This window comes from Battus philenor, unplaced genomic scaffold (genome assembly GCF_028537555.1).
Source record: "Battus philenor isolate CCGP_79_NKW_IND1 unplaced genomic scaffold, ilBatPhil1.0.hap1 SCAF_19, whole genome shotgun sequence".
NCBI lineage: Eukaryota > Metazoa > Arthropoda > Insecta > Lepidoptera > Papilionidae > Battus > Battus philenor.
The window spans coordinates 12,431,722-12,503,810 of record NW_027181681.1 but is presented as its reverse complement, the minus strand read 5'-3'; the positions used below and the strand labels follow the sequence as shown (position 1 = coordinate 12,503,810).

Here is a 72,089-nt window from a genome sequence, read left to right as displayed (position 1 = left end):
GTGATCGAATGGGTTATTGTTTGCTATATTAAAAAGGTAGACAAGAGACTTTGTAAAGATCTTCAAGGGTACTAAATATAGAGCGATTCCAACCGGTGAATTTGAAAATTTTGCCATTTAGACATTATGTGGGTAATTATATATTATATACACGATTCTATGTACGAAAGGGACTAATCTATAGCTACTTCCGCTATTAGGAGTAGTCGTGCAATAAAATGCACCGCCCGCCAGCCCACTGATAAATGCGTATGCGACATACAATGCGAATCACACAACCGCCACCGCCAAATTACTCAACACGTGTTTCACCCCTCCAAGGGGCATCTTCAGGAGTTATGTTACACCGATTAGCGCCAAACACGGAGTCAAATCTAGTAAACTACCTATTCTTACTTAGGATGGACTTCCGCGAGGTAACGCCTGATTCCATTAAATAGATGATAAACTAAGAAAAATCTTTTTATAATATCAAATCATTACGTATTAAAATTAATTATTGTTTACAGTCTCTTCAGGCTTTTTAATGCCAGAGGTTATTGTTCTGTCGAGATAGGTTGATTGGAAATAGGTGTAAATGATTCAAAGCCTTATGCTGAAAAATGACATAAAAATCAAAAAGATATTATTCTTTATTTAAATAGGCTACTACAAGCACTTTCAAATCGTCAATCAACATAAAATTGTTGTGTAGGCATTGTTGCCCCTACAGGAAGCTACCACCGGCTCGGAAGGCAGTTCTGCTGAGAGCCGGCGAGAAACATAACCGTTGCTCTTTACAAATATAGTTTTATAAAGTGTGCGCGACAATTAGCTTCCTGAGTGAGCATCGACATTTAATTCCACGCATTTACATCAGTATAGTGTTTGATAGAATAATATACTTTTTTTTTAATATTGGTTTTAAATCTCTCCAGTGGGGTATCTGATATTGATTGCAGAATGTTATTTTACATATGTAAACCTAGTGTCGTATATGAGTTATTTAATTTTCGGAAATGAAAACCAGGAGTATACAGCCTTTTTTATTCCTTGAATTACCACCGTACATATCAACGTTTTATTTTAATGATTTTTGATGTTTTGTGGACTAATAAACAAATATATTGCAACGCAAATGTAAAAATACAATATTTTTTCAAAACTATATATATGTATATATATATATATTATTGTCAATAAATCTTTTCATTTCATTTCATTTTCATTTCATTTCATTTCATATGTATGACTCGTGTATTTTTCACACTAAACAATTACACGTCTATTAAAACACTTGCTTAGGTTTATTTATGTCTTAAATTCTAAATATAAAATATAGCTAAATAAAAAATATAGCTAAATGTATGAATGTGATTTAATTTTATAGTGAATTTAATACATAAATAAACCTAAGAAAGTGTTTAATAGACGTGTAATTGTTTAGCATTTTAATTAAAAAATAAACGAGTTGTACACACGTTTCATTAATATGAAAAACTGTTTGGGGTTAAAGGGTGAGCTTTGAGTAATCCTTTCATTATTTAATGAATAACACACTTGATGTTAATTACGAAAATGATTATTATTAAGAAGTTAATTAACCTTTTTATTAATGTTCTGTAATTAGACAAGCTATTAATTCCCGCTATGTTTAACGTAAATTTAATGAAGAGACTATGTTTTAGAATTAAAAAATTATAATGTACTGTTACGTACTGTGGGTTCTGCCTCGGAATGAAACACCACTGGTTCACACAGAGTCCTTTATTCAAAATTGAGATGGTCACCCTACTTTAATACAAAGTATACTTTCGCTTAGTTCAACTACGCTTACAAATCGTTTAAGAAATTACTGTCCAAATAACTTACCACATAGTCACTTTTATATCACTGATCGTAGATCTTCTCACGACTACTATAGCATGTGCAGAAGTGGCTAAGTATTAGACCTTTTCTTACTTAGGATGGACTACCGCTAGGTAACGTCTAATTCCATTAAAAGTTATAGCATCAAACTTAATTATATATTTATGTTAGTTTAAAATTAATATTACATATAGTAACACAATTCAAATGTAGATCATATAGTTCACGAATCGAGTAGATTTAGATGCAAGTCTGTCTGAATCAATCAATAGCCAATTATTGTTAGAACACATGATACTGTACGCAAGGGTTGGTCGGAAATCCGCACCCGCCCGCCGGTTTGGCTTATTGAAACCTCTCGTACATACAATGTATTGTTAACACGTTTTACTTCATTAGAAAACAAATACCTCTGGTATATATACGAGTCATAAATATCTGTCTAATTCAACATATGAATAATAAATAATACGTATACTTGGTAAATACACCATTATTTCAATTTAACACAAAAGAAATTTAATGTTATACTTTATTAACACTTTACTATAACATATAATACATAACTTCACAACTCCTGTTAGAAACGCGTATGAAAATAATTATGGAAGCTCTATAACATATCGTCCAAAGTACAAAGAAATTCTTTGGCCTCTGTGTGTTAAAATAAAACAGAATAAAATGTATACCGGTGGTATTCTGGAGTACGACTAAATTGAGGTGATAAATGAAAGGGTATGAATAAAAATTAATGGAATTAAAGAATTTGTAAAGAATAAATGACACTGAGAAGGAAAAATATTAGTAAGTCAATAATAAAATTTGTAAATTTTTTTTTGTGAAAATGTTTCATGTATTCCCAAGACAAGGGAAGGTAATTAAATTAAAAAAAAAACAGTGTGTGTTGCCGGTGTTGACTCATGGATCCAAGACGTGGTTGGTTATGATGGGCATTATAAGAAAGCTCAAGATCAAGATCATTTTATAGAAAATAAAGGTCACAGGCGTAACTTAAAGAATTGCTCTTCTGAAGCGGCAAGATGCGAGGATATGATCTCAAATATTAATAAGCCAAAATATCAGATATTTGTGCTAGAAAGATATATACATTTACTATGTACATCATAATTAATTATTGACACCAAAATAATATAGCGATATATTAGGTTACATGAAATAAAATACTTGAACTAATTAACTATATTTCCGAAAATCATACATCTTATGTTTAGATACTTTGACAGGATAAATAATGAATCATTTACAAAACTTCATGAAATAGACATGAGTAGAGAACTGAGGTTGTATGAAGTAACAGTGGGCGTGGCATATCGCCTGTGCAACCAACAGCAAGGGCTGAAAGGTCCTCGAGTTACCATCACGACCTGATAAACTCAACGTAACTAGACAAAGTCACTCTATCAGCAGCGCAAGACCGACCTGGATCGATTTTGGAGGGGAGAAGCTTCTTCTTTAAATCGGGTGGGAGGAGGTTAATCTTTTGTTTGGACACAAGATACACTGCCCTCTGGGGGAAAGACAGATTTATGTTGGATTCCTACAAACTAAATTCCTCTCGTTGGTCGTCTTTGAAGGGGCCACCGGATCTGCCTACGGAACTCGCAGCTGAACTTGACTACTCCAAGATACATACCAGGGGAAAGCTGTGCCAACCCATGATCCCTTAAGGTTCGCTACGGTAACCTATATCTTAATATTTTAGACTGTTATACAACCAGAGGGTCTCTGTTGTTCGACAAACAACGATGATCGCATCGCTTCTTTGCCTTGAACCTCGTGGAATGTGAGTGATCTTTTTACTTACTCGTGGGGAAATCCTGCATGGGATACTCCTCCACTGTAGGAGCCAGGGTTATGCCGGACTCCTACCGGAAAAAACCCCATGGTCTTCTTCGATACCTTTTGTTGAAACTTCAGGAACGCTTTCGCATACTTGCGGAGGATCACCCCAACTCCATCGCCAAAGCCATGCTAAGGGGGTTGGAGAAAGGCGCGGTATAACACCCTCCGACGTCCAAATCTCCGACTTCAGATGGGGAGCTCAGATGTTATTTCTCTCTCTCTCTCTCTCTGCAGCCTCCTTCTGCGACATCACTGTTTCGTAGAAGGTTATAACAGCGTCCATGACTGCTCGTTTTGTACCATCACCTTAACAAAGCCTGGTGACGTGAGGTCATTACCTATAGTATCGGTGAGTTCTCGACGCAGTTCTTCCCAAGCTTTATACTCCTCAAGCGTGAGCTACGCCGTATCCTCTTCGATACCACAATGGTTTCAACAACAGCTCCCTGCATATGCGACACATGTACTTGGTAAAGCATCCATGCCCTGAAAGCATCTACACCATCCGGAATGTTAGAGTACCGTACTGCCTGTTCGTCCAGTCCTCTAGGACCTAAACTTCTTGTATTTAGATTAAAGTTGTCATGTTATCACGTTGACAGTGGTCTATTTAAGGTTCAATTTTCTGATCGCCAAGCGTATTTTGAAGCAAGGGAAATCTTGATAACTTCGAAACAATTTCACTCAGGTTTCGGGTTGTCAGAACAATTTCAGTCTAATCTACTATACAGTAATGAGATGTGAATAAAGAAATATGCAACGCTCTACACGTTTTAGAATTGTTTTACATAAATTTCTGGACCGTGTATATGCCACAACACGGCGACAACGACGCTGTAATAACACGGTCTTGTTAAAAATTACCATATGTAATTTATACGAGGTGTATGTAAAATGTTTAGTGTTTTCAAGTCATTGTTGTTGTCTAACAAGATTTCTCATAGGTATATTGTATTAGTAGTGTAGTAGTGTGTATATATATTTATATATATGTGTGTGTGTGTGTGTGTGTGTATGTATATATGTGGAGGGGGAGACAAACGTAGTAATGTTTTATTGACACTTAAAGCATTTAACTCTAATTAATTAGTTAAATGAAATGTCAGTAAAAATAATTAATGGAATCAGGCGTTATATCCTTAGTAAGAAAAGGACCAATTTTTACCCACTTCCGCACATGCAGTGGTAAACACAGACTGTGTTTGGCACTTATTGGTGTAACATAACTCCTGAAGATGCCCCGTGGAGGGGCGAAACACGTGTTGAGTGATTTGACGGTGGCAGTTGTGTAGTTCGCATTGTTTGCCGCATACGCATTTATCAGCGGGCTGGCGGGCGGTACACTTTGTTGCACAACTACCACTGCATGTGCGGAAGTGGCTAGATATTAGTCCTTTTCTTAGTTAGTAAAAATTACAAAATTTGTTTCACACAAGTCATTGACACTTTAACAGTTAAGAAGTTATGAAATTATAGACAATTGATATAAATTAATTATTATGGAGAGGATATTTTCCATGTATAAATATATATATCGTGTAGATGAGCCCAATTATATTGAAATGAGTACTCAATCGTTATTTTTTGTGTAGTATTTTTTTTTGTATATTCCAAACGCATTAGCGTCCGTGCCTTTGATTTTAAAAATGCATTTCTTTTATTTCATTTACTTTTATAACTGCAAAATTATTTGTTAATACCACAGGGTAGGGATAGAACAAAAACAAAAATATTGTGAAATGCTCAGTGAAGTTCAAGTAAATACTCAGACTGGGATATGCGATCGTAGGTCGAAAGTTCGATAACATGGATATAATCTTAAATAATTCATACTCTGTGCCTTATGTATGTAAAATTACCACTGCTCATAAATAAGTTTCCAGATGATGGTCAGCTGCTTCTGAGTACCACAATACACTGCGATCGTAAACCCACCTGTCATGCGTGGCGATTTTGGTATATCCCCCATAGATATTTTTGGGAGACGTCGATGATGCAAAAGAAGTCAATTAGATGTACTATGTACTTTTTCTTATATGTACTTTTTTCTATAAGAGTTTCTATGTACTTTTTTTTATAAGAGAATCATATAGTTTTTCCTTTATACAATTTACCAAGTAATATTTATTTAAATAATTTATTTTACCTAAAATTGCGTAAAACATAGAGCTTTACCAATGGACTTCCTAAACGCTAAACGAGAATGAAGAATAAATAAACGTAGCAGAATAGGCGAAGCAATTTATAGAGTGATTAAAATGTATTGTTGCTTATACTTCCATTCATTACTTCCAGAAAATTCCTTTTCAAATTTAAAAGCGTTATTAAAATGAAGAATCTCGATTCTGATTACGTTTTCATAATATAAACCGTGTTCGCGATACAGAGATAATAAGATGCTATATAATTATTTTATATCGCGACATCTATGGTACATCGCGAAATAAATTCCCAAAAGATAAGATAAAATAAGTTTATTCAACATCTATTTACTTTTAACTCCACTGTGCTTCGTAAGGTGATTTAGTAGTAAAGAAGAAGCAGGAATAAACTCCACAACAACACATATTTAAATAAAGTTTAACAACACAGATTATATATATACACTTTATCAGATATAGCCTAAATCAAAATAATCAGCCGACATCACTGCCAAAGATTATTATCATTTAAATACTCGTTTATTGAATATTATATTGAATTAAATAAACAAATAATTAATGCACAGTGTGAATTACACAAGATTTAGTATCAATACTGTACCGCTGGACAACAACTGCTTAAAGATTGATTATCATTAAATAATATGTCATTATCACACATAGACGCCATAGTTTTCCGCTGCCCCCATGCAGCGACTTCCGTGTCTACGACGTAGGTTGTTTACGAGGTAAGTGGCATGTATAATAAATACATTTAAAAAACTTTTAAGTTAAACGGTTTTTTGATAGCCATATTGTGGTGGTTGTGGAAAAATATGTACCTAGTCCGCCATATTGGAACGGCGTCCATCTTGAATATTAAATTTTGACATAATCATCGTGTTTTACTAGTGTATCCCTTTCATTTGATACCCATATTGAAGGGGTTAAGGAAAAATATGTAATCCGCCATTTTATATCGGCGGCCATCTTAGATTTATAATGTTATTGATTTTATTATATTGTAGTGTCATCTAAATTAAATGTGTGTACCAAATTTCAGATCAATCTGACAACGGGAAGGTGCTTAAATTTAAATTTCTAATTTTGACCCAAACAAATAAATAAATTCCGTACGGGTCGAACTAAATAAAACCGTTTAAAAACAATAGATAAGTGAACATAAATAGGCAAATGCTTGTGGTAAAGATTCATCTATTACCGTATAAAGACTAAATAAAACAAATGAGCCTCAAGGAATCCCAGGAAAAGTTGTGCACGGAAATGGAGGGTCGCTTTATCAAAATCCTTCACGAGTGCACGTGACCTCGCTTGAAATATTACGTCTGTAGCAGTTGCGTGACCTTCAATTTTATTTGTACAAAACGATTTCTTATAATTATGATGCAGTACTTTCATTATTTACCTTTTCCACGTAAAGAAATAAAAAAAAATAAACTATGTAGTAAAATCTTAATTGGCAAACGAAGTGTTGGATGATTTCTGAACGACGCCTGTATGAAAGAGATGAATGAATGCTGAAATAGCTCCCTATCTCTTGCGACCACGCCGATATATTTATATATATACATACATATATATATATTCATATATATAAACACGTGTTATGCACATGTATGTATGTATCCATCCAAGTATAATTGCTTTTTAGTTATTATCTATGGTTTACAGTAAAGTATTAATATATATATGCGAATACAGAAATATACATATATATTTTTTTTATAATAAATATAAATATTTTATAATTTAAAAGTGTTTCTTACATACATATGTATATATATACATATATAAATCGATTTAATTAAGGTTTTTGAATATATTGATTAATTATCTTGGGGCCTACACAATAGTTTGATATCTATTTGAAACTTTTTAATATGTATGTGTGTACTTGTGGGATACTACTACTAGGTTATAACAACACGAAGTACGAAGTAGAAACTTGTATTTCATTCGAAATTCCCTCATATTTATACCGATGTAAATAAGGAATTACATTTCTGTGGAATTTCCCTTTTCGATGCGCCGCTGATAACGTAATGTAGCTCCTACACATTTATTACGTCCAAATTATAGAAATTTTTGGGCGCAAATACGCGTACGGAATTTATTTGTTTATTTATTTGAGTCAAAATTAGAAATTGAAATTTAAACACCTTCCCGTTGTCAGATTGATCTGAAATTTGGTACAAACATTTAATTTAGATTACAATACAATATATTAAATTAATAGCATTATAAATCTAAGATGGCCGCCGGTACAAAATGGCGGATTACATATTTTTCCTTAACCCCCTCAATATGGGTATCAAATAAAAGGGCTACACTAGTAAAACACGATGATTATGTCAAAATTTAAAATTCAAGATGGACGCCGTTCCAATATGGCGGACTAGGTACATATTTTTCCACAACCACCACAATATGGGTATCAAAAAAACCGTTTAACTTAAAAGTTTTTTAAATGTATTTATATTATTAAGCGAATAGTGAAAACTCGAATTAAAAACACACTAATAAGGAGGTTAAACTATATACAAGTTGTTTTAAATCTTCATTATTATGATATATATGTAAACAAAGTGCGTGACATATAATCATTAGAATTCTGCCGCATAACGGCTTCGATATATTTTGTATCTATACTGTGGTCTGTGGCATTGACGGGTGTAATATGAAAAGAACAGACTAGAAATGTCATCTACTTTTAATTAAATTATAATAGTGAAATAATAGCTTTAATTGTTGTTTCTATTTACAGTTTAGTTCATAATTTATTATTTTTATTATTATAAACAATGTTTTGTAACAATTTTAACAGTTGTGTAAATAATAAACTCTTACCAGAGCAACACAAGTCTAGTTAGTTTTACTGTTCTTCAGTAACAAAAACACATTATATATATATTTAAAATATATATATTAATATTATTATAATTTATTACTTATTAATTCAGCTGTTTACCATATATACTTTTTATACATTACTGTATGCTTCATAAAAAATACATACTCTTTTGTAAATTTGAATTAAGAATATCGTATTGTTTTATTCTTTATTTTATTTTCTGTCAAAACACTCTGCAAGACATAGATATTCTACGAATTTATACATAGTTCTTCTAGGGATCTCGCTATTTATTATTCGATACGATACTCTTTCCATTACTGTTTGTTTGAGCCTTCTTATAAAGCCTGTCTTAATTGACCACGTTTCGGTTCCGTATATCATATACTTGTTTTCTTCTTGTTTATTGCCTTGTTTAGTTTCAATGGTCTGGTTTTCTCCCAATGTTCCTAAATTATCATGTAATTGATTTATGAAATGCAATTAAAAGGCTGTACGATTTGAAGAATTTTTAATGACAATACAGCCTTCTAAAATACCTCTACTGTTATATATTCTTTTTGATTTCTACGAAATACGATCTGTGATATCTATTTTGCTAGAATAGTGTTATTTTTGAAATTAAAGATAGCTAAAACAAAACTATGTATATACCTTTCATTTGCTGTCGAATAACTGGTATATTAAAGATATTTAAAAGCCTCGATTTTAGGACTTCTCAGTCTACCCCTAGCATGGGTGGATAGTTTTTAATTAAAGAATATTTTTTTAAATAATTATATTTTCTTTCACTACTTATCTTTCATCCTTTTCAATTTCTTTCATTATTTCCTCTGATTCCTTTACAATATCTCTCATTCCTACATACATTTCTTCCATACATCGCCTCACATCCTTCGCCTTCCCTCCGGTGTTCTACAATTTTAAATTTATAATTTTTAACATTATCTTAACAATTTATTTTTGTATCGCAATTGATTTACATTTATAAATATAAATTATTGCTGTTGTTTATTAAATACGTATATATATATATACGTTGTACAACGTTATTAAGTTTTGTTTATTTGTATACGTTGTACGACGTTATTAAGGATATCGTTGATATTACAACCAAAAACCCGATTAAGTTTGCTGTGCTCTACTCAGATCAATGCGAGTTTGGAACCCTAGCCGTTATAAGAGTTCAATCTGATTTTGTGGTGATAACAGATAACTGTCGCTGGTAGAAAGTTTCTTATTTTCATTTACAATTGTGTGCATTGGAGATGTACTTTTATCATCATGTCAGCTGATAGATCTTTAGTGCAAGGTAAAGGCTTTCCCGAAAATTACCACGGTGACAGATCATCTCATTCGCTTCCTGCATCCAGAGACTTTTCTATGTCGTAAGTCCGTAAACCTTGTGAGAAGTCTACCGACTCGTGGTCGCCACTCTAAAACCTCTCAGCCCCAATGACCATTGGTCGTACGAGCGACGTACCCCGCCCACTGTCATTTCAGACCAGTTACTCTTCGAATTATGTCGGTGATGTTTTTCTGCGGATCTTCTAGGTGACCTTCTGCCTTTGTATAGTTTTAGATCCGTAAGCGACCACGTCCCGGATTCATGTCATCACCGACAACACACACTGTTCAATGATCATCGTGTCAACAATAAATAATGTTGCAAAATAAAATAGTAAGGAAACCTAGAATGTAGTGGTTGAGGATGAATGTATGGCTAATGGAATGAAAGAGAAAGACTGGGAAAATTGTAGAATGAAAGAAACAGTACGACAGATAAGATGATAGAGAATGAAGATATGAAAGAGAGGAATGATAATAATAAAAAAAATGAATAAATTACTAGAATTAAAAAGTCCCTGTCCCACACGAGATAGGGGAACGAGAGGTCCCCAACAGCGGGGACTATTTAAAAAAAAATGATCATCGTGTCTCTGTTATATTAAAAAACAATTCTAAAATATCAAAACTAAAACCACATCGTGTCGAATAGTTCAAAAAAATACACGTTGAAAATTCCATCTAAAACTTTTCAGATAAAACATTTTTAGTTCACAGTTTAGAATTCCCGAAACTCAAATTTACTTTTTCGGGCTCGGGTCACATTATACTTGGTCTAACCATACCCGTCACACTCCATTAACGATGATTTAAACTATTAAAGTCGTAACTGAAACGGATTGAGGTCAGTCGTAACCCATTATGTGACCCTTTGTTATTATGTAACAGGCAAACTGGCTCAGTCATCGAGATTCGACCAATTGCGACTACAAAAAATCTAAAGTCGTTTATAAAAATAAAAGCGCAGGAGGGCCTTCATCAGAATGTTCATTTTCTTTATATAATAGCAAAGTAGGAAATTAGAATGATTGATAAGATATCGAGCGATTCGTGGTTGACCCTTCGTTCAAAAGCTGACGCGATCCAAGATGGCCGCCCCGCCATAGACACGATGCTCCGCTAGTGACTGAGTCACTCTTGACGTTGACTTTGATAGTACGACGACGCGACTGTACCGTCAAATACATTACTATGTGATACAACGTCATATATTTTTCATGTTTTATACGGGATGATTGGTTATAAATGTAATAGACTTTCTTTTGCAAATGAACACCTTGTTCTTCCGTTTATAGCTAAAGAAGTACAAACTCCGCTCTTACTCTTCATCGCAAGGCCCACACTGTCATTCGTATGTGTAATTTCATAAAATCAATTGTTGGTAATTTTAGACATAAGTAAGAAAAGGACCAATATATAACTACTTCCGCACATTATAGTTAAAAAGCTTTATTAATTTATGTTTTAGTAATTGCGATAAAAGAATGAAATTACTATTTTTATTTTTTAAAAATAACTAGAGTTGGCAATCATAATAATGGTTGTTGGTACCACTACTATGAACAGAAGTCGATTCTTTTTTCAAAATTAAATTTAACTTTTTAATTTTAATTTACAATACTGGGGCTTTTCTTCTTTTTTCGATTTTGAATTTTTTTTTTTTGAATTTTAGTTTACCTATATATAAACTAACTACAAAAATAATCAGCTATATAAAAAAATTACAATCTAGAAGTCTAAACTGTTGCATTTTGTATGAATTAGTCAATTATGAAATACGTTTTAAAATTCATCTTTCAATTAATCATTCTTTATTTATTATTTTAATTTTCATATCAGTGATATACAAATAATATATTAATATAAAACAATTTTTTGTTGAAAAATGATGCATTTTAAAATGAAAAATTTATACGCTAAACGTTTTCTTAACGGATATACTAATAGATATCGTGAGCTAAAAGTTGTCTCTCTTGAGTTCGTTCAATCTTTTATAGCAAATGAAAGTTTTTCGTTTTGTCGCAAAAAGATTCACACAATACTCGCTTTATTTCATTTTTATATTCACGTTCTGTGTTTCAAGTTGGCTTCGGGTATTCCATTTGAAAATCCCTATTTATTATATATATATATATATACACATATATGTCCGCCTAGTTTTTATGATTTTTCCTGTCTAGGTGTATAAAAGGAGTTTAATTTTTTCCTTGAGTTAGCAATTGTAGCAGTGGGCAGACTACAACGCGCAGGTCTTGGCGTAAATCATGAAGTCCAGATAGATCAGCAAGCGTAACCTAGGAGTTCAATTCACAGGGTTGGAAAGTTGATCATCAAACAGGTATTGTTGGTTATTTATGATGAAGTGTCCAACAGTGGAAGCGATGAGATGATGAAAATATATTAATTGTAAGATAGTAGAGTAGAGAGTAGGGTAGATTAGTATGATTCCTTTGTGGCAGCTTAGAGCAATCTTGAATTTTAAAAGCCTAAAAACTACCTAAAAATGCGACTCGTTGAAATTTATACACCTTCATTTGTATACGAATTAAAAAAAAGTTCAAGATAAGAGTTAGGAAATATTTTTAAAGATATCCCGCTGATGGCGGCCTAGGGATTTTAATGGGCGCTGATAAGGAGGCCGCTTGGCCGTACTGCCTTGGCATGGGACCAAAGGCTTTGTTAATCTTGAACACCACACGATTAGCATTGCACTGTACATTTATTGTTCTCTAAGTAAAGCTAGAAATTTCATTTATTTAACCTTCTATATTGAACATAATTTATGAATTCTTTATGATAATTCAATATCAAACAAGTCAGATTCTTTATAATTATATTATGCATTGTGAAATATTTTAAATGTAAACACCAGAAGTATTTTAAAAGAAATACCGTAACGTCTTAACCCAGAGAACAATGGATACGGCTATGCTTCTATATGGATCTAATTAGAAGAACAAGTATCAGATACGTAGCTTGAAAACTTGCGTGTCTGAAGCGACGGTGGGCGGAAAACAGAGCTCCGAATGCAACCGAATGCCGTCGGGGCCAAACTTTTCGTGGTTTATTAAATGTCTATACCTATTCCTTGAACCGTCCTCCCATTTCACAGCAAGAAATATTTATAAAAGAAAACTTTATCTGCTATTTGAGCAATACCAGGGAGCAATGGATAGAAATATGCTCGATGGTTCGCCGGGAGACCGAATTAAAAATGAGTTCAGCAGAAGAATTATGATCATCGTAGCACGAAGCATTTCTACTCTAAAGTACAACCGACAGCTTAGCCATAAGGTTATTCGGTAGCGCCCACGAGCCGGTAGACGTGGCGTCGGTAGACCCCTCCAGGTAGACCGACGACATAGTTAAGATCACGGGAGGTAGATACGAGCAGTGTAAGACCCCTACCATAAACGGGGCCTTCGGAGTTACGGGAGTTTAGGGTGGGGGCCCTAAACTCCACACTAGCTTTGGCGACTCTGAGGCGGACGATGGTTCGACGTGGTCTCGAACCATCGTGATAGCACCACGAGGGTTTCAGGGGTAGCGTATACACGCATACACCGGGACGATATCGAAAAATAGCACGGCGCGAGGGAAGACCGCGTGGCGATCCCTGACCGGGAGATACCGCGGTCCCCCATATAGCGCAGAGGACGACCACCGAGGGGGGGGGGGGGGGTTAGTGGGTAGGAATCCCACATACCCCACCGAAACAAAAATAAAAGGCTTACGCCTTGCAGTGGGCAACCATCATCTGAAAAGTAGAAGAAAAATAAGAATTATATCAAACTGTCACGCCATTTTATATTCATTTGTTAAGTATATCATAAAAGATAAATAGAATTACATGTACATATATATATAAACACAGTTCAATAATAAAATGTTACAGTGAAGTTTAACCACAAGAAAGATATTTCAAATTAACTTCAAAATTACATCAAATTATGGTAGAAATTTAATAAATAAAGATGTTATTTTACACAGTTACGCGGTATGCCTGGTACAAGAATAAAAGGAATGTAAAGTAATAAAGAACATAGTTTCCACTCTATTACGACAAGGCGGAAAATTTAATTGAGTTAAATAGACTTGTCCAAATTGTACTACGAATTTATTTTATGGTACCGTTAATAGACCTTTTCGTACATCAAATTGAGGACAGTGTTTTTTTTCTGTCATTGTTTCAGCGCATACACGCGCACTGAAAGGCATATACGTCTTCCAAAGATATCTGTGAGAAAAAAATGTAAATTAAAACTAAAAATGTAAATAATAATACTGAACTAAGAGAAATCAGAGAAACTGTGATATATACGTATAAGATATAAATTAACTTAAAAATCTGTGACATATATAAATTGTATAAATCGACCAAACTGCAGTGATTGAGGATGGATGAAAGTATATTACAGCGGAAGAGGAATAGATTGAATTGTGGAATAAAAGAACAGAATGATAGATATCGTGTGGAATGGAAGAACAAAATGAAAATATAAAGAAATATATTTTGGTATAATATATATATTTATAAATAAAATATAAACTAGTTCGCCTTAGCTAAATTAGTTCAGCTAAAACGTAACACAACATTCACTGACTGTTAAGCGGTACGAAGTTCGCCAGGTCAGCTAGTGTATATATATATATATATATATATATGTGTGTGTGTGTGTGTGTATATATATATATTATATATTGACAATATTAAAATAATTAATTTTATTAAATACTGGGATAAAGGATGGGTTAAAAAAAATTTTTCCGCGATTCGAAAAAATGTAATGATTTACAGGTATGTCAAATAATCTTATAAGGTATCCAAACAGTTTGAGAAACCCTGACTCAAGCCATTAGTCCCGGATATCCATGAATTTCACTATTCACTGGGATTTACTAACGGTCTTAATGAATAGTCCCCCGAGTGTTCGAAAGTAAGAAATAAAACCTCACATTTATGTTGAACTCCACTGCGTTTATACATGCTTGTGATAGTACCATATGAATATTATTTTAAAAGTAATTTTTGAAATTAAACTACATTTCACCGGGATATTAGACAGGTTGTTTTATTTAGTTTCGACGTATTCTATTTCAATTATAAGTTTTTCAACAAGACGATTTTAATGAGACATAAAAAAGGCATTAAATGAATTGTTGCAGAGTTCTCTCTGCAACAATTCATTTAATCCTATATTTAAATAAATGGTATATACAGGGTGTTATATAGAAGAGTGTAGATATTCTGCAGGTAGATTGAGTGAGATTATACAAATATTTTTAGCATGGGAACTATGATGTGATATGTTTTAAAATTGCTCTTTCATGATTTATTGGTTAAATAAAAATAAATAATGTAAGATCACAATATATCCTTTTTTATTATTTTTAAAACTAACACAGCCAATAATAGAATCAAAGTGATTTGACGTCTAATAACAAAAAAAACTGTGTTTTAATCAAAAGAAACAAAACAAATATTATTAAGTTTTATAAATTTACAAAATTTACTTCTTTACAAAAAAAAAACCTGTCATTGAAAAACGGTACGAATATTTTTTTTTCATGGCCTACCCTATTGGGGGCCTCTCGTACCCCTAACTTTTGGGGATCAGGGACTTTATAATTTTTTTTTCAGTCTTTTCTTTATTTATCACTCTCTTTCACGCGTCACAATATCTTCCATTCTTTACTTTCGTCCTTCACAATATCTTTCGTTTTGCTCTTTTATACCTTCTTTCTTTCCTCGCCTTTCTTCCGTCATCTTTATACTCTAAGGTGGCTAGGAACATTTTATTTATTTTTATTCTTTAGTTTTATCTTTATTTACACATTTATTTTACTTTCTTAATTGTTTTTTCACATTACTTTTTCTATTTCTTATTATTAGTTAACAATTTATTTTGTGCAGAGTTTATTAAGTACCTTATTCTATACAGTTTTATTTCTTTCAACCGTATCACTCGCCACCCCACGAGCGAAAGATAGGAATGATGGGCGAAGGTTGTCGTCGCCCATCATACGGCGATGCTCTCTATGTCTATCTTTAGCTTTGTTTCAGTTGGTACGAATAATAAGAAGTAGTCTGTCTTCTCGTCTTTCTCTTGACGTATAAAACAACGAGATACATCCATAACTTACAGAGTTAAAAGGTATATAGTCTGAGAGATAGTTAAAATTATGACATACAGGAACAGATAAACGTTTGTGATAGGTTGTGGATCTTATCCTGCCTCTTATATGCTTGTGTTAATCACTGAACTACCATTGCTCGGGTTCAATGATAATTGCATATATTTTATCTCATTTAAACTTATAATTTGTTAGGACTTTCCACATATAAAAATAAATAAAACAAAGAAGGCATGATGAGTTGAATTTATTTTAAACGTTGTAATAAAAGTTCATTTCAATTGTACAACTGTCATTTCGTGAATGTTAAATTAAAAACATTAAAAGTTTTACACAGCGACGTCGACATTTGTAATTTTCTATGAGAACATCACGTATGTATTATTAATTATAAAAACTTTCAACATGAACCTAGACGTTTTAATTAATTTTCAGTTATAATTACTTGAACTCGAATGTGAATCGTTGGAGAAAAATTATCACATATATATTTATTAATATCTTAAAATTTGACTCTTCGAGAGTTATGTTCGATTTCAAACTTCTATCGTATGCTTCGGTAGAATTCAATTAAAGTTTTATACTTGAATCGTTATAATGATGTCACCCGAGTGATGCCCACTGTAAGGCATACACCCTCTCCCCCCAAAAAGCCTACTTGGTAACCGTTATCCAGTAAATTTCTTGGGCTGCATAAATCTTCCTGTCGGTTCTCCTAGTAGGAGAGTTATGCCGCTACGGGCTCGTAGCCACTCGAAACCTTTAACTCCAACAGCCTTCGGTTACACGAGCAATGTACCTTACCCACTGTCACTTCAGATGAGAAATTCTGTGACCATCATCAGTGACACTGGTTCTTCTGAAATATTAATATATTCTTCTCTCTCTCTCTTCGTGTACTCCTTGGAGTCGTCGACACTAGTTCTTCTGAAATATTATTATACTCTTCTCTTTCTCTTCGTGTACTCCTTGGAGTCGTCGTCATCATGCCACCGGTTCTGGTGCCCCCGCTACCCTCTCTATGCGTTGGCGGAGATAGAGCATTCATTCACCGAGTTTTGAAGAGAACTTTCCGTCTTATTGAAGAGCGTCCATATATATGTGGGTGTCTTTATTTTCAAGAGCTATGTTTAAAAAAACCTATGTCGTCCGATAAATTTTTACCGATGACAGTTGTTATCTTGATTCTACACACACACACATATATATATATATATATAGAGAGAGAGAGGGAGAGAGAGAGAGAGAAAGAGAGAAAAGGTTTCCTTATGTGTTTTTCTATTTGGAATAAAACTAAAGGTCTCCACAAATGATATACAAGTTTTATTAGTAGATCCAAACAATGATATACAGAGAAATAGCAATTGAAAGATATTAAAGTCGTGACGTGAGCGACGCACGTTTAGCGCCTAGTCAGCTGTACTGCGCGTGAGTCGGCAGCAGTGTAGGGCCGTACTCGATACCGGACCGCATTCAACAGTCCTCATATATATATTTCGGAGACCGGAAAGTAATATCGCTTTTAAGTAAGAAGAGGACCAATATTTAGCTACTTCCGCACATGCCTGGCTAAATATTGGTCCTTTTCTTACTTAAGATGGACTTCCGCAAAGTAATATCGCTTTCTCAATTTAAATCCCCTCGACTACATTTCTAAAAAGTTTTTACTTCTAATCAACAATATAACCTTCGTTATCAAAAATCTTTTGCCATATAGTATACAAATTTTCAATGCCAGAGCGATAGAAATCAATCGGTTCTTCTGTAAATTATGTCGAGAGAAACGACATTAATTTCAAGTCCCTCTAACGTAATAGTATTTTAAAACTCTGCTAAATGATTTATGTTTTATAATAGTGCACCGGAAATATCTATCCACGTTTTTTTTTGCGGATCGCAATAACACATAGTTATGTGTTAATTGTAAAATAATGAAAAAGGTCTTTAATAGGATTGTGGGTCAATGCCCTTTTGCGGTCGCTTTGTTTCGGTTTAATCCCATATTAATTTCGGTCTGCTGGGGACACGGCTACAGATTAAATGAATTTCCATTAACTACGAAGGTTGTCGTGACTGAACACGTTGCGGTGTTAGATTTTCAAATATTTTACACAACTCCTTTCGACACAGAGTGAAATGATTTGTTCATAATCTGCATAATAATGTCGGTATAGCGTGTATATTGTATTGGATTTAAATTTAGAATAAATATATAAGACAATTTCTCTCGACAAGTAGATGTACGCTTCAAAAAAAATGCAATTTACAGTTATTATTTAAATCGATGATTCCATTTTTAAAATTATATTCTCTTCATATTTTTAACACTCTGACGTTCCAAAAAATGCGCTGCTTTACCGACTGGCGACTGCAATGGAAGCCATCATAAAACCGTTTTTATCTTTATTCTTAACGCACTTTCATACCTCTCAATTTCTTTTATTCTTACCTTTTGTCCTTCACAATATCTTTCATTTTGTTCTTTCATTCCTTTTTGTTTTCATCGCCTTCCTTCCATCATCTTATTACTCTTAGGTGGCTAGGTACATTTTTTTTATTCTTTATTTTATTACTTACATATTTGTTTTATATTACATTTTTCTTTAGGTTTTTCTTTTTAATACAATACTATACTTACTTGTCTATTATACTATTCTGTTTTATTCCTATTTACTGTGTCACTCACCACCCTACGAGCAAATGATAGGAATGAGGTGACCGGAATGTAATGTCGTTTCTGTCGACATATTTTACAGCAAAATCGATTAATTTTTTTTGTATACTAGATGGCAAAAGGTTATGTTATCGAAGTTGAATATATGTTGATTAGAAATTAAAATTTGTTAAAGATGTAGTCGTGTGAATTTAACTTATGAAAGCGACATTACTTTCTGGTCCACCTAATATGTAGAGAAATTAAACTTTGTTAGCAAAATAAACTAAAAATCAATGTCAGTTTAACATACATATATGAAAGTTCGTTCAAAACTATATTTTTATTTATAAAGATAAAATAACACACGAGATCAGGAAGAAAACTGAAAAGAGTTGAAAAAGATATTTATTCGATTTACAAATTAATTATATAATATAAGACCTCTTTACTTTATCTTTTTAATTTGATGAGAAGATTTATTGTAAAAAAAAATTCGTATACTCTGCGACCGAACTATCTTTTTTTTTTAAATTTCACAGTACCTGAGTAAATTCAACGTCGTCTCGTTAAAAGTTTCAAAAGGGTCACACTTCGGGACGGTAATTAAAGTTAGTCTTTCGTGCAAACAAGCTTTTCAATATCGTTTACTGAAAATTCAAGTAATTAGATTGCGTTATATCTTGGCTGGAATTTTAAACATACAACTTAAAAGCTTAACATTCCACGAGACATGTTTTTAAATAAATTATTATTCTAACAGTTGGCTTGCAATATATTTTTAATAACATATATATGCAACATAATTAAAAATAATATAAGAAAATTAAATTTCCTCAGTTTTCAATAAGGCAACAAATTCTTCATGGGTTGTACGCTTGTATAATAAAGTTTCACGTGATATTTCAGACCTTTCATTTTTTTATTTTAAATCTAAAATTAAAAATATGATATTAAATTAATCTTATTAAAATAAAAAATATAATGATAACGCCTACATTTCGTATACAAAAAGTTAATAAATCAATAACATGTATAATAAAGTTACACAAGATATTTCTGATCTTCTGTTTGTAAAATTGCTTAGTGGTTTTAAAAGTCCAATTGTTATGGTGGAAAAGGAGAAAAATTATCAAACTAATTTTCTTAAACTAGCTTACAGTCTTAAACAGTTTTTAATACATTGTTATATATGTTAAGTAAGAAAAGGACCAATATTTAGCCACTTCCGCACATGCAGTGGTAGTGGTGCACGTGCGAATCACACAACCGCCACCGCCAAATCACTCAACACGTGTTTCACCCCTCCACGGGGCATCTTCAGGAGTTATGTTACACCGATTAGTGCCAAACACAGAGTACTGTGATTCGTATTGTTTGCCGCATACGCATTTATCAGCGGGCTAGCGGGCGGTGCACTTTGTTGCACGACTATCACTATATGTGCGGAAGTGGCTAAATATTGGTCCTTTTCTTACTTAGGATGAACTTCCGCAAGGTAACGCCTGATTCCATTAAATACTTTTATATGTTGTGTATGATGTTTATTTGTCATACAAAATTTATAATAACAGTGATTATTTAAACAATTCAATTAGAAAATATCACAAATAAATTTAGTTACGTCAAAAACATTTGCTTGCGTAAATTATACACCATGACATCTGTATTAAAGCGAATTTTAATGAGAGTTATGAGTTGAAAATTTGTTTTAAATCTTTTCAAAGAACACTCTACCGAAGTGTATAAAATTTTCCACGCGTATGTACCAATTTTTAAAACATACCTTCCATTCCGCAATGATTACTTCTTCAATGGCATTCTCAAATCTATAACCGCATCTTGAATTTCATCAAACGTTTCGTTAGTTTTCAAGCGGAAGTTGTACTTGTAAAAAATCACTGCACGAAAGTTTTTCCAATTTAGAACTTTTTATCTAATATTGTAAATAGAATCAGATGATCTTTTAAATTTAGAACAGATAGGTGAATGTTTTTTTTAAATCAAACTTTAGAAAAAAATTATAAAATAACTAATAAACCTTGGTGTTCCTAATAAAACAAACATATCTAAAGATCACGTAAATAATGTGAACATGTAGTGAACAAAATATCATTATAAATTTTCATTTATTAATACATAAACGTGTGTAATATTTATACAAGTCGTTTATATGTACTATTTTTGTTTTCATGGAGAGAAAAATAAATGTAATTGTGTGAAAATGAATATGAAATAGGCAAAAGAAAATCAGCAGACGCAACCCAACTAAGGTAGTTGAGGACTAACACTTGCGATCGCGGGTTTAATTCTCATTTTATTCATTAATTATGCATGGATTGCCACAGATTATAAAAGAATGAATTGCAGCGTTCCCTAAGTACCATAACACCATACCGCGATCGCCAAAACACCCTCCAAGGGTTCGATTGTTGTATATCCCCCCATATATATATTTTTGGAGAGCTCCATGCCTTGAAGTCCGCGTATATAAGAAGACTAGGAGTGTAGACAGAAGTTAAGTCTGTTTAACCATAAGCTATTATTTAATGGATTCAGGCGTTATTTTACGGAAGTCCATCCTAAGTAAGAAAAGGACCAATACTTAGCCACTTCCGCACATGTAGTGGTAGTCGCGCAACAAAGTGCACCGCCCGCCAGCCCGCTGATAAATACGCATGCGGCAAACAATGCGAATTACACAGCTACCGCCGCTAAATCACTCAACACGTGTTTTACCCCTCCACGGGGCATCTTCAGGAGTTATGTTACACCGATTAGTTCCAAACACAAGGCCACAACAAGCCAACACGTGTTTAGCAGATTTAGCAGTAGCAGGTGCACTTTGTTGCACGACTACAACTTCATGTGCGGAAGTGGCTAAGTATTGGTCCTTTTCTTACATAAGCTATTACGCAAAACTTTCTAAATGGAATATATACAGGATTGTAAGGTAGTTAAAAATTTAAATCCTTGTTAAGTATGTAATTATCTAAGTTGCAATTACATACAGTAGTTCGCAAATGAAATAACTCACCTGCCACCAGATAGAGCATGTTGTAAAACTAAAGAGAAACAAAGTTGCGGTTGCCGGTGCAATTTGTTTAAGGCAAGCGTGAAGCGAGCTAAGTTCACCCTCAAGTTATTTGTTACACCCGTTACTACGTGGATTTTCCTTTTATTTTTCCTAATTTAACGTTAGAGATTTAAAAATCGGAGATGGATGTTCTGAAATGTTTCTGTGCCTACACGTGTATATTTTTTTATTAAATAAATGTTTAAGCCCAAAGTTGAGATCACGACTTGCAATCGTAGGTCGCGGGTTCAATTCCTGGTATACAATGTTATATAATTCACCTTTTTTGCATTAATTATAAAGGATTGTCATTGCACACCAGTAAGTTTAAAAGGATAGTCAATAGCACCAACCGATTATGATATATATCTCCCTATAGATACGCCGCATCTACCGTATATATATATATATACATATATATAATTCTATTGTGTGCAAGAAATATATTATCATACTTTGTCCGCTTTGAACGTATCAAAAATAATCATTTAGTTTACATAGTTTTATTCTTAATGTTTAGGTATTTTTCTACAATAAAAGTAGCCCAAGTTACTCCTTATTAAATCAGCTACCTGCCCGTATAAGTTCCGTCAAAATCGGTCCAGCCATTTCAGAGATTTTCCCGTACAAACAGACAAGAAGACAATATATATATATATATATATATATATAGCAGTTACTTTTAATATTACAAACAGAAACTCCATTTTTATTTATTTCTATGTATATATAGAATTAATTAATTGAATTAATGTGCACGTTTATTTTCAATTAACAATGAATATTTGTAAAATTTGTTTTAATTTGTATTTAATGTATGTTTTGTACAAATGGACTGAATTTTCAATGGAAAATTTAATTCTGAACGCTTTTCCTAACAAAAAATAATTGTTTTTTTTATATAAATAAGAGATATAGATTTCATTTTTACTTCTTTTGCACGATCATACGTATTTTTAAAGGAATATTTTTGCGTGCTTCTTTAAGAAACGTATATACATTGTTAAAAATAATAGGGATTACACTTCTTGGTTTAATAAAAATTCACCACCAAAGGATACATGTTCTTATCGTATCCTCTTTATCATTCATCATTTATTCCTATGTCTATAAGATAGGGCAGAAGGCGTCCACAGTAAGTCGCCATCCCGAGCGGTCTTGAGCTTCTATTTTACTTCGCTCTACGTCATTCCAACTGCCTTCACTTCTGCAGTGATCTTCCGCCACCAGGTTCGCTTTGGGCGGCCACGTCTTCGCTTTCCTTGAGGATTCCACTCTCGGGTTTTCCTCGGTATGTGATCAGAATTCCTTCCGAGCGAGTGGCCTATCTAGTTCCTCTTGCGGTGTTTCATCTGCTGGTCGATCGGCATCTCTTCGACGCGTTTCCAAAGATCTACTTTGGAGATTTTCTCAAGCCAGTATATACCGAGAATACGTCGAAGACAGTTGTTGAAGACTTGGAGCCGACGCGAGATATGTTTGGTACTGTATCCTCTTATTTAAAGTTAAACGCGTTTGCTTCAAAAGAAAGGGAACAAGGCTGGTCTATTGAGGCTTTATTCACCGACTACTTCTTTAAAGAATCCCCAAGACGAGCTTTCGACATTCATAAAACGAGCTTACAACAAGACTAAATCCAATAAAGAATTTTCAGTGTTGACTTTATTCACTCAAGGGAGATGAAAATTTTATATACTTTTTTTAAAGTACATCTCGATGTACAAGAATTAACTCGGTGTTTTATATCGCGGTCGTAAATATAAGAGGTTGTAATTTTATTTGAAGTACGAAAAAGATTCAAAATAGACGCCTAGCTCGCGATTGTTGGTCGCGGTAAATAAAATTATATATAAATGAGCGGCAACTAATAAATAGATGAATATTAAAAAAAATCAAACTATAGACAAAAATTATAAAGCAGGCAGCAAGGAAACAAATATATCTAAAGATCGTTTAAATAAGACGAACAAGTAGTGAACGAAATATCATTATAAATTATCATTAAATAATACCTAAAGTTGTCTGATGTTTATACAAGATGTTTATGTTTTTAACACTTTTTGTTTTCATTGAGAAAAATTGAATGTAATTGTGATAAAATAAATATAAAATAGGCAAGATCTGAGGACTAAGATTTTTTTTATTCGCCCCCGCTATTGGGGGCCTCTCGTACCCCTTACTTATTGGGATCAGGGACTTTATTATTCAATAATTTTTTCTGTTTTTTCTTTATTAATCACTCTCTTTCACGCGTTCTTCCATTCTTTACTTTCGTCCTTCACAATATCTTTCGTTTTGCTCTTTTATACCTTCTTTCTTTCTTTGCCTTTCTTCCATCATCTTCTTACTCTGAGGTACATTTATTTTATTTTTTATTTATTTATTTTGTTCATACATTTTATTTTTATCATTATTAATACATAGCAATTCTTAACATAATTTGTCATACATTCCTGTTTATTTTGTTAAAATCGTTTACATGCTTTTTTATTTCATTTCTTGTTTCTGTTCCTACTCGGTTTTATTCTTTTCAATTGCATTGCCTGCCACACTGCGAGCAAAGGACAGGAAGGATGGGCGAAGAAGGACTAAGATTTCCGATCGCAGGTCGCGGGTTCAATTCCTACTTTATGTATATATGATTGCCACCGGTCACAAATAAGCTTCCAGAGGATGGGCTGCAGCATACCCTGCATACCATATACATTGCGATCGTTGACCAGCCTGCCAAGCGTGGCGATTATCATCTATCCCCCTTAGATATCTTTTGGGGAGACCTGTTAGCCTATTGGCCTATTGGCCTATTGGCCTATTGACCTATTGACCTATTGGCTTATTGATCTATCGGCCTATTGGCCTATTGGCCTATTGGTCTATTGACCTATTGGGCTATTGGCCTATTGGCCTAACATTGGATGACTATGGGTTGAATCGACGAGAACAAAAACCACGACTTTTACTTTCGGTTCAAATATAGTTCAAATTTAACATAAACTTAATAAATATGAAACTAATAAATAGATTCTCATATTATTGTCACCGAAAATGAACTCAAATCAATTTTATTGTTCTGACTTATTTCGAAACACTAACAACTTGAATTTAAGTTTAGTTTTGTTTTTATTTCATTCACATGGCCTTCTCGGAAGCCGTTTCAAATAAATAAATAAAACTCCAATCGAAAATGATACAAAAGTAAATTCTGTGAAATTTGTTTTGAAAACAGTAAGTTTTCAGAACTGGACTTTATTTATGTAAACAATTTCAATACAGATACCATAAAAAGTGCTCTTTTAGAACATGCAATGCTAACCTTTTAGAGATTTTTATATATAGGCATTTTTGGTACGCTATTAAAAAGAAAAACTCATCTCTCCGCACTCTGTGTTTGGCACTAATCGGTGTAACATAACTCCTGAAGATGCCCCGTGGAGGGGTGAAACACGTGTTGAGTGATTTAACGATGGTGGTTGTGTAATTCGCATTGTTTGCCGCATGCGCATTTATCAGCGGGCTGGCGGGCGGTGCACTTTGTTGCACGACTACTACTGCATTGGCAAATTTTACTCCAATTTTATTTATATGTATAGATAATAAATATTTGTATTATCTTCTGCTTCTATGGCAACAGTAAAATTTTCACTACGACATCGGCTAAAAATTGACCTCTTTAATAGATTTTAAAATTTACATCTGGTAACACCCTATATAAATAAATAAATAACGGTAGTAAAAAGCAAAAGCGAGGACATTGAGCCGCTCGAGAGAGTGCTATAAATCTTAATTATACACAAATTGCTGCCTCAATCGGGGACTTCGTTTCCCCTTAGCATTAATCTTTGTTCTCAAAACGCTGAGATGAATTCGTTGCAATTATCTTTCTTACTTTGTTTCGGATAACCTTATATATATATAAAATTCTCGTGTCACGGTGTGCGTGATTGAACTCCTCCGAAACGGCTCGACCAAACTAATATGCATTTACATATTTATCATTCAACAACATATTATAATAAAGTATAAACAAATAAAGTTTTATCAAATCTTTAAAATCTTGCCTCGGTAGATGTATAAGTTTTTCAATGAATATGTTCCCGTGAAAACGGCATCCCATTTGTTACGTAGCAGATGGAGCGACAAGGTAACCTATACTGCAACGGGTTTGTTATTACTAAATAGCCAATAAATTTTCCAGATGGCTTGATTTAACAACCTCCAGGCTTAACAGTTTATTGGAAGCTCGATACTAAGATTTTATTCTATACGTTGAATAAAATATAAAATATTACATACAACATATATACACGTAAACTTATTTACAGGGTCAACAGCTATAGTTGCAAAGGCTTTTAATGGATGAATATATCTCATCATCTTTATATCATCCAGTTGACCACTTCAAGGCATAAGCCTCCCTCAAAGAACGCATTTATCACCTGCCTTGCGCTACCAGTGACTGCCTACTTCTTTAAGTATGCCAACAACCTTATGATGGATCTACCTTCGCTGTTATACTGCCACTTGAAACAGTTCCCCCAACAGTAGATGGTTGCACGAACAAAATGCCTTGGCACTTCATGCAAACAATTCTTGAACCTACGTCGGTGACCTTGGTAAAATGTTTGCTGCCAATTAATATATAGTTCACCTTGTCCAAAAATCAAGGGTTTTGCAATAATAAATAACATATTGATAATATTGTAAGAAAAAGAGTTTTCAAAATACGTTTACTGTATTTTCCTGAAAACATTGTACTGCATGAAGTCATTGACCTGACGTATTTGATTAGATAAAATTTACGGTTATACATTTCAGACTGAATATACAGGGTGATTATAAATACTTAGTATAGTTTCAGAAATAATAACTAACATGATGCAACAAGGAATATACCATCCAGTAAGAGCACATGTCAAATTCTCTTGTCGTATCTGAAAAAAAAAAACCGGAAACCACGGAACTGAAACTTCCGAACTAAAACTGAATTTCATAACGGAAACAGATCTTTACTCAGTAACAAAAAACTCGACTGAAAAATATAAAGGTATGTGTGTATATTATAAAATAGGTATTACCATCACCTCTAAACTCAACTTTGGCCAACAAATAGAGTCTATGGCACAAGCGGCGTCCAAGAAATTATCAATTCTTTCTAAAGTTCGGCGATACTTCAGCTCTGAACAGCTGCTTAATCTTTAAACTGCCCAAGTTCGATTCTGCATGGAGTACTGCAGTCTCTTGGATGACGCGGCCAAATGTCATCTGGAATCTTTGGACTCAGTTGACCAAAGAGCCCGTAGGTTAATTAAAAACGAAAAGCTCTCAAATAGCAGACTACACATCCTTGAGCATCGTGAGTTGCCAGCTTATTGGTTTTTTATAGGATGCACTTTGGAGAATTCTCGAAGGCTGTTTTCGAACTGATTGAGCCATCTCCATTCCTTTATCGGAATATGTTGTTGACATACCCAAAAGTCGAAATATACGTGAAGATTTGACCGACCTGCCTGGGCCTATTTTTCCTGATGAGTTGAACTCTGGAGCCTTTAAGAGTAGAATGAACAGGTTTCTTTAGATGGACGTCTACCACCTTCATCTCCATTTACACTTTCCGTCAGATAAGATGGAAGACAAACACCTATTCCATTACATAAAATACTATATAAAAAATGGTTATGATATAATTTAGTCTAAATAAAACTTTTAAAATGCTAAAGATTTTTTAAGCGAATTTTTTAAAGAAACATAAACACAGCGTGTTTTTTAGGTAGGAATTTTCACAGTTAAAACACCAGAATAGTATTGCTCAAAGCATCTCAAGTTTAGTATCCGGTTCACTGCTACAATAACATCGTTTGCTATATGATCCTCTAACAGTGGAAGTAGTGTACAATTTCAAGAGTTCTAGAACATTCTGGACAGATTTTTGCTAACTTAATACATTTTTATCCTCGATATATTCATATTTGATATCAATTAGTCGTTTTATAATCACTATTTTAACTGTAGCATGTTCACAGCTGGATATAGATCTTCTCCTTGGATTCTAAATAAAATTGTTTTGATGCTACTCACATCAGCGTCTTCTGAAGACTTTGGCATCATCTGTTCTTCATTGAACTGACCGTTCTATGGTCTTATGGTCATGTGGCCTGACACCCACTTCAATTTGCCCACCCGCTGGGCTATATATGTTACTTTCGTTCGTCTATCTTCTATTGTTTCTATAAATGTTATTGTACCAATTAAACATGATATTTAAATTAATTTAAAACAGAACACTTTTCACTAAAGCTTAAAATGTGTTAATACTAGTTATGCCCGCGACTTCGTTCGCGTGGAATTTAACAAAAAAAATGTTTTTTTTTTATTTATTTTTTCGTTTAAAATTTTATTCTTAGTCACTTTATTACATCAGCTACCTACCAGTATAAATCTCATCAAAATAACTAGACAATTCAGAAATTAGACGACACAAATAGATAGAAAGATAGAAATATAAACAAATGTAATTTTGATATATATTCAAATGCATGTAATAAAAAGCGTTTATTTTAATATTACATACAGACACTTGTAATTCATTTATATGGATGTATAAAAGGGTTTCATGTTATTTTAAAATTAACATACGATTTTATAATTTTAGGAAATTTGTGCTGAAATATATCGTGTATTTTATAATTTGAAATTAAAATGTTACAATTATGTTTAATAAGTATCATTTATATGTTCAAAAATAAAATCAGTTCTATTTTGTTTATTTAACTTTTAATACTAACGGATATATAGTTTCGGTTCATATGCCTACCTACCTTTTGTGGACCAAGGATTTTACATTACAGATCAAAAAGGTTTTTTATATTTATATATTTTTATTTACATGCTCCTTCCTACCCTCACAATGTCTTTTATGTTTTTCTTTCGACCTTCACATGTTATATTTAAAAAAAAAAAACTTTATTTTTGTTTTGATTGACGTCAAATATTTGACGGCTATCAAAACAAAAACAAAGTTTCTCGAGAATCTGTCCAGTACCTTTTTTTATGACCTCCGCTATTGGGGGCCTCTCGTACCCCTATTTATGGTGGGACAGGGATTTTATTTGAAATTTATTTTTTCACTTAGTTTTTTATTTTCTTTCTCTCCTTTCGTACTTTATTGTCTCTTTCGGTCTATTATCTATCTTTCATGCTACAGTTCTTCTATCTTTCTCTTTTGCTCTGTTCAATCTTTCATTCTTTCATCTTTTGTTATTACATTTTTCATTTTACTTTTTTTTTATTGTACATTTTTATTTTACATTATTATTACTTATCTTATAATTATTTTCTATAACAGTTTTATGTATCACATTGTTTTTTTTTTCAATCTATTTTCTATTTATTTATTGTGTTTGCGTTTTGTTCCTTTCAATGGCACATTTTGCAATTGTTTTGCAGAGGGCTATGAATGAGTTTTTATCTATTCCGCTTATCAGGGAGGCTATTGACTCCTTCCAGTACCTTAACGTAAATATGAATGATACAGAATTGATAGAGCCGTTTCCGAACTATTCACGGAGTTACATATTTTTGAATATGTGGTTGACATGTAAAAATACATAGAGACGATTCGATTTACAATAAATAAAAGTTTACTAACCCGCGGGGAGACGAGTGCACAATTAAACGGCCTCTCCACTCCTTTCGCGAGCCAGCGGCGGATGCTTCAGATAACAAGAAGTGCGCTGAAATAAACGATATAAATTATTTGAAAGCGCACGTGCTACATTTTAGCCGCCACAAAGAAGGATTTTATTTTCAATAAACCATTTCATCCCTAAATTATATATATATATATATATATATATATATATATATATATATATATATATATATATATATATATATATATATATTATTTGACTTTTTTTCCTTTTCAAATTATTTTATTCCTTTCATTTATATTTTACAACCCTTTCTCACTTCGAGCAGTAGTAGCCAACAAAAAAGTATAAAGAGCTCTTATAGATAACTATTTTATAGAAAAGGTAGAAGTTTATATAATGGGTAATTAAGTGTACAAAACATACATAGGTATTTAACATATAATAAATAAAGTATTATGTGTATATATACATATGTGTATATATACATATTTGTATATTTTTATATATATATATATATATATATATATATATATATATATATATATATATATATATATATATATACTTGCTGATCCCGCGATTGTTTTGCAAAAAAAAAAGTTTTTTATTTACAAATAAAAAATAAGGGTAGATCGTAGAGGGGTGAAAATTTAGTTTTGTATGTATTTTTGTATACTGTATCATAAAAAAATAAAAACAAAAAATTTCGTCAAAATATTTAAAAAAAATATGGGTGAACAACCCTTGTCACTTAGGGGAATGGAAAATAGATAGTAGCCGATTCTCACACCTACTGAACATGCATATAAATTTTGATAAAAATCGGTAAAGCCGTTTCGGAGGAGTACGGTAACTAACATTGTGACAAAGAAATTTTATATATTAGATATTCAGGTGAAAATAAACCTTATTTGCTGTCAATTAATATAATAAAAGTAAGCCTTTTACCAAAATTAAAGGTGTCAAGAATAAATATGATAATTAAGTAAGAAAAACCAGTTACAAAGTTCTAATCGATGCATATCAAAATAAATTTATGTAATATAATTATTATGTAATACCGAGTTATTGATTTGCTAAATTCCTTTATAATAAATAAATGATTGTGACAGTTTTCAGAGGAATTACTTTATACAGGGTGTTCGGAAATAGATATAAAAGCTATAAAGCTTTTTCAATTGAGCTTCGCATCCGCTTCTTTAAAGCATTTGCACGAATCCACACCACATTCAACCATTCAAACCAATTATTATATGTTACGATTTGCAAACTACCATGAAAGAAGAATTACCAAGGCGAGTTTTATTTTTCCAAGATACGAAGATACATGGTGAATGAACGAAGATAGATTTACGAAATTATGTAAAAATTTTCAATATTTTAATACACAGAGTGCTTATCACTCGGATCCGAGTAGGATAGGCCCTAATAGTAGTGCCCACCACTCGGAACCGAGCAGACTTCCCGTTCATTTAGTATTAGTTGTATAAAACTACGGCATCTGTGGCGAGTAAGCTTTTTTTGCGTGGCTACGCTGGTAATATCGACAACATAGTATAGGTTTATGTACACTATCGTACGAAAGTACTATTTTAACATCAAAATTTACAGGCTGTGGCGACCAAAAGTAAAATCAAAGTGATGATTTCGTAGACAGAGTGATGATAATGACACGGAAGGTTGTGAAGAATGTAATGGTGATAAAGAAGTGTATTTGCAAGGAGCTCGTGAAGAGTTATCAAGTTCAGAGTCAGAAGGATCTATTAAAGACAGTGATAAAAAATACTTATATTTTTTATGTAAGGTCAAAGCTGAAGGCGACAAACAGTCGACCAGTATATAATGGAATCAGGCGTTACCTTGACTCTATGTTTGGCACTAATCGGTGTAACATAACTCCTGAAGATGTCCCGTGGAGGGGTGAAACACGTGTTGAGTGAATTAAGGGTGGCTTTTGTGTAATTCGCATTGTTTTCCGCATACGCATTTATCAAGCTGGCAGGCGGTGCACTTTGTCGCACGACTACCACTGCATGTGCGGAGGTGGCTAAATATTGGTCTTTTTCATACTTATTTTTGTAGTGCCTTAAATAAATAACCATTGTTATACCGGCACAAAGATATTACGTTATATCGTCTATTATAATCCATGAAATTTACAATAAATATTTATCTGTTCAACTAGACGTGGCACGGTTTGCGTGGACTCAAATCTAGTCAGATTAAACACGCCTCGTTGAATCCGTTCAGTTAAAGGGATCTTTGGATTTATTTTCTCTACCGGATACAATAGTCTATTATTGGTGTCCATTTCTAACGGAAACAGTGTAAATTTGTAAATTTTCGTAAGACCCAAATTGTAAATATCGGATTGCAAAAGAGTATTTATTGAGGTGAGATAAATGTAACTAATTTATTGGTGTAAATAACGAAGCACCATAGGCACAAGACGATGTCATTTGACGAAAATGTATTGTGATTTCATCAAAGATTATATCGTATACTCTTTTATAAACAATACTAGGGCTATTATTACTAAATGTAAAACTATTGACGATATGATTGTATATAATGAAGTAAAATTGCTGTCTATATCATAGGCATCCACTAAGTGGTTTACCTAGTGTACGATATAGTTAACATCTCGGGAAGTCGCTAGATGCGGGTAGCGCAAGACGGGTCATCGTGGGAATCCTTGCGCGAAGCCTGTCTTGCATTGGACGTCTAAATAAGAAGGTAATCCTTAACACGTTGAACGCTAGACTAAAAACCATGTATAGTTTAGTGGGCCGCGACGTGTGACTGCCATCATGTCGGGTCCAAGAGGCCGCGACGGACACCATGTGACTGCCATCATGTTGGGTCCAAGAGGCCGCGTCGGACACCATGTGTCCGCATGCCCTCGATCACTTCAGAAGCCTCTAGGGAGCCAACGGACATTGTTTCGACTGTTTTCACCAAGGCATGTGACCCGCGCGGCCCCGCGGAAAAATTATGGGTAAATGGCAGTTTCCGTAAGTCGCCCATTATTTTTAAGGGTTTAACTGACAATATTTGCAAAAAAACACCTTGGCGATTTTTTGACGATTTTCGATTCAATGGTGTGGCCGTGTTAATTGCACATGTATTTTGTTAATAAATATAAACATATTTATGGTATTTTACAGTTGCCTGTCAGAAGTAAGATTCCTTCAGTTACTACACTGCTTAAGGGAGGTATATACCTATCAGAGTGGTGAACCTTGGTGGAAGAGATCGGTCAGGAGCTGTTCTTGACAGTATTTGTGTCGGTGATGCTGGCCGGTGATATTCTGTGAGACCGTGGTCCAGAAGCAGGCGGCCGAACGAGATTGGCAGAGGAATGATCCTGCTCGGAGACAATGTCTTCCTCTACTAGAAACGGAACCTTAGGAATTTAGAGTGGGGGCCCTAAACTCCAAGTAGCTTTCCTGACGGACGATGGGTCGATATGATTTTGAATCATTTTGATACCATCACGGGGGTTTCAGGAGTAGCATGGACTACAAATACCGTGGGATGGGCTATCGAAGTGAAAGATCACGCTGTGATCCTTAACTGGGAGAAACCGCGGTATCACTCATTGCGCAGAAGGCGATCACCGGAGGGATTTTAGTAAATAAGAATCCCATGTAATATTGTCTTTCTCCCAGAGACATGTCTTGAAATTCCGGAAGGTTTCTCCCCCGAAACCAAAAAAAAAACGTATGCCTTGCTGGGTGGTCTGTTAGCCGATATGATGATGATAAAGATAGTTAAACAAATTTAAAAACTTGGTCGTGATGTGCAATTTGATGGACTGGACTGGTTCAGCAGTGGGTGCCTGCTTTCTTCTACCCTTATAATTCTCCTTCTCTATTCCTTAAAGATGATTATCGTCGATTAAACAAACGTCAGCTTGAAGAGCAGCAATATCCATTTTGCGGAAAACAATGTTCTTATAGAAAAACCTTGTAAAAGTGTACCCGAAACGTCGCCGTCATCGTCCAAGTTTTGGATAATGTATGAAATTTCCATACGTCACGGAGCAACAATTCGTCACGGAAACGTTTTCACCAGGCCGTCCTGTCCGACACGTCCGTAACAGATTCACAACAGCATTAATCAAATCCACACGTCTGACGGACTTTTTTCATATTTTCTAACATATAAAATTAGCATTATTTACGACCATTATTTAAAAAAGATTTTTGTAAGGTTCTCTAACTGTAAAATAATGATATGTTGTACTCTGTGATCAAAAAGTAAGGTGAAATTGTTATCTAAAAATAAGAAGCATTAGGTTAGTAGTTCTGTCTATACCAGTGATTCCCAAAGTAGTCTATATCGACCCATAGGGGTCTATGACAACCTGCAAGGGGTCTACGTCAGCGAAAAAAAAAATTGGGGGTCCATGAAATGAAAATGGGGGTCCACGATAGGGGATCTCAACACATACACTGATAGTACCTATTTACTTACATCATACTATCTTACAATATCAAAACATTTACATTATATATAAAAGTACCTATGAAGTAAAAAAAAGTATTATATATGTTTATAAAATTGTGTAAGTTGTAGGATGTTGGTATTCGCTTTGCGGTCGCAATACATTTTGAACTTGTAAATTGGAATTTAAGATTAACCCTTACAAAATTGAAGCCAAATGTTGATAATTTATTATTAAAGCATCAGGTTCATCCTTTCACTAAAAATATTGACTTTTTGCTTATATTATTTTATGTATAGTTTATTTTATGTTTATTTAATGTTACGTATATTTTACATAACAGATACAAAATTTTATTTTGAGTAGTTTTAATTTAAATTCAATTATTAAATGTGTAAATTAACATGTGTTTTTACTTTAGGTTTCTAACACTAAACTTCACTACAGTTAGAAATTTACAGGTAATCAATATCAGGTAAGTAGGGGGTCTACCCAACACGGAAAAACATGATAAGGGGTCTACGACACAAAAAAGTTTGGGGAATTCTGGTCTATACATTTGCCAAGTGTCTGTTTGTGAAAAGGTTTATTTATCTGCAAGTTCCACATTTTTCTGTCAAATGTTTCAATTTTAACAAACGTGTCCTAGCGATAATACCGCCTATACTTTTGTATGTCATTATAAATCTATATTTATATTTCTGATGTAATGTTTACAAATTTCATAATACTCCCATTCGCTTTTAAACACGCTATGATCTTATATGAAGCTTCTGATTTCACTAGGCGGTACGAACTCTTCAATAACCAGTCTTCTAGAATAATCGGTATCACAACATTATGCTATTACGTTCTTTTATTATTTAGTTAGTTCTTTAAAAATATAACAGAAAAACTTAGGAAATATGCTAATTTCTTACTTCTTTTAAACTTGATTGCTATCTTTAATGGAATCAGGCGTTACCTTGCGGAAGTCCATCCTAAGTAAGAAAAGGACCGATATTTAGCCACTTCCGCACATGCAGTGGTATTCGTGTACCCGCTGATAAATGCGTATGCGGCAAACAACGCAATTTACACAACTGCCACCGTTGCCAACTGCCGGAGTTATGTTACAACGACTAGTGCCAAACACGGACTCTGTGTTATTCATACGCATTTATCAGCGGGCTGGCGGGCGGTGCACTTTGTTGCACGACTACCACTGCATGTGTGGAAGTGGCTAAATATCGGTCCTTTTCTTACTTGACTGCTATCCTTATATTATGTTCTTGCTTATCTGGCTTTGGTTCGATCACTGCAGTGCGTATCATACATTAGTTGTTAGGTGGTTTAAACTTTTTTTTTCTGAAATGGCATAAAACTAGGAATCATTTAGGGAATAATAGTGTTATTTATTAGTGCTATGTATAAGTGCTATTTATTAGTGCTATTTATTAATGTTATTTGTTACAGTTATTTAATAGTGTTATTTATTAGTGTGCGTTGTTTTAGTGAATAGAACAGTAAGGTAAAGTTAGTGGTTGCTCAACTCTAAGAGTAATAGGGCTTGCCGCCACATAACTTCGTTAGCTTGCCTTGGAATATTGTTTGCAGCCTCTCACGAGTGAAATGTTACATGAACCGGATGAAACATAGCCGCAACAACGAATATATATAGTTTTGGTTTCTTGCTATGGTAGCATCTATTTCGATTAAAAGTGTATATACATGAATACGGAAATGAAAAATAAAGAAAAGTCTTAAAACATGATATCAAATGTTTTAAGACTTTTATAAACAACATTAGACATTTGAAACTATGTTCTTAATTTAAATATCTAGGTCGATTAGTCTAATATTAAGATTATCAAGACTGATCTTGGAGGCTCCGAAAGAATGCCGAAATTGAGACTTTAGTAGCACAGCCAAATATCATTGGCGAATATAAAGCTCAACGAATCCGCTGGCTTGGTCATTTGGAGCGAATGGGATCGGATCGGAGCGTGAAGGTAGCGTACCTGGAAAAACCGAGGGGTCGAAGACCAGTGGGTAGACCCAGGTATCGCTGGATCGATCGCGTTGAGGCAGACTTGCGCGAATTGAATGTCAACCAATGGCAGACGATGGCGCAAGATAGAGGAAAGTGGAAGTCTCTCGCTTCGGAGGCCAAGACCCACTTTGGGTCACTGAGCCAGCGGAGTAAGTAAGTAAGTTCGATTAGTAATAGGTATGAAAGCTTTCAATAACTGAACGTATAGCACACTTGCTGTCAATTTACTTATGGTACACTATCTCTAAAAGTCAATGGTATAAGAAATATTTAATAATATATTGATATTAATGCCAAAAAAACTTTTTCACAATTCTAGGAAATATTTATTAAAATTTATCATTTTATTTACATTCTTTTTCTGTTGACTTTTAACTGTGTTTATATTAGAACATTTAACAGAATTCTTGTTGATCCATAACTTTCCTTAATATTTTTGACTCTACTCTGCTTCGCAAAGTATTATAGTTGTAGAGAAGAAGTAAGAGTAAATTCCTGAAACTCATAAATTTATAATGTTAATGTGTGTAATTAAATGTTGATTTTCATTCAGGAAGCTAATTGTCGCGGACTCTTTATAAAACTATATTTGTAAAGAGCAACTGTTGAGTTTCTCGCCGGCTCTTCGCTGAACTGCTTTCGGAGCCGATTGATAGCTTCCGGTATGGATAACCAGGCCGACATTTTTCCTATTTGAATAAAGAATATTTTAATTTTAAACGTAACATTTAAGTTTCAGATTGATTACTTTTCACAGGATGTTTAAAAATAGATGTAAAAGCGTTTTACAAAAATTGACGCCTTGAAAGCTTTTAGAAACATAACCTGCCTCCTTGTAAAATGTGCATAAGGAACAGCGCTATAGAAGTAGTAACAAGAACTTTTAAAAACAAATAACTTTATTAACTTCATGAGTTTGTCACAAATCTACTTTTGAATGTATTTCTACCATTTTCTCACAGGTTATGTCTCAGATGTCGTATCAATGAGCAAAGATTTTCCGCAAAACTAAGATTTCACGAGAGAAATTTTTCTCTAGTCACATTTCTTCCCACGTTCAACTGTGTCACAGAATCACAATTGATTCCGGATAGCTGGGATCGCGGAGCGTATTGGAAATAACACACGTGGAAATTTTCCAACACATCTATCAATATCGTATGCTGTAAAAATTTCGCATTGTTAAATATTTTAAAATTTAATAAACCTATATGTTTTGTTAACTGTGATTTAAATAGAATAGGTCAATAAAAATATACGTAATAATTATTAATATCTAAGAAAGGTACTAATATATAGCAACTTCCGCTATGCAGCAGTAGTCGTATCTGTGGATGCCCAGTGGAGGGGTGAAACACTTGTAAAGTAGATTAACGGTGGTAATTGTGTTTCGCATTGTTTGCCGCACGCGCATTTATCAGCGAGCGGTACACTTTATTGCACGACTACTGCTGCACAGCAGAAGTAGCTATATATTAGTTCCTTTCTAAGTTAGAATGAACTTCCTAGGTAACGCCTTATTGTATTAGATAATTATTAATATCGCTAAACGAGCTATAGAGAAGGCAAAGCTCAGTATTGTTTTGCGAGAAAGATTCAAAAATACCGTTATGTTTGTTTCATTTCAAAGAAAATCTACCATCCGTCTTTACTTTGCATATATTTTAAGGATCGATGGGTTTGGATTGGTAGGAAAATCTACAGCTAAACTATGGTTTATTGTAACTTAGACTCAATGCGTTAGAACTGAGTTTCAATATCTTTTCATTATTATCAACATTTTAACTTATATATTTCAAGGATTTCCAATACTTTATCATTACCAAACAACCTCGCTGTAGCAAATTTTATATACCAAAGTTACTAAATTCGCTGTTAAAATATCTTGTACTAACCTTTGATTTTAATCAAAATCGCTGTCGCTTAACAAGTTGGACGAGATCTTAAAAATCGGTTTTTAAATGACGCGCGCGCCGGATGAATATTCGCTTTTGAACTGTCATACTTATCGCGCCGGCTCATTCTTTACGCTTCTCAGGTAAAAGTAGTTTTGTATTTTATTGCTACCGTATTAAATCTGATTTACATTCAACTTCAAATAATACTCTTCTTTTTTACTTTAAATAAACTTTCTTAACTATTCTTTAAGTTTCGTTTTGTTCTAAATAAATAGTAATTTACTTTAAAAGTAATTTGTAAATCATTGCACAGATGATAAATATTTCATCACACTGGTACAAGCGAAATATAGATAATTTTCTGCCATATTTACATAATAAAACGTATAACAAACTTCTTTTACTAAAACGCCCATTTCAGTAGTCATAAAAATAAACGTGATTTAGTTTTACTAATTATGATTACATGAAGGCTATAAAATAAACACTACTTCCATTTAAAATAACATTATCAGTAAACTTCCAACTTGATTACTGATACCTTTCAACTTACCGACGTGAATTACGTTTAGTGTCGTTAAGAGAATTTAAGTTATTTACTTTGAACACGAAATAATAATGCCTTTTAAAATAGAACAAAGAAATTTGGTGTTAAGTTAGTTAGTTATATTTATAATCTTTAGTGTTATAAATTGAAATAGGGGAATAACCTAATTGTGTTTCAACACGACGCCTTGATTCTAAAATTAAATGAAGTACTTGATAATAATGTAGTTATTTACTGATTCATGCTGATACAGTTAAAGTAATTATTATTACAATTACGATCTTATTTTTAATACAAATGGCTTAGAATTAAATCTAATTACGTTCAAATGTTCTGTTACTTTAGTTTGCTAGTTAAAAATAGGTTATTAACGAAGATTCTAGAAACTTAATTTCAGAAATATTATTCTAAAGCACCCTTTCTGGGGACCTCTGATACTTTCCTTGTATTGGTTATACAGGGACTTTTTTATACAAAATATGTTCATATTTTCATTCATCACAAATTCTTTCACTAATTTATTTTTTTCCTATTCCTTTCATCCATCATTTTTTCATCGCTTGCAACCAGAATACTACAAAAAATTTACCTTTTGTTATGTCTTGATGTTTTTTTTTTATTACATTCCCATTTTCTTTATATTTATCACAGATGTTTTTTTGCCTACTTATTCCTTTTAATAGGCTCTTCTAAGGCCCTTTTAAAATGCTCTAGAAAGGTCCCGCGACTCTCCTTGTTACCCATAAATGATGGTGGATGTTCCTTTCTTCGACCCCTTGCTGGCGAACGAAACTGGTAATTCGATCTTAACGCACCATGTATATAACTTTGTATACACCAGTGATTCCCAAAGTGGTCTATATCGGCCCCTAGGGGTCTATGACAACCTGCAAGGGGTCTACGTCAGCGAAAAATTTGGGGGTCCATGAAATGAAAATGGGGGTCCACGATAGTGGATCTCAACACATACACTGATAGTACCTATTTACTTACATCATACTATATTATAATATCAAAACATTTACAGTATTTATAAAAGTACCAATGAAATTTAAGATTAACCCTTACAAAATTGACGCCAAATGTTGATAATTTAATATTAAAGCATCAGGTTCATCCTTCTCACTAGAAATATTGACTTGTTGCTTATGTTATTTCATTTATAGTTTATTTTATGTTTATTTAATGTTACGTATATTTTACATAACAGATACAAAATTTTATTTTGAGTAGTTTTAATTTAAATTCAATTAATTAATGTATAAATTAACATGTGTTTTTACTTTAAGCTTTTAACACGAAACTTCACTACAGTTAGAAATTTACAGGAAATCAATATCAGGTAAGTAGGGTGTCTACCCGATACGGAAAAACATGACAAGGGGTCTACGACGCAAAAAAGTTTGGAGAACTCTGGTATACACTATATCCAAGAGTAGAATGAAATACTACAAAGGGTGATACATAAACAAATTAAAAAAAAAATTCCAGGTGCACTTGTTCGACAAATCACTGCCGGCAGCAGTAAATTTGTTTCTGCGAAAGCCTGCACCTATAAATCGTCTAGAAGCTCATCCTATGTACGGCCGATGCGACAACGTATAGGTCTTTTCCCTATTTCGGACTTTACTGTATTAAAGATGTTAATGGATTGGTCTGTGTAGTTTTTTATCGACCGAAATGGACGGAAAAAGACGGTATTTTTATCATAAATGAAAGCCTATTCATTTTTATTATATTATATAACATTATTATCTATCATTATTATACAATTTTATATATATCATTCACACACATATATTGTATATATACATATACATATATGTATATATATTATAAGAAAAAAAATCTTTTTTATTTGAGCTTCTATGTCCATAAAAACTTGCAGATGTCGTAAAAAACTACACAAATTCAAACGCTGCAAAACATAAACTTTTCATAAAAGTATATAAAAAACTAGAGGAGAAGAGAGAGAGAGAACAGAGAGAAGGAAGAGAAGAAAGTTTTCAAATTGTGAATATTTTTCTTTATTTAAATCAGTGATTCCGAAAGTGCTCTAAATCGAACCCTAGAGGTCTATGACAACCTGCAAGGGGTCTACGACAGCGTAAAAAATTTGGGGGTCCATGAAATGAAAATGGGTGTCCACAATAGTGGATCTCAACACATACACTGATAGTATATATTTACTTACATCATACTAACTTATAATATCAAAAAAATTTCATTATTTATAAAAGTACCTATAGAGTAAAAAAAATTATTATATATGTTTATAAATTTGTGTAAGTTGTAGGATGTTGGTATTCGCTTTGTGGTCGCAATACATTTTGAACATACACTAAACTTCACTACAGTTAGAAATTTACAGGAAATCAATATCAGGTAAGTAGGGGGTCTACCCAACACAGAAAAACATGGCAAGGGGTCTACGACACAAAAAAGTTTGGCGAACTCTGATTTAAATTGTTTTTTATTTAATATGCTGTATTTAGTTCTCACTCTACAGTACCACAAATAATCACAGTTTCCGTGAATCACTCGCACTTCTCTCCATTGTCTACCTGTCTGCTGGATTTCAGTTCCAATTCTCAGACATCATCATCATTGCTTTAGCCGCAGAACGTCCTCTACTGAACATATCTTCATAGATTTCCAATAGACCCGTATCCATTCTTCGATCTTAACAAGATTATCTGTCTGTCTTATGGATTCGTCCTATGCTGCGCTTGCCTTCACTAAATAATATTAAAGTACCAGAAAACATCTATACACGGCATATGGTCTGCCCATAAAAATAAATAACCGGGATATCTTTTTATCATGTATACATATTCTAAGTTTCATATTTACTTGCGTTTTGTGTTCGCTTTTAATTGGTTTTTGCAATTTATAATAGTGCAATAATTATATGCTTTTTAAACGGTTTTATTTAGTTCGACCCGTACGGAATTTATTTGTTTATTTATTTGGGTCAAAATTAGAAATTGAAATTTAAGCACCTTCCCGTTGTCAGATTGATCTGAAATTAGGTACACACATTTAATTTAGATGACGTTACAATATAATAAAATCAATAACATTATCAATCTAAGATGGCCGCCGATACAAAATGGCGGATTACATATTTTTCCTTAACCCCCTCAATATGGGTATCAAATGTAAGGGCTACACTAGTAAAACACGATGATTATGTCAAAATTTAAAATTCAAGATGGACGCCGTTCCAATATGGCGGACTAGGTACATATTTTTCCACAACCACCACAATATGGGCATCAAAAAACCGTTTAACTTAAAAGTTTTTTAAATGTATTTTTATATTCTAGTAAGTTTATGATAATATGATAAATTTCAGTTAAATAAAACGTATTAAATATGATTTATTATTATTTAAATCAAATAGTAGTAAGCAAATATATAAAAGAGAAAACATAATTATTTCAACGTCGTGTTTATTAGTAATGCATTGACTTCGATAGCATATTTAGACTATTGTGATTGATTACTTCTGACTCGTGAGCGTTATGTAACGTACAATAATGTCAGATCTGTTCGATTGTGGTCGTTTAAACGACATTGTGAGCCTTGAATATATTTTTAATGGAGGATACAATACAAAGAACACGCAAGTGTCCTCTTTTGTGTATTCGTTCCGTACTCATCAAAATAATTATATTAAAATTACCTTGTGTAACTATTAAATATTATATCACATATCTGATAAATCATCCTATTTTATGTTTTATTAATGGCACAAGGTATACGTATATACAATAAAATTCCACAATCAATTTTAGTATCCATCCAAGAATACTATACTGGTGTTTTCTGGAATTAAATGTTGTCGATGCTCACTCAGGAAGCTAATTATTGTCAACTCTTTATAAAACTATATTTGTAAAGAGCAACTGTTGAGTTTCTCGCCGGCTATCAGCAGAACTGCCTTCCAAGCCGGTGGAACTTTCCTGCAGGGACAACAATGCCGACATTTTATGTTGATTGTGGATTCGAAAGTGCTTATTATAGCCTTATTTGAATAGATAATATTTTGATGTTAATTTTGATTTACCTAATTCATATAAAAATATTTTCTGTTGTAATTACGTGTAGGAAAAGAATTTTCAACAAAAATATTATCAATTTTGTCAGGAATTTTATATACACAATATTTACACCAGAAGCTATAACGAATTTTATGTATCAATTTATATATCGTCATATATATCATGTTTATATCGACTTCATTGAATTAGCGAATTATTTTATTGTATTTGATTTCCAATAGCAACCTTGAAAGCTCAACGGTGAGGATTTACGATCGTAGTATACAATTTTATATGCACGCTTTGTCCATTAATAAGATCAAATTTTCATCGCTGATAAATAAGTTTCCAGAGGATGGGCAGCAGCGACCTCTGCTTACAATATTACCGCTGCAGACGTTGGTAAGCTAACCTTCAAGTTCCAGGAAGACAGACACACAATTTTTTTATATATTATTTTTTTTGTATTAAAGAGAACAAAACGTCGGTAAATCAGTACTGCGTCTAAGAGGTTTATTGACTAGCGCCATCTAGTAGGTTTTTTTAAGAAGACTCTGTGTTTGGCAATAATCGGTGTAACATAACTCCTGAAGATGCTCAATGGAGGGATGAAACACTTATTGAGTGATTTGACGGTGGCAGTTGTGTAGTTTGCATTGTTTGCCGCATGCGCATTGTCAGTCGCATGTCAGCGGGCTGGCGGGCGGTGCATTTAATTGCACGGCTACCACTGCATGTGCGGAAGTGGCTAAATATTGGTCCTTTTCTTACTTAGGATGGACCTCCGCAAGGTAACGCCTGATTCCATGAAAGAATATTAAACAATCACACTGCTTTTTCCAACCCGCCTGTTTAGCTTGGAAATTATGTTATATCCACCTATAGATATTTTGGAGGAAGGTCCATACTTAGCAATAGACGTCCATGAGAAACTACGACGACAAAGTGTGTAAACATAGTTATCACTTCAGTAATTCCGGAATCCGGAATTCTATTTTGAAGTACAAAATACGACGGATAATGTACGATAATCATTATAATCCGTAAAATCAACATCAGTCTTTAGGTACGACTGATGACTTCTTATTTTTATTGTTTTCAGCCGAAGGACGCCCAGTACATAACATTGGTCTCCTATAATGATCTCCACTATGACAGGTCTTGAACTGCTCGCATCCAGCTACTTCTCGTGATGTTAGCTATGTCATAGTTCCACCTAGTGGGTGCCCAATGCCGCGTCTACCTGCACGTGGCTGCCACTCGAGAACCTTTCGGCTGTGACGGTCATCGGTTGCACGAGCAATGTGCCACGTCAACTGCCACTTCGGACGAACAATTCTTAGAGCTACGTCAGTAAACTCTGAGCATATGGATGGTACGGCTTCAGTAACGAGGATATTTTTCCCGAACGCCACGCAGGCCTACCGCGTGCTCCGCAGTGTCGAGATGGAAACGGTCTTGGCCCAGCTCTTCACGAGTCACGGGGTATTCTCTGAGTACCTTCACAGGTTCAGGCTCAAGGAGGACCCCTTGTGCTTCTGTGAACCGGTCGTGGGCCAGACCGTGGTCCAGTTAGTGACCCAGTGTCCGGCGTTCGGAAGACTGCGCGCAGATTTGGAATGCCGGATGGGCAAAAAGATAGAGGATAGTAGTTTCTCGGCCATCATGCAAGACGAAGGGGAGAGAGAATGCTTCCTCAGCTACTGCAGGAAGGCGGTTATAAATACCTTAAGTAAAAATAAAACACAGTAATAGATTCAAATAGACTTGAATATGAATAAAAAAGTAAAGCAAACACTAAAATATAGAAATAAAATAAATAAAGTAGTACCAAAATAGTGCAATAAACAGTATAATATGATAATTGTAAAGAAAATATGTGTTAAACGTTTAAACAAACAAATGTAAGCAAAAAAATAGTAAGAAAACCTAGAATGTAGTGGTTGAGGATGGATGTATGGCTAATGGAATGAAAGAGAGAGACTGGAAAAATTGTAGAACGAATGAAACAGTACGACAGATAATATGATACATGAAAGAGGAGAATGATAATAATAAAAAATTATAAGAATAAATTATTAGAAATAAAAAGTCCCTGTCCCACACGAGATAGGGAAACGAGAGGTTCCCAATAGCGGGGACCATTTAAAAAAAACTCCGAGCATAGCCCTTCCCATTGCTATCTGGGTGACCTTGAGCCTTTTCATGAGGTACTAATAACTTAAAAAGTAAAAAAAATCAGTTTAAAACTATTATCTCTATATCAGACATTTCAGTCGCTGTTTTATAATGAAAATTGATCGCTTCAGGCGATTAAGTCGGTAAGTCTGAGAATTTAATTGAAACGCAAGTTCAATCTCGCCGAGTGTGACTCAAATTTTGGATGTCTTTAAAATTTACTGCTGAATTTAACCCAAAACCGTCGCCGGGGTTAAGCATATAATGCCGTTTGATATATTGCCACGTGCTATGAAGTTGTGCCGGAATTTGTGTGGTCTTAGAGCACATAATACGGGGAGAATCTTTAATTTTGACTTGGATGTGATTTAATACATATTGCTATAGTATTTCAGGAGACTTGATTCTTAAAGTTAAGAGTAAAACTCGAGTGCAGAGAATGGAATTAGTTTTTGTTTACAAGACATGTTTATGACATATAAAAACTATGTTTTCAAATCCAAATTTCCAAAATTTTAGGAAGACTAGGGTAGGACATGGCATATAAAATGTATGTATATTTATATACACACACTTCTTTATATATGTGTGTGTGTTTTTTTTTTTTTTTTAATAGAGGTTTAAAAATACTTTTACGTATCATAGGGCCTGATGTTGGTGCCCCGTATGTCGGACTCGATCTAGATCAATACCGACTAAAAACAATCCTCTCTCTTCGGTATCCCTGGTCCCCACGGCATGGCCGTTAGGCATTACTTCGCGGGGGGGATTTAGCCCGCAACTCCTTCAGCACCGTCGTACAGTACGCGCTCGTAAGTTCCCAGGCTGAAGGCGAGGATAGCATTGTAGCTATCAGAGTTTCAGGATAGATTCTGCATCCTACACCTTCTTCCCAAGACCTCCTGGCTTCGTTAAATCGGGGGCAGACGAAAAAGACATGCTCTGCATCTTCAATCATTCCGACACAATTAGGACAGTCAGGGGAATCTTCGTATTTGAACCTATGGAGATACGCTCGGTAACATCCGTGGCCGGATATCATCTGAGTCAGGTAGTAGTTCAACTCTCCATGATCTCGGTTCACCCATGGCTCTAGGTTTGGTATTAGCTTACGCGTCCATTTTCCTTTCGTCGACTTATCCCAGAACGATTGCCACTGTTGCAAGCTTTTCAGTCTTCCCCGAATTCTAAGTTCAGCTGAAGTTGGGTCTGATTTGCTTTTTTTGCTTCGGTACAGATCAGTTCTTTCGTCTGCAAGAAGCGCAACAGGAACCATACCTGCTATCACGCATGCCGCATCCTCCGATACTGTACGAAAGGCGCTAGCTACACGTAGAGTGCTGACTCTATAAACAGAGGCGATTTTCCGTCGGGACTCCTATTTGCTCAGTGCGTCGGACCATATGGGTACTCCGTACATAAGCACTGACGTAGTCACCGACGCTAATAACTTCCTTCTGTTTTGCTTGGGACCTCCGACATTAGGCATGAGTCGGCAGAGTTTAGCTGTCACCAGAGACGCTTTCGCTGCTGCTCTCTCAGCCTGATCTTTAAAGTTTAGCCTATGGTCGATCATTACTCCAAGGTACCGTATAGCTGGTTGAGTTGCGATTTCACAGTTGCCGACATTGAGTGTGATGGTCTCCGCAACTCTCCTGCCAGTAATGAGCACTGCTTCCGTCTTCTGCACAGCCAGTTCTAGTCCGACTGACCTCATCCACAGAGTGATTATTTGGAAGGATCTTTCAAATGCCCACTTCACTTCCTCCACGTGTTTCGCTACTATAACGACTGCTAGATCATCAGCGAATGCGACGAGTTTAGTTTCGCTGGGTAGATGTTTCTTTAGGAGTCCATCGTACATAGCGTTCCACAAAAAGTGGCCCTAGTACTGACCCCTGTGGGACGCCTCCAGTGACTTTGTACTCCTCCGTCCCGGTTTCCGTAGTGTATATGAGGACCCTATCAGAGAAGTAACTAGCGACTATTTTACGTAGGTATAGAGATACATTCAGTGAGCTAAGTGCCCCCATGATGACCTCCCATTTTGCTGAGTTAAAGGCGTTTTTAATGTCCAAGGTGGCAACCAGGCAGTATTTTATCGAGCCTCTCTTCCATCTTTTCCCAGACACTGCTAGTTTTGCTATATTGACTACTTTATATGTGTGTGTGTGTGTGTGTATGTGTGTGTGTTTGTGCATGTGTGTGTGCTCCGATTGTGTGTCTGTGTGTGTGCGTGCGTGTGTGTGTCTGTAAAATTATATTTTCGGAAAAAAATTGGAATTTATTTCTTTAAACTTCAATAAACAATTATAAATTAACATTTTTCTGATGGACACCCACTGCAGGGCCTATGTCTTGTACTGGGCGTCAGTTGAAAAGAAAACTAAGAATATACCACGTAGTCTGTTTTTAAGAAAGTAAAAACATTTTTCATAAACATACTTTAGTGTTGTACCTAAAAGTCGTGCAAAGGAAACCAATTAATAAACCTAATTTACATAATCGTTTAAAACCGCTTGTAATTTCCTAATACGGTTTAGTTCAACAGAGTTTTCCCTTTTAATATTTCAACATTCAAATTCGCTTAGGAAAATCATTTCAAACTTTATACGTATATAGCTTTGAAAAGTTTCTATACACTTTGAGATTTAATTCTATTTTTGTGGTAATTTTTTGCTATAAAGTTCATTACGAACATTTTGGTCTGTTTCGTTTCTTCTGTTTTATCATAAATTATAATTGTTGTAGAAGTATTTATTAACACATCTTGAAGGATACAAGGAGACTTTCTTTAAAGTCTTATGTGTTTTCAAATATTCAAATCTTATAAAGTCAAAGTATAATATCAGGTATTTAATGGAATCAGGCGTTACCTTGTGGTAGTCCATCCTAAGTAAGAAAAGGACCAATATATACTTCTTTATTACACCGATGAGTGCCAAACACAGAGTCCGTACTCTGTGTTTGGCACTAATCGGTGTAACATAACTCCTGAATATGCTGCTTGGAGGGGTGAAACACGTGTTGAGTGGATTAACGGTGGCAGTTGTGTAATTCGCATTGTTTGCCGCACACGCATTTATCAGCGGGCTGGCGGGCGGTGCACTTTGTTGCACAACCACCACAGCATGTGCGGAAGTGGCAAAATATTGGTCCTTTTCTTACTTAATATCAGGTATTCAAATAAAATGCATCAAAATAATAATTTGACTACCATTAACAAAATTCAAAACGCATATTAAAAATAAATTGACGGAAAAAACTAATGATTCAATAAACGAATATTTAAATGATAAGAATCCTTGGCAGTGATGTCGCCTGATTGTTTTGATTTCATTTAGGCTATATCTGATAAAGTGTATATCTACAAATCTGTATTGTTAAACTTTATTATAAAACGTGTTGTTGTGGAGTTTCTTCTTGCTTCTTCTCCACAACTATAACACTTTACGAAGCAGAGTAGAGTCAGAAATAAAATGTATTAGATAAATAGATCATAAGTTGACAATAAGAAAAGTCCTGTTAAAAGTTCTTATGTTAAATAAACGTATTTTATCTTTATCTTTACCTTTTGGCTCAACCTGTGCTTAGCAATTTATATAATATAAATCAAGTCAAGTATAGTCATCAAAGAGAACAGAGCTTTATTAGTTAATATATATTTATATCTATTTTAGATATAGATATTTGTATGTATTTTACAGAAATTCAAACAACGAGATGTGTTGATTCACAGATACGTTAACATTTTCGTATTATTCACCCTCACAGTAGCAGACAATAATTAAACTAATTAAAGAGAAATATTGTTTATTTATGAATCTTAAATCTCGATTCATATACTAAACTATGTTTATTTTTTATATATATATTTAAATGTATTCTACATATAACGGCGAACTTCATACCGAAGGCATTCTCTACCAGTTAACCGTTTAGAAGATGCGGAAATAAATTAATAAAGGTAGGTGAATTTAGTTAATATCATAAAACACCAAAAATAATATTAAATAGTAACTTTATAAAAATATACTAATGACTACAGTATAATATAATTTTAATTTTAATAAAATACTCGACTAAAAATAGATTATGATATACATAATAAGAAAACAAATTAAAATTAATATTTAACCAAGGTAAATAAATGTAAAAATTAAAAATAAAATGCAAATGTGGAATCCTGCAAAGGCGATGGAAGTGATGTGATGTACGAAAAGAAAGATAAGAAAAGGAATGCAATATATATTGAAGAGAAACAAAGAGAATTTAAGAAGAAAGAGAGAGAAGTATGACAATGATAATATTCAGTTATAAATAATTAATTGTATAAATAGTCCCTGCTTTACCATGGTAGAGTGAACTAAAGTTTTCCTAAAACGAAGGCCGTTAAAAGTTTTAGCAGGTTGGATATAAGGTGGGTAGGTTCAATTTTAGCTATTCACACAATAGACATAGTACCAAAACGCTTAGTTCGTAATAAAGTTTTCAACAGAGTACATACGTCGTGATTCTGTGCGTCTTGTTCAATGTAAGAAAAGGAGGAGGAGAATGAATAATGTAACTGTATCGCACACTACAAAATTTAGTACAACACCGATAGACTGGCAGCAACTGATGCTTCAAGCTCTGAACCTCAGCGCTGAACAAAGAATCATTGTCAATAAACATCTTATCGTCTCTGTATGGAGTCCAAAACTTCGAGCTGGTCATCATCTCCTGATAGGAAGGTTAAAAAGTATTGTAAACCTTAATAATTACTGATGTATTCCATCTTCAGTTCGCAAAAACATTCGGTCATAATTTGTCAATTATAAAAAAATATTCGCCGCTCAGGTCATCCGAACACGTGATGTTTTTCACGATGCAATAATTTATTATTTAAATGTACATGTAACATTGTACGTTCATTTTTATATACATTTTATCGCCACAATTTTTGTAACAACACTTTTACATATTTATTTTTTTATATAAATATATTTATATACCATTAAATGTACTACTGAAGCATTGCAAAGAAAACACAGTGAAACATAGGTAGAAAAAGTTTAGATTCACTTTTGTTTTGTTTTCATTTCACATCAACAGCTTATTTAAATTTGGAACACGAGTTGGCATTTCTTATTATGTAAACGGTGGAGCACTGAGACTTGGGATCGTAGGTCGCAGATTCGAACCCCGGGATACAGTCTTATATAATTCACACATTGTTCATTAATTATATATGGATTGATATGGATTGTCGCTGCTGACAGAAATATTTCCAGAGGTTGGGCAGCAGCTTCTTCTGCGTACACACACTACACTTATTACCAATATGCCTTCCTAGCGTGGCGATTACTATGTCCCCCCATAGACATCTTTAGGGGAGGCATATAACTTGCAATGGATGTATGAATTGACACATAAAATTAAAGTTTTTTGTGCAATCTATAATTCATAAATAAACATGTTAAGAAAATTTTTTCCATATAATAGTATGTGGCGATTTTCTTGCACGATACTACAGATGCGATGGCCCGGGGAGACTCCAGATTGATTGTTTACGATCCAGAGCGCCTCACCATCGCTATTTGGTAAAGCCAAATATCTCGTATCAGAGCGTACAAGAAATCAATACAGTGAGCATTGGATAAGCCATGAAGAGTGCCGACAAGCAAAAGAGGCAATGCGGGCTCTTAAACACCCTGCTCCAGCTGTCGCGATCTCAACTGCGCCTGGTGGCAGTAAGGCAACGCCGGTTCTTCAACACCCTGCTCCAGCTGTCGCGATCTCAACTGCGCCTGGTGGCAGTAAGGCAACGTCGGTTCTTTAACACCCTGCTCCAGCTGTCGCGATCTCAACTGCGCCTGGTGGCAGTAAGGCAACGCCGGTTTTTCGACACCCTGCTCCAGCTGTCGCGATCTCAACTGCGCCTGGTGGCAGTAAGGCAACGTCGGTTCTTTAACACCCTGCTCCAGCTGTCGCGATCTCAACTGCGCCTTGTGGCAGTAAGGCAACGCCGGTTTTTCGACACCCTGCTCCAGCTGTCGCGATCTCAACTGCGCCTGGTGGCAGTAAGGCAACGTCGGTTCTTTAACACCCTGCTCCAGCTGTCGCGATCTCAACTGCGCCTGGTGGCAGTAAGGCAACGCCGGTTTTTCGACACCCTGCTCCAGCTGTCGCGATCTCAACTGCACCTGGTGGAAGTAAAGCAACGCCAGTTCTTCGACACCCTGCTCCAGCTGTCGCGACCCCTACTGCGCCTGGTGGCATGAATCTTAACCAATCATGGTCATGGTCAGTCCTCTGTTCAGTACTACTGTCCACGTACTTGTTCAGAGTACATGGGTAGCACCCTACAAGGCTAGCTATCTCAGATTACCAGAGTGCCTCTACGAAATCAACGGCGACATAAATAGTCAGCTGGGACTTCTCGAGGAGTTATTTTGACTTGAAAAAGACTAATCACGATGCTAAATGGACCCGTAGAGACAAGACAAGAAAGGTCAAACCACATCTAATTAAAAAATTGGGGAGAGAATTGATCGTAAGAGAAAACATCAAAATATTTAATGGAATCAGGCGTTACCTTGCGGAAGTCCATCCTAAGTAAGAACAGGACCAATATTTAGCCACTTCCGCACATGCAGTGGTAGTCGTGCAACAAAGTGCACCGCCCACCAGCCCGCTGATAAATGCGTATGCGGCAAAATCACTCAACACGTGTTTCGTCCCTCCACGGGGCATTTTCAAGAGTTATGTTACACCTGTTAGTGTAAAACATCTAAGTTACGAATTTATATACCAAAAGTTGACTTAATATGAAAGTTTTTTTTCCGTCGACCAATCTTCATCAAGGCTGTGTGCTTACAATTCACAATTAAAATTAAAAATCTCTTATGGATACATTGAATTATTAAGATGGTTTCTAGTTTCTATAAGAGTCTGATAATATGGCTCACGTAGAACATGAAGGTATATTAAATTTAAAATCATATTTATATACTCGGCTTGCAGCGGTGTGTGCTGTTCTAATATTTACAAAAGTAACAACGCTCTGGGCAGTTTCAATGCGGGCTTTGAACAAACACTTCCTTTTAACGCACCCATTGTTCATTGATACAGTATTCAATTGTTATATATACCTTTTTTTTTGTTTTACAGGCTTGAAAAGGCTCTGTTTCTTTTTGTTTCTTATTACAAATACTTCGAAGTCTTAGATTCTAGGATGATTTCTTGATGATATAGATAGAAAGAAGATATTAATTCTTTATTTACTTAATACGAATACGAAAAACGAGAACTCTTACTCGGCTACGTACTGCAATCCAACTGACCCAGTACTATAGCGCTTAAAGGACCTTGTAAAGGACCCTACTCACTTGATCTATATATATATATATATATATATATATATATATATATATATATATATATATCGTAAAGTAAGGCCTTAATATCGTCATCTCTCTCCCTCTATCGTCCTTCTTTATCCGCACTCTACACTCACTACATCATCAACACTGGCACGACAAGGTAAGCGTACTCTTCACCGCTTTCACCTTCGTCAGAGTGTAACATATAGACTCTAGTATTTAATGGAATCAGGCGTTACCTTGTGGAAGTCCATCCTAAGTAAGAAAAGGACCAATATTTCACAAACACCGATTAGTGCCAAACACAGAGTCTGTGTAACATAACTCCTGAAGATGCCCCGTGGAGGGATGAAACACGTGTTGAGTAGTTTAACGGTGGCAGTTGTGTAATTCGCATTGTTTGCCGCATACGCATTTATCAGCGGGCTGGTGGGCGGTGTACTTTGTTGCACGACTACCACTGCATGTGGCGGAAGTGGCTAAATATTGGTTCTTTTCTTACTTATGTAGACTCTAGAACAATATGCTTTAGTTTTTCAGTATAGCTTACAGACCCTTCCCCTCCGTTAACTATTGTCCGATGAAGCTGTTAAAGCCTTAATGTTAACAACACAAACATTTACCTTAACAACACAATAAAACATTCTTTATTTTGAACTACTGTATGTAGACATTTTTATTAATTTTAATTTGTATCGCTTAGGTGTATTGTCTACAATGTGTTTTTTTTTTCGATTTACTGAACGCAGACAGTTGGCAGGTTGGCCGCTTTTTAAAACGGATATTTCTTCTCTCAGCTTCGTGTCACGACGGTGTTTTATTATTTACAATATTTGGTAAATAATTTATGTGTAAACAATATTATTTAAGATTTTTACTCAATCGTACATTCATTACTACATTAATTTATTTATAAAGTTGTTTTCCAAGCCCTACAGACTGTTAAATGACTTTGAAGTTTAAGACAATGTGCCAGGTCATCTTATCAAATGATTTTGCAGTAGATATTTTCCTGAGGAGGTCCGGTAAAGTTAAAGGAGATAAGTACAATACTGGAATTATGTCATAAGTTAAAATTTATCAATCTCAAGAGACCATTGTTAGGGCGTGGTAAAAACGAACAAGACAACCAATGATTTTAAAATAACAATAATCATGATAATTAGTTTAAGGCAGTTATTCCCAAAGGGGTCTACATCAACGAAAAAAAATTTGGGGGTCCATGAAATGAAAATGGGGGTCCACGATAGTGGATCTCAACACATACACTGATAGTACCCATTTATTTACATCATACTATCTTATAATATCAAAACATTTACATTATTTATAAAAGTACCTATGAAGTAAAAAATTTATTACATATGTTTATAAAATTGTGTAAGTTGTAGGATGTTGGTATTCGCTTTCTGGTCGCAATACATTTGGAACTTGTAAAATTAAAAATAAGTTAAATTCAATTGATAAATGTACAAATTAACATGTGGTTTTACTTTAAATTTTTAACACTAAACTTCACTACAGTTAGAAATTTACAGGAAATCAATGTCAGGTAAGTAGGGGGTCTACCCAACACGGAAAAAAATGGCAAGGGGTCTACGACACAAAAAAGTTTGGGGAGCTCTGGTTTAAGTAATTGAAACACATGTAAAAATGTGATCCAAAAAGCTAATATCTGTGAAATATAGATCCTAATAATAATAAAAATCTCGTAAGACTACGCACAGCCAAACGCAGAGGATGTCCACTCACAAGGTGGATACGACCTTGTAAGGTCATCAGAAGACGCTGGATACAGGCCGATTTCACCTGGTGCTAGAGGTAATCTAAGGGAGTGTCCTATAGATTTTCTACTGCTAAAATAACGACGAAGAAACCTTTATACGAGTAGTACTCGAAATTATGTATAGTAATATAAAAAAAGTCGCACTATTTCGTATTCCACTAGGATTCTCTCATAAAAATATGCATGCTACAATGTGCATAGATACGTGATGTGTTGAAAAATTTACAAATATTATCTCTCTATATTCATCGCCGATTCGAATTCGTATTTCATAGAGAACATGTATTAAAATTGGTAACTTTTTAGCATATAATATGTGCAATTCTTTATCATATTGACAATAAAATAATATAATAAAAAAAACTAAATTTTACTATGGTCGCATTGAATAAGAACTCATAAATCTATTTATTTATTTACAATAATGTTCATTATATATCATAACAGACATGAACGTAAGCGATAGATAATTGCAAAAAAAGGTATTTGTTTTTCTGTCCCAAATTTTCACATCAGATTCTCAAAGTAACTATATATCTTTAGCTCAAAGGAAATGCCTCGTGCATCTGTGACCCAGCGGTGAGACAGATCGTGGTGCACACGATCACATTCTGCCCCGTATTCAGAAGATCCAGAGTAGAGTGTGAAACGCGGCGTGGGCCCTCCATAGGTGGACCCACAACATTGTTAAGTCATCGTGGCGATCTTCAGCTAAAAAGAAGAAGATAAAATAGAAAACAATTTATGTAAGAACAGGACCAATATTTCACCTCTTCCGCACATGCAGTGGTAGTCGTGCAACAAATACAGAGTCAGTGAGAGTCTGTGTTTGGTACTAATCGGTGTAACATAACTCCTGAAGATGCCCCGTGGAGGGGTGAAACACGTGTTATGTAATTTGGCGGTGGCAGTTGTGTAATTCGCATTGTTTGCCGCATACGCATTTATCAGCGGGCTGCCGAGCGGTGCTTTAGTTGCACGACTACCACTGCATGTGCGGAAGTGGCTAAATATTGGTCCTGTTCTTACTTAGGATGGACTTCCGCAAGGTAACGCCTGATTCCATTAAAAAATAATTGATTTTTGCCTAAGTAAGAGCGTTAAAATCAAATACAGCTTAGAACAATAACTTAAGCCGTCCCGGAAATTGCTTTGCCGTTCGATTCAAATTCAAATACATTAATATTGATCAGTATCAAAAGCGGATTTGATCCCTGACAGGCTTAAGAAATATATAGAATCAATATAAATTATAAACGGTGAAAGAAAATATCGTGCTGAAACTAAAAATTTGTTATAAATCAAAAGTAGAATGACGCTACAAAATGGTCTTATTAGAAAACTTCGAGGCAGGATTATGTTCAGCAGTAAACTTTATGGTTAAAATGATGATTGCAATATTGATCCACCTGTCTTTCATTGTCGTGCACCTACTTCAAGGCATAGGATTCCCTCAAAGATATCTATAAGGGAATATATCATAAATGCTTTTGATTTGAGGTTGACGAATGCAGTGTGGTATTATGGTACGCAAAGGACGGTTCTGGCCATCCTCCGGAAACTTATTTGTGAGCAGTGGCAATCTGATATAATAGCAACTAACTTATAATCCTTACGGCTGGACTACCACAACTAAACTAGAACTACTAGTATAGATATGTACCGATCATGTTTTCTACCCTGACAAAGGTGTGGAAGGTAAAAAGAAACAGCGAACTCTGGAACAGAAGAAAATATATTTATATTTAATGGAATCAGGCGTTATTTTGCGGAAGTCCACCCTAAGTAAGAAAAGGACCAACATTTAGCCACTTCCGCACATGCAGTGCTAGTCGTGCAACAAAGTGCACCGCCCGCCAGCCTACTGATAAATGCGCATGCGGAATTTTAATTATTATTTGTAATAAGTTTACATATTACAAATAATAATATAAATAAAATCAATTTAATAATGTGAAATATTAGGCAGTTAATAGAATACTGTGTGATCAGAAAGTAAGGTGAAGAAATTCTCATATAAAACGAGTCGATAATATCAAAGATTTGTTGCTTTTAAATCATCGATTGATAGTTTGATTCAGTACAAATAATTTTGAAGTATGTTTTGTGTCTCAAATGCATCAAGTCTAGATTAGATGTCATACTGAATTGGTTCTTCGGTCTTTTTAGCCAAAAAATCGACTCATATCTAATCCACAACCATCGTATTCATCTGATTTGGCTCCTTGCGATTTTTGGATACTGAAACAAACCCGAAAGCCTAATACGGAGGTTGTCATTTTGACAGGATTGAGGAGATAAAAACCGAATCGAAGATCTAGAAGTCTATACCGAAAAAAGACTTTTGCGACTGTTTAGAAGACTGAAAAAGAGTTGGTAAAAGTTAGTTTTATCGGACGAATACTTTGAAGGTGATGAAATTGATAATTGAAACAATAAATAAAGAATTTACATTTTATTAATAAATTCATTTTACTTTGTAATAACATATACAATTATTACGCAACACATAGAATACTAAAAGATATAAATACATTTAAAAAACTTTTAAGTTAAACGATTTTTTGTTACCCATATTGTGGTGGTTGTGAAAAAATATGTACCTCGTCCACCATATTGGAACAGCGTCCATCTTGAATTTTAATTTTTGACATAATCATCGTGTTTTACTAGTGTAGCCCTTTCATTTGATACCCATATTGAGGGGGTTAAAGAAAAATATGTAATCCGCCATTTTGTATCGGCGGCCATCTTAGATTTATAATGTTATTGATTTTATTATATTGTATTGTCATCTAAATTAAATGTGTGTACCAAATGTCAAATCAATCTGACAACGGGAAGGTGCTTAAATTTCAATTTCTAATTTTGACCCAAACAAATTCCGTACGGGTCGAACTAAATAAAACCGTTTAAAAATAGAATAAATAAAACCGTTTAAAACAATTTATTGATCATTCGGATTTTCATTCACAATCAATGAAAGTTCGTAAATTTGTCTCGTGTTTCACGACGCGGTAATAATCGACCGCGCAAGAGAAAGTTCTAAATGTGCGATAAGCTATACCATTTGTCCAATTTACAACCGAATGCCGTCTGGACGTACGCTATCAAAGTTTGTTTAATACTTCAGCATAATAACCTTGTACTAACAAAGCGATCGGATGGTTGAACAACTTAGATACTATTACATTACTTATTTGATAATAACAGTGTTAAACAATATGATTGTGACGATTTTTATGAGGCCTATATCTTGCACTGAACGTCTATCGACTGACGTGAATAAAATATTTTTTTAACTTGAATAGGCTATTAGAAACACTTTCGAATATTCAATGAACATAAAACGTCAACATTGTTGTCCCTACAGGAAGCTACCACCGATTCGGAAGGCAGTTCTAAGCCGGCGAGAAACTCAACAGTTGCTCTTTACAAATATAGTTTTATAAAGAGTTGATAATAATTAGCTTCCTTAATGAGCATCGACAACATTTAATTTCACGGATTAACGTCAGTATATGTTTCTTGGATACAATAATATACGTTTATTTAAATTATATTTTAATATTGCTTTGAAATCTGTGTTCTAAAATCGTATGTGGAATTTTATTACACATACGTACATCTTGTGCCATATACTTGAGCAAATAAACCAAAGTAAAAACAGAATAGGATCTTGATTACCACGTGCCCATACCAGGAGGACCAACGATTAGTAGAAGGTCGCAGAAAGTCTTTGGATACGGGTAGCGCAATACCGGTCATGGTGAAAAACCTTGGGGGAATCAGTCTCTTCGGAGGCGTGGGTTCGAATCCCACCGCTGCCAGAATTACTTTTTGCGTAAGTTCACACTGTTCTGTATTGGGTAGTGTAGCCGAGCGGTCCAAGGCGCTGGTTTAAAGCACCAGTCTCTTCGGAGGCGTGGGTTCGAATCCCACCGCTGACAGAATTACTTTTTGCGTAAGTTTACACTGTTCTGTATTGGGTAGCGTGGCCGAGCGGTCTAAGGCGCTGGTTTAAGGCACCAGTCTCTTCGGAGGCGTGGGTTCGAATCCCACCGCTGCCAGAATTACTTTTTGCGTAAGTTCACACTGTTCTGTATTGGGTAGCGTGGCCGAGCGGTCCAAGGCGCTGGTTTAAGGCACCAGTCTCTTCGGAGGCGTGGGTTCGAATCCCACCGCTGCCAGAATTACTTTTTGCGTAAGTTCACACTATTCTGTAGAGGGTAGCGTGGCCGAGCGGTCCAAGGCGCTGGTTTAAGGCACCAGTCTCTTCGGAGGCGTGGGTTCGAATCCCACCGCTGCCAGAATTACTTTTTGCGTAAGTTCACACTATTCTGTAGAGGGTAGCGTGGCCGAGCGGTCCAAGGCGCTGGTTTAAGGCACCAGTCTCTTCGGAGGCGTGGGTTCGAATCCCACCGCTGCCAGAATTACTTTTTGCGTAAGTTCACACTGTTCTGTATTGGGTAGTGTAGCCGAGCGGTCCAAGGCGCTGGTTTAAAGCACCAGTCTCTTCGGAGGCGTGGGTTCGAATCCCACCGCTGACAGAATTACTTTTTGCGTAAGTTTACACTGTTCTGTATTGGGTAGCGTGGCCGAGCGGTCTAAGGCGCTGGTTTAAGGCACCAGTCTCTTCGGAGGCGTGGGTTCGAATCCCACCGCTGCCAGAATTACTTTTTGCGTAAGTTCACACTGTTCTGTATTGGGTAGCGTGGCCGAGCGGTCCAAGGCGCTGGTTTAAGGCACCAGTCTCTTCGGAGGCGTGGGTTCGAATCCCACCGCTGCCAGAATTACTTTTTGCGTAAGTTCACACTGTTCTGTATTGGGTAGCGTGGCCGAGCGGTCCAAGGCGCTGGTTTAAGGCACCAGTCTCTTCGGAGGCGTGGGTTCGAATCCCACCGCTGCCAGAATTACTTTTTGCGTAAGTTCACACTATTCTGTAGAGGGTAGCGTGGCCGAGCGGTCCAAGGCGCTGGTTTAAGGCACCAGTCTCTTCGGAGGCGTGGGTTCGAATCCCACCGCTGCCAGAATTACTTTTTGCGTAAGTTCACACTGTTCTGTATTGGGTAGCGTGGCCGAGCGGTCCAAGGCGCTGGTTTAAGGCACCAGTCTCTTCGGAGGCGTGGGTTCGAATCCCACCGCTGCCAGAATTACTTTTTGCATAAGTTCACACTGTTCTGTATTGGGAAGTGTGGCCGAGCGACAGGCTTTTAAATTGGTTACATTTATTATCATCTACATTTTTCCTAATTATTTTTTTTTTATCTATTAGACATTTAAATAATATCTCTATATTATTTACATAGATTTTATATTGGTAAATAATAACCTAGTTATAGGATTTTTGATATACAATCTCTACAATTTAAATTTATTATTTCAATTTTTAATTAATTTCCAAAAGTTACCAGAGCAAAATGAATACATTTCTTCTTTTAATTGTCACAAAATTCCAGTGAAATTTAATTATTATATCCAATGAAAATATCACGTGGCGTAAACTATACGTTCATATAAACCTTTCTCGTGAAGCCTCTCAAATATCATCGGTTCATTTTGTAATGTTTTTGTTGAAGCCAAATATATCATATTACAAGTTTACTCGAATTAAAAAAAATCTACAGGCTTATTAGTTATAGGTGAAACATTTAAAAGAGTGAATGTATGGGTAATTTGACTACTTGAAACCATAAGTAGGCACATGGTCACCAAGAGAGGAATAGAGAGATGTATGGTCGGAGTTTCGCTGCGAGATCGAATCAGAAAAGAGATTTGAAGAATAACAAAGATCGTGCAGCTCGAAGAGTTGCTCGTCTGTGGCAGTGGCAGTGGTAGTGGCAGTGGCAGTGGCAGTGGCAGTGGCAGTGGCAGTGGCAGTGGCAGTAGCAGTGGTAGTGGCAGTGGCAGTGGCAGTGGCAATGATAGGCCATTGCAGGGTGGCACATCGCTCCGAAAAGTTGTGGAGTCGAGAGTCCAAGCCGGTAGACGCAGCATTATTAGGCTCCTCAATAGGTGAACTGACATTATAGTTCAGGTCACCGGAAGTCACTGGATTCTGACAGAGCGATCTTTTGCGAAAGACCTAGGCCTCGCAGTTGGCGTCCATTGACTGAAAGGAAGAATAAAAAGGAGAAGGCTAACATGTAGCATCAACGATCTCGTCAACACTTAACATCAGGCGAAACAGAGGTCAAATGCTTATCCTATATTCTATATAATTTTTATTTGATAAACTTTATATTTTTATCGTATTCTTATGCTAATATTCTACAATAATTTTTACTGTAAAAGCATATATAGTTGGTAACAAAGTAATTACTAAGTAATTAAGCGTGGCTCCTTAGGATGCCCCGTGGAGGGGTGAAGCACGTGTTAAGTGGTGTGGCGGTGGCGGTTGTGTGATTCGCATTGTTTACCGCATACACATTTATCAGCGGGCTGGCTGGCGGAGCGCTTTGTTGCACGACTACCACTGCATGTACGGAAGTGGCTAAATATTGGTCCTTATCTTACTTATGATGGACTTTCGCGAGGTAACGCCTGATTCCATTAAAAGTAATTACTAATTTTATAGAGCCGAAATAAAAATTTAGATTTTATAAAGCTTTTTTTTAACCTAACTTGCCTATAAGCAAAGCATTTGACATCTGTCTCGCCTGATATTAACGGATTACAAGGTCTATGCTATATGCTCCAGAAGAAACCCATTCGCTTTTGTCATGAATACTCTTGATTTATAATTGGACTCAATGACGCCGATAGGTTGGTCCACTGCTTGGCTGATGGAACTATATTTCAACCAGGAACGGATGTCGTGGATCCGTTTATCTTGTTGTCCGACGTAAATCTGTAGAATACTAGTAAACAGGGAACTAAGATTAAAAACTAAGGCTCTAAGATTAAAAACTAAGCGCTCACCAAAGCAGCGTTACCAATCAGCTTCTCCAAAGTCCAAAACTTGGAGCTGGTACTTCACTGAACCATCATGGAAACCATCTATGGTGACAGGTCTTGTGCCACATACAGGCTAACGAGCTGTACTGGTGTAAAATAATGCAGAACCTTCTCCAGAATATCTAGCTTTTTGGAAGCTAATATATAGTGCTAACATTATATACATCGCTATAATAATGTACAGGATGGTCTTGTGCCACATACAAGCTAACGAGCTGTCCTGGTGTAAAATACTGCAGAACCTTCTCCAGAATACCTAGCTTTTTGGAAGCTAATATATAGTGCCAACATTATATACATCGCTATAATAATGTACAGGATGATTGTTTACATGTTTAATATCTTTAGGAGTTGAATGTATATCCAATCACCTTGTGTAAAGGGGTCACTTTGAAATATATATTTTTTTTACTGAAATTTTACAGGTCAATAACTTCTGGTTGTACGAAGTCTGCAGGAACAGACAGATAATAATAATTATTTATAATTAAGAAAAAACACTTACTTTATTTTCACATTACATTATTTATTATTTTTGAAACCATTCAAATTCAATTGACAGCAAATTTTGTTTTATATCGTCCCATAGACATTAGCGTCCTTTGTTTTTACACTTACAATTAATATTACTTACTTTTTGCTTGCTTTTCTACATGTCACTGTGTTTACTGAGTCTCTTAAACTATTTCCTATTTTAAATTTTAAATTCTTAAATCATTGGTGTATGATATACGTTTACCCTTGCAACCAAACACCCCATATAATTCACAAGAAGAATGTGGCAAGAAAATCGTATGTAAGAGAAGGACCAATATTTAGCCCCTTCCGCACATGCAGCGGCAGTCGTGCAATAAAGTGCACCGCCCGCCAGCCCGCTTATAAATGCGTATGCGGCAAACAATGCGAATCACACAACTGCCACTGTCAAATCACTCAACACGTGTTTCACCCCTCCACGGGGCATCTTCAGGAGTTATTTTGTTACACGACTGCCACTGTATGTACGGTAGTGGCTAAATATTGGTCCTTTTCTTACTAAGGATGGACTTTCGCAAGGTAACGCCTGATTCCATAAAACAGAAAATCGTATAGTATAACTCAGTATTTAAAAAAGTTAAACCATATCTGTTTCAGTATAAACGAAAAAACGTCAAACATTGTTTGTCTATAAGAATACAACATAGAAAAATGGCCGTCGAAAGCTGAGAGTTGTATTTTCTATTTAACGTCCCGATTCCGTACCATCGTCGCCGGAAATGAAAGCTCGGAACGGCGTCGCCGCTCTTTGCTAACGGTGCATCGATATTTTTACTCTGACTGTACTTCGATATTTTTATGCCGACTGTACCACCGGAATATCTAACTTATGCAAATGATTAAATTTAAGCTTGATAAAAAAGATTTCCTAGTATATCAGTCCAGCTAAGCAGATCTAAGTTTTTTAATTATTTAACCACCTTTTGGGGGGGATCCCTCTCTTTGAGGACTTCTCGTTCTCCTGAGCCATGTTTGGGACAAAGACGTTACAGCTCAGGTAAACTATTTTTTAATTTTATTCTTTTATTTCACATTGTATTTTCATTCTTCACAATCTCTTATCAGACAATTTTCTTCTGTCCTTCACAATCTCTATTCTTTCACATTCAAATAATCTCCTTTCTTTCTTCCATCATCTTCGTTTCTAGACCAGACCACAGTTTGCTACATTATCACAATATATTACATTATTACAGTTCTAGCCTAATTTCCGATTTTATTTACTATTCGCTGCAATTCTTATTTCTTTAGAATATTTATTTTAATACAATTACAGCTATTTTATTATCTTATCTTATTTATTAAATCTATATTGACTTTATTCATGACTGGCTTGGGATCTTTCTCGACCCTTTTTGACTTATTTCTGAGTCTTATTCTTCTCTATTGTATATTGTACTACTTTTTTGATAAATTCTAGAAATATTGTGCGACATTAATGGTCATATATGATGGAAGCGATGCTGTCTTCTTGAATCCTCTTTAACATCCTGACCTCGGAGTCAGAGCGAAGCGGTTTTAACCCAAGAAAGAGATTAGGCTTAGACTAAGAATTTAAATGCCAGGTATTCAAAAGATATATTCCTATTCTCGTATAAAATGTGGCGACATGCAATCTTATCTTTTTTTTCTCGTAGGAAATTCTGCATGGGATACCCCTACCTGTGGGGGCAAAGAAAGGGCTATGCCAGACTCTTACCAGCTAAAACCCTACGGTCTTCTTGAATGCCTTTTGTTGAAACTGTTAGAACGCTTTTGCACATTACCGTAGCTTCAACGGCGGTGACTTAGTGCCTCAACTCCTTACTTGTAGCGATCACGCCGAATCCATCCTCCGACAACGTGGTGGCGACATACAACCTCCCGCATTTGGAAGGCGATACTGTCACTTCGATCTTCCTAATTCGTTTCTACACTCAGCTCTGGCTCATGACCGAACCACGGTCTAGTCCACCGCTGGGTGAACACACGACACTCCTTGAATCTAGACTTGTATCGTTACTCCGAAAACCCACAGTGTTCCGTAAATATTTGGATCACACACTTGTTCAGCTTTACTTTAAGAAATACATAATAGGCCGTCTGTCCTTTTAGAAATATACAGGTAATTCTATTTCTAGCTGTGGGAATCCTTCAGCTGAAACGATGGTAATATAAACCCAATTCCGGAAAAACCAAGGAACCATACAATGATGGGATAACCTTAGTTTTGTCTCTATCAATTATACTCTGGTTTTTCTTCAAAACGTATAAATCTTTTGCCTTTTACTCAAGATTTCCATGAAAGAGAACACTCAAAGAAGTCTTTACTATTTATGTGAAGCTTTGTTCTGTAGAACTAAATAGAAAAAGTCTCTATCAAGTGTCAACCAACAGTCTATTATTCTAAATCAGTGATTCCCAAAGTGGTTTATATCGTCCCCTAGGGGTCTATGACAACCTGCAAAAGGTCTACGTCAGCGAAAAAAAATTTGGGGGGCCATGAAATGAAAACGGGGGTCCACGATAGTGGATCTCAACACATACGAGTACACTGATAGTACCTATTTACTTACATCATACTATCTTATAATATTAAAACATTTACATTATTTATAAAAGTACCTATTAATTAAAAAAATTATTGCTTATGTTATTATATTTATAGTTTATTTTAGGTTTATTTATAGTTACGTATATTTTACATAACAGATACAAAATTTTATTTTGAGTAGTTTTAATTTAAATTCAATTAATAAATGTATAAATTAACATGTGTTTTTACTTTAAGCTTTTAACACTAAACTTCACTACAGTTAGAAATTTACAGGAAATTAATATCAGGTAAGTAGGGGGTTTACTCATTACGGAAAAACATGGCAAGGGGTCTACGACACAAAAAAGTTTGGGGACCTCTGTTCTAAATCAACATCGGTTCACGATACCGTCGTTTCATTATTATATCAGCTGATAGTAGCCCACTGCGTACCATAGGGTTCTCCCAAAAATTTCTCCAATTCCCTTTTTTTAGATCTACCATTACTATATATCATTATCTAGTTGTATATATAATAATTTCGTGTTGATTTAACACGTTCACTGCGGGCCCAATTTTGAAGAACTTTCAGCTGGTGCGGCTGAGGTCGAATCAGCCTCAAGCTGAATTTCCTAGTAGTGCGGTTGAGGCCTTTTCTGCCTCATGTTCATCAATATTTTTTTACAATATTGAGTCAATGCTTCGCAGACATAAAGAAAGCTATATTTGTCTTTGTCATACCTCATACGGTTGAGTGTAAACAGCCGCCGCACTAGAGAGAAAACACGAGTTTTACGCGCCGCACCAGTGCAAAGTCTACCATGAGGCTGAATCGACCTCAAGCCGCAGTGAACGTGTTAAAATGTATATAATCCAAAACTAAACATACAATCCAAATGAAACCTCACGAAACAGTTAACGAGGTACTTCCGACATTTCTCCCTTTGGCGGATCCCAGATCGATCGGTTTGAGTGCCCTCTGACCCTGCGTGTCTGTAGTAACAGCTTCATTAGCCCTGATATATGTTCTGTGTGCGTTGTCATGAATTCAAAGTAGCCTTTAACATATCCAATTTAAGTTAGAATACAAAAAAAGATGTATAAATAAGCCTAGTTCATTTACATTCAATTAGTATATAGTGGTTTCTACAGAAATAGTTAAAATAGTTTCTGAAACAATAAATAGCATAATGATAATAAAGATATTGAAATTTAAGTATCGTTTGATATACATATACAAAATGTAACCGCCAAATGTTGACAACCTATTGCATTCAAACACAAACTTATCTCATATATTTGAGAGTAATCACTTTATATTGGGGTGCTTGAAAATAGATGTAACATATTTAAATATTTCTGTTTGAAATTGACCTACAAATTCCTCTCTTCTGTTTTTATTTCCTTTTTAATTCCTCTCTTACCTTTTACATGAAATTACCGTACACGTAAATAAAATTATTAAATACTAAAAGGTACTCTTTTTACATATTGTGTAATTACAATTCATATTGACAATCTCTTACAGACAACCGTAGTATCCAAAGGTAAAATTTGTATAAATAATGGGTAGTTAACGTGTACAAAACATACATGTACAAACATACATATGTATAAAACATATATACTTATAATAAATAAGGTGTAATACATATTACGGTATCATACATGTTATAGATATAATACAATAATAATTAAAAACACCAAACTGATTTCGATAGCGCTTGTCTCAGAAAGAAAAACAAACAGAGGAAAAAAAATAAAAGAACAAAAGGAAAACTAACCATAAAGTAAAAATGAAAGGTGTAAGATATCTTGTGGAACTTCATTATATATGCGTACACACAGACACGAGAAGGGTTAGTTAAAATTCAGTTACAAGTGTATTATTATTTGTTGTATTTTAAATATTCCTCAACTTTATTCCAAATTCATAAATAAAGAATATTTTACAAGGAATCGTTGTCGCACAAAGTGTCGAAGCGAACGTTTTTCTTCGCTCTGCATTATTCATACCTATAAATTACGTCTCGAAATTTCTCCACGCCTCAAATGTGACCCTGATCACACATATAAGCCGTGAAAATAGAACGATGTACCGATTTATATTATATCTATTCGGAAATTGAAATGTTCGAACAGTGATATAAATATTAGTATCACGAATATTACGTGGTCACCTTTTTTAATGGAATCAGGCGTTATTTTTCGGAAGTCCATCCTAAGTAAAGAAAGGACTGATATATAGCCACTTCCGCACATACAGTGGTAGTCGTGCAACAAAGTGCACCGCCGGCCAGCCCGCTGATAAATGCGTATGCGGCAAACAATGAATTACACAACTGCCACCGTTAAATCACTCAACACGTGTTTCACCCCTCCACGGGGCATCTTCATGAATTATGTTACAACGATTAGTGCCAAACACAGAGTCACATCTCTGTGTTTATCACTAATCGGTGCACTTTGTTGCACGACGAATTAATAACAAAGTTATCCGAACAAAATAACATTGAAAATTTCTATCAAAAGGCCAGTGGTGTTATCAAAAAGAACACCAAAAAAAAGCTTTAAAAATAACGCTGCTAAAAAAATTATAACAGTGCGATGCCGAAAGACTTCATGAATATTCTGTCCAGATAGCATTATTAATTATATGCAGCACCGCGCTACAACGGTATTATAAATAATTGTTACTTACATAATACTGTTGACAATATGCTTTTTAATAATGCTGTTTGCGCTATTTTTACAATATTTATTTTACATTGTTGTTACGTGATTAAATATACAAATAAATATATAAATAATTACATTTAAATATCACACATCCACAGGGTATTGGGAACTAAAATTTAAAAGATTAAAAATAATTTATATACACATATTTAATACATAAAATTTCCATGTCACAATGTTAGTTACCGTACTCCTCCGAAACGGCTTGACCGATTTTTACCAAATTTTATATGCGTATTCAGTATGTCTGAGAATCGGCTACTATCTATTTTCCATACCCCTAAGTGATAAGGGTGATCCACCCCTAATTTTTTTAATTTTTTTTTATACAAATTTTTTTGTTTTTATTTTTTTATGATACACCATACAAAAATAGATATAACCCTAAATTTTCACCCCTCTACGATCAACCCTTAATTTTTATTTGTTAATTAATAACTTTTTTTTTTTGCAAAGCAACATTTGCGCGATCAGCTAGTATATATATATATATAAAACATGTTTGTTTCTCTTAACTCAGATTAAAAAACAATGAATTCAATAGCTATGATACATTATTCCGGGGACGGCTTTTGATTTTTTTTTATATTTGACTTATCAAAACTACTTTTTTGTTCCGATTTTTAATTTGACACATAACACAGCAATTCAAGATCTGCTACACCTGGTGTCTGAAATCTTCAATCTCTTTGAAATCCGACTCTGAGATAAAAATTCTCGTTGATCACATTTTCGATGTCTAATATATACGTCTGTGATCTTTGTTCTTTTGCGGATCTCCTTGTTTCTAATTCGATCGTAGCGAAACTCCAAGTATTTTCTTCTACATTGTTCTCTAAATGACCGTGAGCCTTATGGTAATGTAAATGGTATTCCATATATTAATTGACAACTCATTTCTATACATTCACTTTTTTAAAGCCTATAACCAACCAGCCTGTAGAACCTTTTTTTTTAATTGAAGTAAACATGAAATATGATATAATTGGCTACAACAATAACATTTCAAAATGGACCGATGCATGTTTTAAAGGCTTCACGAGGAAGGTTTATGAACGTATAGTTTACGCCGCGTGATATTTCCATTGGATATAATAATTATATTTCATATACATCCAATCATCCTATATATAGCGCCTTTAGCAATAAAACTATAAAACATGCACTGTAATAATATTGCTACATAAAAAGCCGCCATATGTGAAAGTTCCCGCGGACGTCGTCACAACGCTCAACCGTTTGCTCGTCTCGCTCGCTCGCACGGCGTGCACTATACGCGCTCTTGCTTGCGCCTTGGCATGTAGCCAAGACGCAGCACATGCGCCCGCGGCCGTTGCAGTTCTCGGGGAGTCGGATTTGAACTAGGATTCGATGCGCAACCGCTCGTAGGCGCATTATTCATTTTCCGGGTACAAATTATGTTAATTATTCAATAAACGTTTTTCCACATCACAGTACTTATTTGTTGTATATGTTAAACAATTATATACTACATATATATAAAATAGATTCATATAGAAATTCCGCTAGCGACGTATATATTACATGAGTGCTAATATAACACGGTTCGTATTCTGTGATTTACTGTTCAACTTTGATAATAACATGAATGGTTTAGCATTTAGATGCTGGTAAATGCCAATTAAAGTCAGTTTCAAATCAATTAAATCCTTTGTGAATGAAATCGGATTGAAGACAGTTTAAATATATATATATCCTCTTGTCAAATAACTTGTTTGATATGATAATATTATAACTTAATTCTTTTTAAGCGATTTTCGTCCATTGCAAGGAATAGGCCTTCCATCCGGCGATTTCTCGTGATTTTAACTAAGTCGTCAGTCTACCAAATGAGGGGCCTATAATGAAAAGTTTTATATAAAGTTGTTACATATAGAAATCCAGTACAAATTGAATATCATATTCATAATTTATAAAACTTTATTCGATAAAGGCTAGAATAAGTCTGAATAATAAGCGTAAAAATAATAATAATAATAGTACTTATGTGAAAATAATAATAACAATTAAAAAAATACTTAATAAAAATAAAAGAGTGATAAAATTTGTGACGGATGACAGAAGAGAGAATAAAAGATCATGAAGTATGAAAGAAAAAATATATGTAATATGTAGTCACCAATCAAGAACCTTTCGGCCCCAATAAACAGCAGACGCACAGAATAAATGGTTCTGGAATGACGACTGCATGTGTGTGCGTGTGTGAACGTACGTGCGTGCGTGCATGCGTGTGTGCGTGCGTGCATGTATGTGTATATGTATGTGTATACACATCCGTCCATCTATAATCAAATTCGTTGTCTACGACTACCACTCACTTCTATAAAAAGCTCACACATAACCAGCTTTCTTTATAAAAGCAGTATTAACTATTCACTTTAATGTGTAATGGAGTTTAACAGGATAGGTAGGCAATGTTAGAGACAACACCTAGCGAGCTGGTGCACAAAAATTAAAACGCTTGGATGAAAGATAGACACAGTTTATTTTAAAGGTCATCCACCTACAACTTCAGATACACCAACGCCGTAATAAATTATTTGTCATGCGAATAAAATATTTTTTATATAAAACTTTCACCGCTCATTTGTAAATATTAAACATTGATTCGAAATTGATATAAGATAGTCTTAAATTCCATATACCGTCACAGCACTAAAGATTTAATAAAAAAATTCACAATCAACAACACTATATAAGAAAAGGACCAATATTTAGCCACTTCCGCACATGCAGTGGTAGTCGTGCAACAAAGTGCACTGCCCGCCAGCCCGTTGATAAATGCGTATGCGGCAAAAAATGCGAATTACACAACTGCCACCGTTAAACCACTCAACACGTGTTTCACCCCTCCACGGGGCATCTTCAGGAATTATGTTACACCGATTAGTGCCCAGCACAGAGTCAAGGTAACGCCTGATTCCATTAAATAAACAAACACATTTGTAAATATTAAACATTGATTCGAAATTGAAATAAGATAGTCTTTAATTCCATATACCATCACAGCGCTAAAGATTTAATACAAATTCGCAAACAATAACACAAATGTCACTTGATGCTGTCCGCCATTTTGTATATTTCATAATATTTTTCGGCGCGAGACGCGGTTTTGACAGCCGCCTACAAATCATACGCCGCGCGTCCTTAGTTTTTGCGCATGCGTAGACCGATGGATTGACAGATAAGCGAAAGAAAGCATTTTGACAACTGTGATTATTTCGCCACAGATGAATGCCAACAAAGAAAATCTTAGCCTATGTATCGCGACCAATTTATCACGTTTATAATTAAAAATGTACATGTGTGCGTTTTTGTACACGCAAACATCACAAAGGCGTTGGGACAAAAAGATTCCTTTACAGATACAAAATGGGGTCAAATACATTTGTGACCGCGATCGTACAGCTCGGCTATAATTGGAAATGATTTCTGTTCCTTTGTGATAAACGCCTTTGAAAATGATATACTTTGAAATTAATTAGCCATTCGTACAGTACATACATACAGTACACACAGTTTTTGTGTCAAATTAAAACGTTTTAACTGCTTTTTGTTTTTTTTTATATATATATATATATATATATATATATATATATATATATATATATATATAATAAGCCGTTTTTGAAATACAATACGTATTATATTAAATTTAATAATTGTTTACTATATGTTCTTGCATAATAAATCGTATAATAAATTGTGACAATATTAAAGTCGATTAAAAATAAACTGCGATATAGATAATAAAGAAACAAAATAATATTAAACTAAGGCAAATATATGTAAAAAGTAAAAATAATTAATAATATTCAGTTAAAAATTATTAATTGTATTTATCATGATGTGTACCGGTTCCTTATTTAAAACCTTCTCAATATGTGGTAGGTAACAAAAAACAACCTCTGCAACAGAATAAAAATATATTCCAATTAAAAGGAACAACCCTTTGGGCAGAAGACCTGGTCTTATTTTACAACGCAGGTCGGTGCTCCCCTGATGGTAGTGGTAAATATCCGTACGATTTCCCGGGACTGTTCAGGCGGCAGCAGGTCGGAGCAGGAAGCGCCGGTAGAAGACAGAATGTGTGCTAAAGATTATGGCGTGAATTTAAAGACTATCTGAGAATGAATTCAAAGCACCAAAACGATTATTTATAACGTAAATTCGAATTAGCCCCGGCGCGTGAGAAGTCACATAGCTAGTGAACGTGACCGAGGCCAGGGTCCTTCTCCTGAGCATTGGGTTTATACTCCTGTGGCTAGCACGCTTCCACATTCCCACGCCACTTGAGACATACCGTGTCCCTTCAAATGTTCAAATATTTCTTACTGTATTACAAATTATGTGACATTTCTTCGATTTGTATTTTTTATGTTAAAATTTTAATTAAGACATATGGAACGCTAATATGCAACGTTACACGAGAGGTTACTAAAAATAGAAGTACAACCTCAAATACAACCACTTATTATACTTTTAAGCTTCCTAAAGTTTTGGATATATGAAACTCTACCTACACTTACTGAAGGCATTTAACGGTCTGTAGCACTTGGGCAGCGACTTGAAATAAAATAATGTAGCAACTAATATATAATTGAGTATTCCAAATTGTATTGTTAATATTTATAAATTTTAGCTCTGTTTACCCATAAGAGAAAATTGTGTAAGAAAATTTGTAAAAAATTATAAAACGCTATCGTGCCTCGCAGCTGGGAGAAGAAAGATCCGTATCAAATAGCGGCAACCCTCTCCCAACTGTCTGCGTTTGGTAAAGCGAAAAATAAATATTGTAAAAAAAACACTAGCGATACAAATTAGAATTAATAAAAAAAATCTACACTTACTGTTGGAGCAAGCAATAGACAAACAGCGAGGAATTAGTTGCGGAAGTTATACGTTTTTTTATGGCCTCGTTTTCGGGGCCTCGTTCCCATATCGTTAACAGGACATGGAGATCGTTTTTCGATGCTTTTTTTAATTTAACTTATATTTTTGTTCCCACCTTTCACACTTCTCAATTTATACTTTTTCTTTACTTCTTCCATTCTTCACATTTTCTCTAACTCTTTGACTTTCTCATACAAATTCCACGCATCGCCTTCCATCCTTCAACACATTTCACATCACACTTTATATTTTATTATTATATATTCCTTTTGAAATTTCTTTTATTATTTATACATTCGAAATTTTAAATCTTTCTCACAGGTTTTATCGCTATTTTTTCTGTATTTTATTAACCTCGTATATAATGTAATATAAATATAATAATCCGTTAGAATCTTTATAAAACTTAACACGTACATTACGAGGTCTAAAAGACGCCACGAATTTTATTTCATACAACGAACAAAATCCAAATAGCAATCACGTAATTTTTAGGAAATTTTGACGCAGCGAATGTGTTAAAAGAAACAGTGCAAGTC

At 34.7% G+C, this 72,089-nt stretch overlaps 12 non-coding genes across 12 annotated transcripts; all 12 read left to right on the top strand.

Moving 5' to 3' along the window:
• The first annotated feature begins 57,756 nt into the window (after positions 1 to 57,756).
• TRNAF-AAA (transfer RNA phenylalanine (anticodon AAA)) lies at positions 57,757 to 57,838 on the top strand. The gene has a single exon. It is a non-coding gene; the product is annotated as a tRNA-Phe (tRNA).
• A 38-nt stretch (positions 57,839 to 57,876) lies between these two features.
• TRNAL-AAG (transfer RNA leucine (anticodon AAG)) lies at positions 57,877 to 57,958 on the top strand. The gene has a single exon. It is a non-coding gene; the product is annotated as a tRNA-Leu (tRNA).
• Positions 57,959 to 57,996: 38 nt separating this feature from the next.
• TRNAL-AAG (transfer RNA leucine (anticodon AAG)) lies at positions 57,997 to 58,078 on the top strand. Its single transcript has one exon. It is a non-coding gene; the product is annotated as a tRNA-Leu (tRNA).
• A 38-nt stretch (positions 58,079 to 58,116) lies between these two features.
• TRNAL-AAG (transfer RNA leucine (anticodon AAG)) lies at positions 58,117 to 58,198 on the top strand. Its single transcript has one exon. It is a non-coding gene; the product is annotated as a tRNA-Leu (tRNA).
• A 38-nt stretch (positions 58,199 to 58,236) lies between these two features.
• On the top strand, positions 58,237 to 58,318 carry TRNAL-AAG (transfer RNA leucine (anticodon AAG)). Its single transcript has one exon. It is a non-coding gene; the product is annotated as a tRNA-Leu (tRNA).
• Positions 58,319 to 58,356: 38 nt separating this feature from the next.
• TRNAF-AAA (transfer RNA phenylalanine (anticodon AAA)) lies at positions 58,357 to 58,438 on the top strand. Its single transcript has one exon. It is a non-coding gene; the product is annotated as a tRNA-Phe (tRNA).
• A 38-nt stretch (positions 58,439 to 58,476) lies between these two features.
• TRNAL-AAG (transfer RNA leucine (anticodon AAG)) lies at positions 58,477 to 58,558 on the top strand. The gene has a single exon. It is a non-coding gene; the product is annotated as a tRNA-Leu (tRNA).
• A 38-nt stretch (positions 58,559 to 58,596) lies between these two features.
• On the top strand, positions 58,597 to 58,678 carry TRNAL-AAG (transfer RNA leucine (anticodon AAG)). Its single transcript has one exon. It is a non-coding gene; the product is annotated as a tRNA-Leu (tRNA).
• Positions 58,679 to 58,716: 38 nt separating this feature from the next.
• TRNAL-AAG (transfer RNA leucine (anticodon AAG)) lies at positions 58,717 to 58,798 on the top strand. The gene has a single exon. It is a non-coding gene; the product is annotated as a tRNA-Leu (tRNA).
• Positions 58,799 to 58,836: 38 nt separating this feature from the next.
• On the top strand, positions 58,837 to 58,918 carry TRNAL-AAG (transfer RNA leucine (anticodon AAG)). The gene has a single exon. It is a non-coding gene; the product is annotated as a tRNA-Leu (tRNA).
• A 38-nt stretch (positions 58,919 to 58,956) lies between these two features.
• On the top strand, positions 58,957 to 59,038 carry TRNAL-AAG (transfer RNA leucine (anticodon AAG)). Its single transcript has one exon. It is a non-coding gene; the product is annotated as a tRNA-Leu (tRNA).
• A 4,568-nt stretch (positions 59,039 to 63,606) lies between these two features.
• Positions 63,607 to 63,722, top strand: LOC137921823 (U5 spliceosomal RNA). The gene has a single exon (XR_011107497.1). It is a non-coding gene; the product is annotated as a U5 spliceosomal RNA (small nuclear RNA).
• Positions 63,723 to 72,089: the final 8,367 nt, after the last annotated feature.